Source organism: Dendropsophus ebraccatus, chromosome 4, assembly GCF_027789765.1.
Source record: "Dendropsophus ebraccatus isolate aDenEbr1 chromosome 4, aDenEbr1.pat, whole genome shotgun sequence".
In the NCBI taxonomy this organism is placed as follows: domain Eukaryota; kingdom Metazoa; phylum Chordata; class Amphibia; order Anura; family Hylidae; genus Dendropsophus; species Dendropsophus ebraccatus.
The window spans coordinates 142,971,432-143,043,520 of record NC_091457.1 but is presented as its reverse complement, the minus strand read 5'-3'; the positions used below and the strand labels follow the sequence as shown (position 1 = coordinate 143,043,520).

The following is a 72,089-nucleotide window of genomic DNA, read 5'->3' as shown; positions in this document are numbered from 1 at the left end:
GCTTTCGCCATTTACCGTGTGAGATAAGGAATGCAATCATTTAATAGTTTGGGCAATTACGCACACGGCGATGCCAAATATGTTTATTTTTTTTATAAATTAATTAATTTATTTTTATTTAACACTATTTTTTTTCACTAATAGTAATTAGAAGCCCCATGGGGGACTTCTATATACACAGCACTGATCCCCTGGGGGACTTCTATATACACAGCACTGATCCCCTGGGGGACTTCTATATACACAGCACTGATCTCCCATTTAGATCAATGCTATGTATATAATAGAACACTGATCTATCAGATTGGTGCTCTATTATACAGGTCTGCAGCAGACCACATACATGGAATGCCGAGCCAGGATCAGCGTCATTCCGGCACTGAGCCCCGGCCGGCTCAGTACAAGGGATCTCCCCTCCACGATCGCATGACAGGAGGTGGGGGGGGGGGGGGGGCGGTGACAGGGGCCACCACCGCTATACAAATGCAGCTGTCAGCTTTGACAGCTGCATTTGAATAGTTAATCAGCCAGCAGCGGCGAACGGCCTGTGCCGGCTAATACCCGCGGTCCCTGGCTACACACAGCAACCAGAGACCGTGGGCTGCAGAGAGGGCTCTAGCCGGGAGCCCTCTCTGATCACCCTTAACGGCCGCATGACGGGTATAGCTGTTAAGCGCTGTTAAGGGGTTAAGAGCTCACAGTTTTTCAAAACTGTAACTTGGTTTAAGAGGATTGCTTTGGTTTAAGAGCTCCCCTGAGTGGGAGGGGAGCGGGAGAGGAGCATGGTCTGCATAGCAGGGTCTACAGTACTGTACTCTGACCCAGGAAGTCTCCCTCACCTTCCAAATCATAGCAGATCCACTTTGGGCTGGGGCTTACATCAGGGGACAGGACTCTGGAGGTAATCTCTTCATAACTGTAACCCTTCTCTCCATGGACAGAGAGTGCTGCTATACTGTGCTCACATCTGTCCTGCTCATTCCTTGATGCTCCCCGCAGTCTGTCAGCTCTTGTTTTTCCCATCCTCTCCATTCCTGCTATAATGTGCCTCCACTTACACTCAGCTATACACACTGCTGCTATAATGTGCCTGCACTCACACTCAACCATCCACACTGCTGCTATAATGTGCCTGCACTCACACTGAGCTATACACACTGCTGTATAGAGAGGCTTCTGTCACCAGTGTCGGACTGGAGTGCCTTGGGCCCACCAGGGGAAATCATTCTTAGGGCCCACCCTTCAGCCACCATACTTATCTATGGTAACATTAATAAGGGTCCAGTTACACGGCGTGATTTGGGGCAGTATGGGGCTGCAAACGATTGCTAATCAGCAGGGCAGGAATACACAGAGATGTGCAGCCGACAGCAATGATTATTACAGCCGCACAAAAGATCAAATCAGCCGACTATGGGGCATTTGCCTGTCAGCTGATCTCTGACACTTTTACATGGGGCTTCCTAGGAGCGCTTGTTACCGATAATTGGCTGATGTAATTGGGCTATAAGACAATTTCCTTTGTATGATAACACTTTATACTTAGATACAAAAGTCATACAGCTACCAATGACACCAGTATATAAAGAGCAAATATCCCCACACATATTACCGCCATACTATTACTGACCAGATCCTGTATACTGAGACTGATTTTACCAATAATACCATTATATAGGCGGGAAATATTATCACCATACATATTACCGCCACAATTACCGCCATACTGTTACTGACCAGATCCTGTATACTGAGAGTGATATTACTAATAATACCAGTAATATTACCGCCACACCACAACCAATACCATCCCTATATTGTTACTGACCAAATCTAGTATACTAAGAACAATAAAAAACAGTACCGGATTACAAGCAACAAATACCACCACATACTGACAAATACCACCACATACTGACTAATACCACCACATACTGACTAACGCCACCACTGCTACTGACTAATACCACCACATACTGACTAACACCACCACTGCTACTGAATAAGATTCACTGTACACAGATCACCATCACCTCATCCAGTCATATAGAGGTAGACACAGCTCTACACAGGTTCTATACACCATATACATTACAGTGCAAATATATCAGGTGACTCACAGGGGACGTCTTCTCTGATCGGAGTTCTTCCCTTTTCATCTTCTCCATCCGTCCTGGGCCATAATGAGAACTTCTATGAGCCACGAATCCACAGAATCTGCCAGACAGACATATTAGGCTCCTCACTATGTCACCATCCTCATCTCTCTACAAACTGCACATCTGTATTGGCCCCTGTACGCCCTCACTCGAATATATATATATATATATATATATATATATATATATATATTCCTTACAGTATATGGTCCCCCCTCTGTTGTCCCCCTTATAAATGGCACCCCATATTGTCCATCCCCCATATAGGTACCCCCCTTATGCTGTCCATCCCCATATATATAGCCCCCTCAAGTTGTCCTTCTTCAATATAGATATCCTCATGTCCATTCACCCCATATGGCCCCCTCATGTTGTCGATTCCTCAGTAATAGCCCCCTCATGTTGTCCATTGCCCCCTATAGCCCCCTCATGTTGTCCAACCCCCCATAGCCCCCTCATGTTTTCCATCCCCCCCCTATAGCCCTCTCATGTTGTCCATCCCCCCCTATAGCCCCCTCATGTTGTCCATCCCCCTCTATAGCCCCCTCATGTTGTCCATCCCCCTATAGCCCCCTCATGTTTTCCATCTCCCCATAGCCCCCTCATGTTGTCCATCCCCCCCAAAGCCCCCTCATATTTTCCATTCCCACTATAGCCCTCTCATGTTGTCCATCCCCCCCTATAGCCCCCTCATGTTGTCCATCCCCCTCTATAGCCCTCTCATGTTGTCCATCCCCCCCTATAGCCCTCTCATGTTGTCCATCCCCCTCTATAGCCCCCTCATGTTGTCCACCCCCCTATAGCCCCCTCATGTTTTCCATCTCCCCCCTATAGCCCCCTCATGTTGTCCATCTCCCCCATAGCCCCCTCATGTTGTCCATCCCCCCCTATAGCCCCCTCATGTTGTCCATTTACCCCCTATAGCCCCCTCATGTTGTCCATCCCCCCTATAGCCCCCTCATGTTGTCCATCTCCCCCCTATAGCCCCCTCATGTTGTCCATCTTCCCCCCATGTTGTCCATCTCCCCCCATGTTGTCCACCCCCCCCCCTCATGTTGTCCATCTCCCCCCCCTCTCATGTTGTCCATCTCTCCCCCATGTTGTCCATCTCCCCCCCCTCTCATGTTGTCCATCTCTCCCCCCTCTCATGTTGTCCATCTCTCCCCCATGTTGTCCATCTCCCCCCCCTCTCATGTTGTCCATCTCTCCCCCATGTTGTCCATCTCCCCCCCTCTCATGTTGTCCATCTCTCCCCCATGTTGTCCATCTCTCCCCCATGTTGTCCATCTCCCCCCCTCTCATGTTGTCCATCTCTCCCCCATGTTGTCCATCTCCCCCCCATGTTGTCCATCTCCCCCCCCTCTCATGTTGTCCATCTCTCCCCCATGTTGTCCATCTCCCCCCCTCATGTTGTCCATCTCTCCCCCCCCCCATGTTGTCCATCTCTCCCCCCTCATGTTGTCCATCTCTCCTCCCCATGTTGTCCATCTCTCCTCCCCATGTTGTCCATCTCTCCCCCACCCCCCTCATGTTGTCCATCTCTCCCCTCCCCTCATGATGTCCATCTCTCCCCCATGTTGTCCATCTCCCCCCCTCATGTTGTCCATCTCTCCCCCCCCCCATGTTGTCCATCTCTCCTCCCCATGTTGTCCATCTCTCCCCCCTCATGTTGTCCATCTCTCCTCCCCATGTTGTCCATCTCTCCCTCACCCACCTCATGTTGTCCATCTCTCCCCCACCCCCCTCATGTTGTCCATCTCTCCCCCACCCCCCTCATGTTGTCCATCTCCCCCCCTCATGTTGTCCATCTCCCCCCCCCCATGTTGTCCATCTCTCCCCCCTCATGTTGTCCATCTCTCCCCCCTCATGTTGTCCATCTTTCCTCCCCATGTTGTCCATCTCTCCCCCCTCATGTTGTCCATCTCTCCTCCCCATGTTGTCCATCTCTCCCTCACCCACCTCATGTTGTCCATCTCTCCCCCACCCCCCTCATGTTGTCCATCTCTCCCCTCCCCTCATGTTGTCCATCTCTCCCCCATGTTGTCCATCTCCCCCCCCTCATGTTGTCCATCTCTCCCCCATGTTGTCCATCTCCCCCCCTCATGTTGTCCATCTCTCCTCCCCATGTTGTCCATCTCCCCCCCCTCTCATGTTGTCCATCTCTCCCCCATGTTGTCCATCTCCCCCCCTCATGTTGTCCATCTCTTATCCCCATGTTGTCCATCTCCCCCCCCCTCATGTTGTCCATCTCCCCCCCTCATGTTGTCCATCTCTCCCCCATGTTGTCCATCCCCCCCCTCATGTTGTCCATCTCCCCCCCTCATGTTGTCCATCTCTCCTCCCCATGTTGTCCATCTCCCCCCTCATGTTGTCCATCTCCCCCCCTCATGTGTCCATCTCTCCTCCCCATGTTGTCCATCTCCCCCCCCCCTCATGTTGTCCATCTCTCCCCCACCCCCCTTCATGTTGTCCATCTCTACCCCACCCCCCTCATGTTGTCCATCTCTACCCCACCCCCCTCATGTTGTCCATCTCTACCCCACCCCCCTCATGTTGTCCATCTCTACCCCACCCCCCTCATGTTGTCCATCTCTCCCCCACCCCCCTTCATGTTGTCCATCTCTACCCCACCCCCCTCATGTTGTCCATCTCCCCCCTATGATAAAAAAAACAAAACCGAAACTCAACTCACCTGTCAACAGGCTCCCCCGTCGTTGGTCTCTTCTCCTCTGTTCCCCGACAGACGAGCAGCTCCTGGTCCTGGACAGCGCCATCAACACTGAGCTCCGTGCGCGCCGCAGCGGCTGGGACTTCCGGTATGCGCTACGTGAACCGGAAGTCCTAGCAGCCGCACCGCGCACAGAGCTCAGTAGTGATGACGCTGCCGGGACCAGCAGATGCTCATCTGTCGGGGCGGCGGCGGCAGCACCCTTGTGATCGCAAGCTTGCGATCACAAGGAAGGGAAGGTGCCGGCCAGCTATCGGCGGCTGAGTGGGCCCCCCAGGAGCACGGGGGCCCCCGATGCGGGGGGACCGTGCTCCCTGACTGGGGGGCGGGGCCTACTCCTGCTTGGGGCCCACCGGGGGTTTCCCCGGTCCCCCGGTGGCCCAGTCCGCCCCTGTCTGTCACTGTCCTCCTGCACAGCTCTGTGATCCTCACTTCACTTCCTGCTGGACAAACGCCCCTTCCCCTTTGCTGTCATGTGACCACACAGCCCTCTGACAGCAGCCCTGCTTCTTTATTCTAGCCTGTTATACTACGCTACTGCATTATCGGGATCTCCAGTTCCAGGACAGGTGGCCGCAGTTTCTTACTCAAACCACTAGATGTCCCACTCTCACAGCACAGCTGCAGCTAACATTAGGTCTAGCTACACACACTTCCCTTTATAGTAACTACTTCCTTTATACTGACTACTTTCCTTTTGCAGTTTTGCAGGACATATACACTCACCGGCCACTTTATTAGGTACACCATGCTAGTAACGAGTTGGACCCCCTTTTGCCTTCAGAACTGCCTCAATTCTTCGTGGCATAGATTCAACAAGGTGCTGGAAGCTTCCTCAGAGATTTTGGTCCATATTGTCATGATGGCATCACACAGTTGCCGCAGATTTGTCGGCTGCACATCCATGATGCGAATCTCCCGTTCCACCACATCCCAAAGATGCTCTATTGGATTGAGATCTGGTGACTGTGGAGGCCATTTGAGTACAGTGAACTCATTGTCATGTTCAAGCAGAAATCGAGACTCATCAGACCAGGCAATGTTTTTCCAATCTTCTACTGTCCAATTTCGATGAGCTTGTGCAAATTGTAGCCTCAGTTTCCTGTTCCTAGCTGAAAGGAGTGGCACCCAGTGTGGTCTTCTGCTGCTGTAGCCCATCTGCCTCGACGTACTGTGCGTTCAGAGATGCTCTTCTGCCTACCTTGGTTGTAACGGTTGGCTATTTGAGTCACTGTTGCCTTTCTATCAGCTCGAACCAGTCTGCCCATTCTCCTCTGACCTCTGGCATCAACAAGGCATTTCCGCCCACAGAACTGCCGCTCACTGGATGTTTTTTCTTTTTCGGACCATTCTCTGTAAACCCTAGAGATGGTTGTGCGTGAAAATTCCAGTAGATCAGCAGTTTCTGAAATACTCAGAGCAGCCCTTCTGGCACCAACAACCATGCCACGTTCAAAGGCACTCAAATCACCTTTCTTCCCCATACTGATGCTCGGTTTGAACTGCAGGAGATTGTCTTGACCATGTTTACATGCCTAAATGCATGCCTGAGTTGCCGCCATGTGATTGGCTGATTAGAAATTAAGTGGTAACGTGCAGTTGGACAGGTGTACCTAATAAAGTGGCCAGTGAGTGTATATATTTGTTCCTGCACCAGTTACCCAACCACTGTGGGTAGCTGGACAGGAAACCTAGGGAAACCGGAGATAAAGGAGACCTCAGTAGAGATGAGCGAACCTCGAGCATGCTCGAGTCGATCGGAACCCGAACGTTCGGCATTTGATTAGCGGTGGCTGCTGAAGTTGGATAAAGCCCTAAGGCTATGTGGAAATCATGGATATAGTCATTGGCTGTATCCATGTTTTCCAGACAACCTTAGAGCTTTATCCAAGTTCAGCAGCCCCAGCTAATCAAATGCCGATCGTTTGGGTTCGGATCGACTTGAACCCGAACCCGGTTTGCTCATCTCTAGACCTCACCCTTGCCTACGATGTGGATCATAAAGCTAAACCAGGACAGTCGACCACCTTAGAGAAAGGGACGGATAACTCAAGACTTGACCTGCAGTGCAAGTTCAGCCGCTCTCTACTGATAAGACGCTCAGCTTTGTAGAAAGCGTTCTACAAGCCAGTCCCACTCAAAGCAGGCACCTGGGACCTGTACTACCCGATACTGTGGGGCAGAAGGCGGTTAGGTGAGATAACTGGGACTCATCCATGTGTGAGTACAAGATACTGCACCACATCATGGCAGAGTACATGGTACATTGGGCAAAGGCCCTAATATCCTTATTGATCCAGGGTCTTCCCAATGCCTCCATCCCAGACCTACTTGGTCTTAAAGGGGTTATACAGGATTAGAAATAGCACAGCTACTTCCTTGCACAAACAGCACCACCCCTGTCCACAGGTTGTATGTGGTATTACAATGCAGCTGCACTTTTTTAAATGGAACTGAGCTGCAATACCACACCAAAACTGTGGACAGGAGTGGTGCTGTTTCTAGATGAAAGCGGACATGTTTTTCTAAGTCTGAATTACCTCTTTAAGACTTCAAGTGGCCATGTTTTTCTAAGTCTGAATAACCCCTTTAAGACTTCAAAGGTTTGCTTCTGAGCTGATCTTGCTTCTTTTATCCCAACTATTAATGACTGCTCCATCCCTTAAGGTGAAAACATAGGTTAAGCAGCCTGTGTGGATGTGCCTGATGTACCAGATATATCCCCTTCTGCATTATCACCTGAGTCTTCCATGCTAGAAGTATCAGACATTAATTAATTCCCAGATGACACGGGAAGCTCCTGCTAAACGTCTTCAGGGAATCGGTATCTTCTGATATAACAATGTCTTTAATCCTCTGTATAAGTGGACAATTTATCTCAAATCACTTTTTTCATATAATGCTGGCTTAAAGTCGTAAAGCATTGTTTAACTGAGACCTCTGAGCTTTCCACATACCGCCCCCCCCCCCCCCCCCCCCCCGAAAAAAAAAAAATATAGAAAAAAGAATGAAGTCTGTAAATGTCCCACGCTGTATGAAATTACTTTCATAGAAACATAGAGATTCTCGGCAAGAAAAGACCACCTGCTCCATCTAGTCTGCCCTTATATTATTTCCTTTCTTATTATCTTAGGATAGATAGATGTTTATCTCAGGCAGTTACATTCGGTTATTGTAGATTTCCCAACCACCTCTGCTGGAAGTTTGTTCCAAGTATCTACTACTCTTTCAGTAAAGTAATATTTTCTCATGTTGCTTCTGATCTTTCCCTCAACTAACCTCTCACTGTGTCCTCTTGTTCTTGAGCTGTTTTTTTTTTCTACAAACTCTTCCCTCTCGAACCTTATTTAGCCCTGTTACATATATAAAGGTTTCGATTATGTCCCCCCTTTCCTCCAGACTATACAGATTCAAATCCTCAAGTCTTTCTTCAACTAGTTATGTGGGTGTTTCTCAGCATCAAACTAGTCACAGTTGGTGCGCTCGAGCTGGATCTAATCCCGCTTCTCGGGATCCTGTCTCTTGGGCTCAGGGCCGTTTCTGAGCGCCGACGCTCCCAGAGAGGTGGCTAGTCGCTGAGGAACGCCCAGTGGAAATTTATTTAATACGGCGCAGGTTTAACTGATCCGTTAAAAGTGGCGCATCGTGAATCCGGCTTTAATCGACAATGGGGCATGACCTACCAGGAATGGGGCGCAACATGGATGGAAAGGGGCCGAGGTCTAAAATGCCATGTTCTAATATAATGCATCCAAATTTTGGCACAGTACCTTTACCTAAAGAAACCAACTAATAGCCAGTACAAACCGGGACTAGATAGTCTACAGCAGTGATTTTCAACCAGTGTGCCGTGGCACACTAGTGTGCCGCGACACATAGTCGGGTGTGCCACGGGGAAAGTTCCCCAAACTATGGTTCCCCTGTGAAACAGGAGAAAACAATGGGGGAGAGAAACATGGGGATGGGTGAGAGAAACAGCGGAGAGAAGCAGGGGGGAGAGAAACATGGGGATGGGGGAGAGAAGCAGGGGGGAGAGAAGTTTGGTGGAGAGAAGCAGGGGGAGAGAAGTATGGTGGAGAGAAGCACAGGAGAGAAGCATGGGGGAGAGAAGCACAGGGGAGAAGTATGGTGGAGAGAAGCACAGGAGAGAAGTATGGTGGAGAGAAGCACAGGAGAGAAGCAGGGGGGAGAAGTATGGTGGAGAGAAGCACAGGAGAGAAGTACGGTGGAGAGAAGCACAGGAGAGAAGTAGGGGGGAGAAGTATGGTGCAGAGAAGCACAGGAGAGAAGCAGGGGGGAGAAGTATGGTGGAGAGAAGCATAGAAGAGAAGCAGGGGGGAGAAGTATGGTGGAGAGAAGCAAAGGAGAGAAGCACAGGGGGGAGAAGAAAACAGGCCCAGGTTTCACACTGCGTCAGTATAAATACATTTAGAATCTATATTATTAACTATATGTATAATATGTACTGTTTTAGTGTCATTTTGTGCCATTTTGGTTGGTGGTGTGCCCCGGTATTTTTTTAAGTATAAAAAGTGTGCCGCGGCTCAAAAAAGGTTGAAAATCACTGGTCTACAGATACACCAGATTTATCAATCATGTTATACATCTGACGCATATTAAAGGGGACCTGTCACCCACCATGCCGGTGCAGTCCCATATACTCAACGCTTCAGAAAAGTCCTGCTCCTGGACCCGCTATATCTCAGTCCAAAGCCGTGCGTGCGCTCCCAGAGATGAGTCCGACGCCCATAGAGAATGACGGTTCCAGGGAAGTGGTCATATTAATGTGACTTGTATGATGCAACTATGAGGGAGATTTATCAAACATGGTGTAAAGTGAAACTGGCTCAGTTGCCCCTAGCAACCAATCAGATTCCACCTTTCATTCCTCACAGATTCTTTGGTAAATGAAAGGTGGAATCTGATTGGTTGCTAGGGGCAACTGAGCCAGTTTCACTTTACACCATGTTTGATAAATCTCCCCAATATGTGCTTATTGTATGGTGAACACATAGGAGTGTGGTTTATGCTACAAGCGTGGTTTGAAGTGAATGACCAGGTACAAGGGGGTTCTATCTGACTACAAGGAGGGTCCTATCTGGCTGCAAGGGGGTCTTACTGGCTACAAGGGGGAGTCCTGCTGGCAACAAGATGGATCCTTTCTGGCTACACAGGGAGTCCTGCTGGCTACAAGAGGGGTCCTCCTGGCTATGAGGGGGGACCTAATGGCTACAAGAGGGGGCCATCTGGCTGTAATGGGAGTCCTGCTGGCTACAAGAGGGGTCCTCCTGGCTCTGAGGGGGGACCTAATGGCTACAAGAGGGGGCCTTTTGGCTATAATGAGAGTCCTGCTGGCTACAATGGAGGTTCTACCAGCTACAAGGGGATTCCTACTGGTTACAAGAGGATCCTATTTGCTACAAGGTGGGTCCTATTGGCTACAAGGTGGTCCTATCTGGCTACATGAGGGGGTCCTGCTGGATACAAGGGGGTCCAACTGACCATTACTGCCAAAGGGGCATTACCCTGTGCTGCAAAAGCCCAGCAAAGTTCATCCTATCCAATTGTTAGCGACACCTCTTGGATCATGTTACAAGCAGCCCCGGAGATTGCCCAGTTTTAGGGTCAGAAGCCCTAAAGGCATGTTATTTATATCACAAATTCAAAGTCTTATATTTGAAGAGGAAAAAAAAAGTTAAATTGTTGTACTTTTATTCCATCATAACAGAAAATCCTTAGAAAAGATAATCAATAGCGTATATGTCCCCAAAAAGGTGAAATTAAATAATAAAACTATATCAGCAAAAAGCCAAGCCCTTGTGTGGCTACAGAAGCTTAGTAAGAAAAAAAAAACTGCCTGGTCACTAAGGGGTTAAACTGAAATAAACACACAGGAGAACACTGTGCTTGGTGATGTCACAGATGACAGATATAGGGACTTTGATGACATCACCAAGCTCTAGACTAGAGATCAGGGATCAGCAGCTTTAGCTGTCAGAGTGACGGGAGAGAGAGGAGCGAGTATAGGCGTCTCATTGCATTTGCTTTGTGTTCGGGTTGTGGGGTTTTTTGGGGGGAGGGAAATGTTTTTAAAATTCTTTTTCGTATTGTTTTGGATGCAACAGGTCATCGGACGTCCCATAACACCGGCTGGGATGGAGGAGGATGGTCTGTCTACAGGCAGCCAGCAGCAGCCGGGACTAATCAGTAAGTAGCCACCATATGGAAAGAAGGGAATTGATGGCTATGAGAGTTACAAAAATTGCCAAGCAAGCGACATGTGTTCTGTAGTATGAACAAAATTTTTGCTTTGTTATAGGAACCCGCAGATCATGGCTCCTAACCATGGAAGAAATAAAAGAGTATGCGAAGGACATCCCAAGAAGTGTTATAATAGGCTTCCCTTTTCTGGTCCTGTTATTCGCTGTGCTCTGCTTTTTTACGTGAGTAATATTTCATTTTTTTTCATGTGATGTCAGATTCACGTCTCTCTCTATATATCTATACTAACTTTGCATTTATTACAGCATCTACCTGGACCCAGAAGAGCCGGATGAAATCACTGACATCATGGACTGACTCCCCGGATATGACCTCGGCTACGTGTATTGGACTATGAGCTTGTTTCTTCCTCCGATTTTGATACTTTCCTTAAATAAAATAATTTCCCGTCCCATCACACGATTGTCTTGATGTTTCGGCCTGTTCCGTCCTTCTTCAGGATGTTCTGCAGCCAATGGAGTGAAAATAATACTGGAGACATCTATTATCCACAGTGAAAATCAAAAACAATAATGTTACATGGTCAATAAAGAAGCTGTGATCCAATGAATACTAGGCCTGGATTATAGCAGTGCAAGAAGGTGATCGCTCTTTGTAGTTGCTGTATTTTTAAGACTATAAAATGGACATTTCAACAAGAAAAAAAATAAAAAAATAAAAAAAAAAAAATCGAGGGAGATTTATCAAACTAGTGTAAAAGGAGAATTGTCACAGTTGCCCCTAGCAACCAATCAGATTCTACTTTTCATTCCTCACAGACTCTTTGACAAATGAAAGGTGGAATCTGATTGATTGCTAGGGGCAACTGCGACAATTCTCCTTTACACCAGTTTGATAAATCTTCCCCACCGTGTTTAAAAAGCGCTGGCGTCTTATAGTTTGCAGTCAGGTCAGCACAATAATATCAGGTGAAATGTATGTTTTATCCAATGTTATACAAAGCCTCTATACTAAATCTATAGTAAATGGTGTGTCTATAAGACAAATTAGACCAGGTAATAACCTTAAAGTGACACTGTCACCCCTTTGGGCATTCTGACATCTCTACACAGGTGTAAAGGGTAAATTTAGCATTTTTCATACCTTATTTCATATCATACGTCATGGTGCTTGTTCAAGTAAAAAGTCATCTTTTATCAACTGCAGATTGTGCTAAGTGGGCGTGGCTTTGCAGCATTAGCACCAATTAGACCCGCCCACAACAGTACCATTGGCCCGCCCCCTTGATGACCATTGGTTGGCTAATGTAAAGGGGGTGTGGTCCGTTCCAATGGCCGGCGAGGGGCGGGGCCAACTGTGGCATTGTGGAAGGGGCCTAAGTGGAGCTAATGCCGCGAGGCCCAGCCCACTTAACACAATCTGCAGTTGATAAAAGATCACTTTTTACTTGAACAAGCACCATGGCGTATGATATAAAATAAGGTATGAAAACCACTGAATTTACCCTTTACACCTGTGTAGAGATGTCAGAATGCAAAAAGGAGGTGACAGTGTCACTTTAAAGGGGCACTCCAGCAAAAATATTTTTCTTTTCAATCAACTAGTTATATAGATTTGTAATTTATTTCTATTTAAAAATCTCAGGTCTTCTGCTTATCAGCTGCTGTATGTCCTGCAGTAAGGGGTGTATTCTTCCCAGTCTGACACAGTGCTCCCTGCTGCCACCTCTGTCCATGTCGGGAACTGTCCAGAGCAGTAGCAAATCCCCATAGAAAACCTCTCCTGCTCTGGACAGTTCCTAATATGGACAGAGGTGGCAGCAGAGAGCACTGTGTCAGACTGGAAAGAAAACATTATTTCCTGCAGGATATACAGCAGCTGATAAGTATGGGAAGACTTGATATTTTTAAATAGATGTAAATTACCAATCTGTATAAACTTTCTGAAACCAGTTGATTTGAAAGAAAAACATTTTTGCCCGATAACCCCTTTAAAAGGCTGATTTCCAAAAGACCAGAACGTCTCCAGTTTCTTCCACAAACACTTCTAGCAGCAATATCCCACATTTTCCAGCTACCCCCATATTGTACTATAAATAAAGACTGCCAGAGACTGTATGACTGCCCACTCTCTGGAATACAAACCTGTGATCTGCAACCACAGCAGTGTGATGATACAGGTCTACCCAAGGCAAATAGCCATATATCATACAAGGAAAATCCTTCTGTGTTCTCAAGGTACTTCAGGTCTTCAGCCTAAAAGTGGGTATCCAGCACAAGAAAAGGCCATGTTTTTCTAAGTTTGGACAACCCCTTTAAGGCCCTTTTATACAGGCTGATTATTGAGCAATTAAATGTTTCTGATAATAGGCCCATGTAAAAGGGCCAACAATCAGCTAATGGGAAAACAATCATCCATCGACTAATTAAATCTTTGGAGCAATAAATAAAATTATTTTTATTGATCTCCTATCTCCCTAACAGGGACTGAGCCTTGTAAAGGCTGTGCCAATGAGTACCCATCTTGGTGCTCACTATGGGGGCAGTGTTGGACCAAGTAAATGGGCCTCTATTCACAGGGGGGGGGGGGAGAGGGTTACTTTTTTTTTTATATTTACTGTAAATTATTATTCCTATAGAAAACAGGAAATGGTGTTTTCTTTCCAATCTGACACAGTACTCTCTGCTGCCACCTCTGTCCATGTCAGGAACTGTCCAGAGAAGGAGAGATTTTCTATGGGGATTTGCTGCTCTGGAAAGTTCCTGTCACAGACAGTGGTGGCAGCAGAGAGCATTGTGTCAGCCTGGAAAGTATACAACACTCCCTGCAGGGCATACAGTAGCTGATAAGTACTGGAAGGCATGAGATTTTTAAATAGAAGTAAATAACAAATCTATGTAACTTCATGGTACGAATTGGTTTCAAAAGGTTTTCACCAGAGTACCCATTTAAGTTGCTTATGGATTAAATTGAACTGCAATACCAGACACAGCCCATGACTAGGTGTGGCGCTATTTTTCTAATACTGGAAAACCCTTTAAAACAGAAAATAATTATAATCCACTTAAAACTGGAGCCTTGCTACAATCTCTAGAGTTTTACTACCCATTGTATAGCCATTTCACACTAGTCATTTCCTTAATTTATGCAAATTTATGCAGATTTAGGCTATCTTCACACAAAGTATTTTTTTATGAAAAAAAAAAAATGGTCATTGTGATTAAAACAATGACTGTTTTAATTTAAAAAAAAAAGGGTAATTAACAGTAATTAAAGTGTCCCTGTTGTTATAACTTTCAAAATGTAAAATAGTACATGTGATATAAAGCAAGTTTGCAATTAACATTTTTTTTTTTAATTATCATGGAGAACACGGCACTTCCTGTTTTCTCAAAAAACAGGAAACAGAAAACAGGAAGTCCTGTGTATCCCAGGCCATCTGAGTGCTCACAGAGAGAAGGCAGTCATGTGACTGATGGACACATTGAGCTGTGACTCTCTGTACTGGCCGGAATTCCTGTGTTTAGTTTGTTTTTTCCACCAGCACAAGTCAGAAAATCTGCCTTCAGGAGACTGGACCTGGATTTCTGGTAAGTTCAGCTTTGTTTTACAGCAAGATAACAAAAAAAAAATAATAATGTATATTGCAAACTTGCTTTATATCACATCTACTGTTGATTAGATTTTAGTTATAGCGACAGTGACACTTTAAATAATTAAAATGTCAATTATTTCCAGACATAGTGTATTGAAATCAATGCAGTTTTCAGTGCAACAACAGCCAATGTTCATGCACTGTGTGAATATGGCCTTAGTCAAGTTTTTTTTTTTTTTACACACCCAATTATAGCCATACATCTATCAATCAGAAAGAAAGAGGCAGGCTCCACATTTAACTTTTTGGAATGTACTTTTATTTATAGTCTTTATCCCGAAATCCAATAAAACACTGAGTGCAGCAGATAACATATAGATATATTTATATATTTATATATGCAGTATAACAGAAATATAAAATCCAGAAAAACAGAGCAGAATTACATAGAGGCAGGCTTGGCCTGCTAAATATCAAACCCACAAGACTATTATTGCCAGCGAGGCACCAATTTCTGACACACAATATTGATCATTTTTGTTATACACATTACCATTGAAAAAAGACAACAAAAAAAAATAGTAAAAAAAAACCAAAAAAAAAACGACCCCAAATCCATGCAAGAAAACAAAATAAAATACATAGAATATATTAACATGGTAAATTACAAAATACATTTTCATTTGCTTTTTTAAAACGGAGGAATCCTTCGTTCCAAAGAGGTGTCGACTCTAAGCACCCACCACTATTTTATAAGGGATAGGAGGATTTGCTAGCTTTCAGGTTTCCCCTATACGTCAATGTATTGCTGGACAAGATCTTACCCTACCAGCTATTGTATTTACTGTAGTTTTTTTTTTTTTTTAATAATAATCTGGTACCATTTTTGCACAGAAAAATAAGGTTTTCTTGAACACTGGTGTCCCCAGAGACCAGATGTTGGGGGATAACATTTGCTGCCAGCATGGGGACATTCAGAAGAATAGTCCTCCATGTAACGTATGGCTCATTGAACCCCTTTATTTGAAAAGTTAAAAAAAGACGAGAAAACGGGTAATATATATGTTATCATATATACACACTCACACACTCGTCTTGTTACAGTACATGCATGTGCGAATATTATTACAGCAACGAGTCAATGTTATAATGCACAGCAGCGGAAATTACCAACGAGCGGATTGAAATGCGTTGCTCTATGAGTCGATTACATCAGACAGCCTTTAGAAGGTGCCGATGCTGGAAAATCTATAAAAAAAAATAAAAAAAAAATTATATATATATATATATATATATATATATATATATATATATATATATATATACCTTTGCTGTAAAGCGTATATGACATAAGCAGAAGCGGTTATGGATTAACCATCACTTCACATGTTCAGACTTGTTACCGGTCACACGTTAATCCGAAGTGTGCAATGAGTGAGTACAGGGCAAAAATAAAATAAAAAAGGTTATTATTCTGCCATAAAAAAAAAAAAAAAAGAAAAGTTCTAATAAATCACCCAGGCAGACGATATCGATAAATGAAGTGCATCAGAATAAGACTATAGGCATATATAACACACTTGCGTACAGTGCACAATTAAGCGAGTAGCATTTGCTTTAACGGGTTTCTTATACAGGATTTTATTCTTATTTGATAAGCAGAGCAGCCATGAATCCCGCTTCTTCATTACTTGTATTATAGCTTACACGTATTTAGGCTGGGTTCACACTATGTATATTTGAGGCTGTATTTGTGAGGCTGTATAGCAACCAAAACCAGGAGTGGATTGAAAACACAGAAAGGATCTGTTCACATAATGTTGTAATTGAGTGGATGGCCGTCATTTAATGGCCAATTTTTGCTGTTATTTTAAAACAACGGCTGTTATATTGAAATGATGGCAGTTATTTACCGTTATATGACGGCCATCCACTCAATTTCAACATTGTGTGAACAGAGCCTTTCTGTGTTTTCAATCCACTCCTGGTTTTGGTTGCTATGAGGACCTGACTTGAGGACCAAATACTGCCTGAAGTATACAGTGTGTGAACCCAGCCTTAGACAGCACCAATATATTTTACATTACCCCACCGGCATCTTAAAGCAACGGTATAGAGTTCAAGAGCCAAGTAGATTAATAAAAAATTGTGAACACTGATGTCTACGGCTCTACGGTACGCACCTCTGTCTGAGGATCTGTTCATAACCTCTAAGCAAGCCAACCAGGAGGAGGAGTAAGGAATAACGTCTAGTAAGATGCCCCAATGTTAAAAATGTGGCTCCTCTTGGTTGGTTTTGTTCAGCGTTACTGTCATTTAGAAAAAAAATGTTTCACTTAAGAAAAAAGTTTTGATCAGTGAGGTTTTTAGTGCCGAAACTCCCAGCAGTCTCTAGATATAGCCGGAAGAAGAGCACAGCGGGTACATCACTCTCTGGCTCGGCAACTGATCTGTCTATTACTACTAGAGATGGGCACAACTTGAGCATACCAAAGTCTAACCGTTTGGCATTTGAATACTGGTAGCTGAAGTTGGATGCAGCCCTAGGGGGTAAAGGAAAACATGGATACAGCCTATAGCCTAGGGCTGTATCAGTGTTTTTCTGGACACCCCAGGGCTGCATCAAACAGTAATCAAAAGTCGAACGTGCATGCTCCAGTTGTGCTTATCTCCAATTACTACTACTATTGTAGGTCCATGAAACCAGTCTCTTGCAACATGAAAAATCTTGCACCGATTTCTGACTGATGAAAACTCTTGACATGAGTTTTTTTTTTTTAAATGACAGTAATACTTTAGGCTAATAACAAATCTTCCCCATTATGTTCCTTGAAAATACAGTACATCTTGATTCTTACATATAAACAGCACATTTTAGCATTCTATGGGGTATATGGTTACATCAAAGCTAACCTGACGTGAGTGTCCACCTTGTAAGATGTTGTTTTTAGTAAAAAAAAAAAAAAAATCCAATCAATACAAAAATACAGTAGGACCCCTCAGCTCTCCTTACATGTCTATATTTGTAAATTTTGTCATAAAAAAAAAAATCATGAACAAAATTTATTAGCAAAAAGGTGCACATTCACATTAAGCTTTGAAACCCCCAATGTTACGTCAAGTGTAAGTTAATGGCAGGCATCCTAAACTGGAATAAGCTAAGGAATCTTTGGTTTAAGGTGTTCCTGGACATAAGAAAGCTAAAATATAGTTTACACGCTGCAATACACACTGTATAAAAATCACAACAGAAATTAGAACTTGGGGATTATTCTCTATTGAGAGGAAAGAATTTGCTTTCATGTACACTTCCATGAGTGTACACACTCAATGGCAGGATTCATGCTAGCATATTACAGCTGTATCCATCAGACCTATGTCTGAGCTGAGATTTACAGTCATACACCTGTAATATGCTAGTGTGATCCGGCCTAAGAACACAACCACACAGAGTGCCCCCTCTAGCTCTAGACTAAGGAAATTCATTTCATACATATTAGCGCTATTCTTATATCCAGGACAACCCCTTTATTGGGATTACCTCGTAAAAAGGAGTTAACTTAAAGAAAAACTCCGGGGAAAGCTAAAAATCCAGGGCTGCAGGGGGTGGGGGAGGAACATAATAAAGAATCTATACTTACCTTTCCCTGTGCCCCTGCAGTTTCACTGGTTCACTGACCGCCATCGGCCTCCTGCCGCTCCAGCTTTAGCCAGTTAGTGACTGGGGTGGGATACCACTGCAGTCACTGACTGGCTAAGCAGTAACTCCCTGTCAGTAAGCTGCCAACCTTGGATTTTTAGGTTGAGTTCCCCTTTAATATCCATATCGGGAAAAATATCCCATTTATTTCAATTCCCAACAGACAATAATGGGACTAAAAAAAGAAAATATTGCACATTTTGTGCTACCAATTTATTCACCGTTTTAAGAACGCCTTAAAGCAAGAAGTCTTCATCAACCAATAACACTCCCCCACCACAAAAAAAAAAAAAAAAAAAAAAAAAAAGAGAAATAAAAAAACATATCGTGCAACAAAAACACAGATGCACATACCATAAGTTCAGTGAACAGGTGCAGGAGAGCTAGAGACATTACTGCTACATCTGTACAAGGGCATACATACCATAGTGCTCACCAAAGCATTAAATGGGATGTCCCTTTAAGAGAGGGGGCCCAGCTATGGTTGTCCCCATTCACTTTGCTACAAGGTGCACAGAACCTGCACAGGGCTCCACCTCTCTAAAGAAACTGTTAGCAAGCTAGGGAGTGGGGAACTGGCCTAAAGGTTATACAGGGTGGGCTAGAAGGGAGCACCATAATGGGGGCCCTATTTTGTTTTGTGTTCCCCTCCCCCCCACCCAACACACTATCACAAAACTATAAAAGGATCCAGAAAGGGAGACATTTAAAAAGCTTTCCTCTAGACTATGGCCATAGGGAGCGACCAGAGTGTGCGGGGTCATGCAGTTTTACTGCAATTCAAAGCATTTTAAATGGATGGTTAAAAGCCACATTATGCAGGTAAACAGCAAAATTACGCTACAAAGCCTCACGATTCATAGAATTGCTCATCTTCACATACTGGCATTGCATAATATTGTCATATACAGGTAACAAACACTACTAGCTGCATAATGTTATAGTGAGACCAGACAACACGTGGTCAATACTACTGAACCAGATCAGAAATGCAACACAACATACTGGCTTATATATTGTCATCTGAATATTATCAATTAAACTTACAAAAACTTGCTGAAAAAAGGCAGATGACAGCATTATCATCATCATCTATGTGTCAAATAAAAGCAAATAAAAATAGAGGGAAAAAATCTTAAAGAGTGCATAATTTAGTGCTAATCTGAGGTACGACTGAATGGTACAAAATATTGGTGTATGTGTGAAAATGGTACTCACCTTCCCTGATCCCCTGCTTTCTCTACCCTGATGGTCCCCAGTCCTGGCTGAGCAGAATTCTCCTGCGTTCATTTTGATAAGCAGGAATCACTCTTTCAGCCAATCATTGGATGTGGCAGAGACCTACTCAAATCAGTGATTCGAAAGCTGCTCAAATGGTACTGGGGACAGTGGGGATGGAAAAGGCAGGGGATTGGGGCAGGTGAGTATTGAGGTTTTTTTTAATTATTTTTTTTTTCAAATTTTTATCCTGGCCTAAGCAACACTGTTTTGTTCTGTTGGTCAAACCCTTTAATTACGGAGCAAACTGAAAAGAGACATGGGAAATAGTGACTAAATGTAATAATAATATTATTATTAATAGTAATAATAGACATTGCACTCCATTTACTTGGAAACCCAATGGCTTCTTTCTTTAGTCTGGATGTTTGCACAGCCCTAAAAAATAAGGGCTTTGGTTTATTAGAAAATAAAAAAGGTATAGTGCATGGGACTAGCCTCCTTCTGCTCACTTTTCCATAACTGGGGTAAAAGGTGGACCCTACAGAGAGAGTTTTTTATGTGACTACTGTTCATGTGTTCCCTATAGAGAGGGGGTGGGTAGGTCGCAGCCAGCTCTGGCACTGGCCTATCCCTCCAAGAACAAAAAGATAGAGAAGGGTCTGAAGCAGTTGACCCCCCCCCCCCCCCACCTATGACATCGATATTTCCTAGTATGAGTTGTTGAGTACCAAAACAGTGATTTTTTTATCCAAAAATAGTTCTAAAAATATCTATTAAAAAATTATAATTTAAAAAAGCAAATTTGACAGATGTGACCGGAACAGTCTGCAATAGGCCATTCAATAATAAACCACAGCTGCCCGCAAACCTTTCCAGACTGCACCGGTATATTTACATGATAAATGCCCACTCTTCACAAATGGAAATGAGACCTCAATACACATTTTATGGTTAAAAACATTGCTATGATGCAGGATTTCATTAATCTCGGAGGTCTTCCTTATACAACCAAAATATCTGCCCTTTATGTACAAAAAGGTAAAGTAGATATTAAAGTAAATTCATCAGATATTAAAAAGCCTTATTCAATGTTCTGCTCTTTGGACTTTTCTCTTGGTGACCTTAAAGGGTTATTCCCATCTAAAGTGATTGTATATCGGTAGGATATGCCATGAGAGTACGACTCCCACCAATGCCAAAAATGAAGGGCTGATCCCCCTCTGAACAGGGGAGTGCAGCCAGCTGACCCAATTGACTTGAATGGGTTCACAGTGCAGTTCCCTGCTACAGGATGAGAACCCCTATACTATACCAAGAGATTATGGAATTCTTAGCTCAAAGCAAAAAAACAAAACAAAAAACAAAACCCTAAAAAAGGGAATGTATCACCTAGAATAGGGCCAGATACTGAGACATTCATTTTTTTTCTCCATTATTATGAAGGCATCAGTCTTGTCAGAGCTGTTTTTAACAGCCTTTAGTGACACGCTTTATGGCAAGCCCCATGGACAGAAATACAATGAACATAGGCAGGCTCTATTCTTTGCCTGGTACACATTTATAAGCATGCTCTTAGGAAGTACATCACAAATTATATATATATTTTGAACATGAAAACTTCATTTAAACAATAGGTCATTTTCCTGATGATACATTCCCTTTAAGATTCATAGTCAGGTATCAGAGATCAAGAAAAGGAAAAGAAATAAGGGGGTGATACTGTTACCCCCTTACTCTACTGTATGTGCAGTTGACAGTGTCACTTAGGCGAGGCTTTATGGCAGATGGGCCTATTCTCCACCCAGAGAAGAGGGTCCCACCTACCATGAAGCCCCACCTAGATGACACTGACCAATCAAATGAAGCTGGAAAAAAAAAAAAAAAAGACAGACAGACAGGTTTTGGGCAAAGGTGGCCATCTCGTTATATAGACATAATCATGATCATTATTAGGGGCAGTCTATTTAACAAGACGGCCGCCTTTGCTTGATATATTCCTGAAGTAGGAACATAGGGGGAGATTTATCAAACATGGTGTAATGTGAAACTGGCTCAGTTGCCCCTAGCAACCAATCAGATTCCACCTTTCATTCCTCACAGACTCTTTGGAAAATGAAAGATGGAATCTGATTGGTTGCTTTACACCATGTTTGATAAATCTCCCCCATAGCCTTCTACAGGGTATATATCAAATGTGCAGCATCTTAGCTTGCGGATGGTGCAGAGAACTGCCCATAGAGTAAAGCCCCTATTACACGGCCCGATCTTCACAAAAAGCGAGTGCCAACCTGTCAGATCAGCGCTTGCTTGCTCCTAGTTCCCCTGCCCGCATTATTACATGCACCAACAACAATAAAGGGGGGGGGGGGGGTGACAATATCACTTTAAATCAAAGGTTCCTAAATGGTAGCATACCTTAAACACTTAAGTTCTGAAACTATTTCGATAAGCTGATGTCATGTCTCATGCACGAGTGCACATAGATTATAAGGGTCTGCAGGCGTTACCTGTGCAAAGCCTGTGTCTACACTTTTACATCAAAATAGATCATTTATCAAGGTGCACCACGGCATCCCGCTCCCAGCACTGGCCATAGAGAAGAATATTATGGAATATGATATATATATATATATATGAGAGAGAGAGAGAGAGAGACAAATGATAACAGGACAGTTGGGGCAGATAGCCGTTGCTCAGCTACCCTCTAGGTCTATGGCTAGCTAATTTACACTTTCCAGCGAGCCAAAGAGCCAGTTTGGACGGAAAGATAAGTGCATTCTTTAATAATCCTTTTTATACGTTTTCTGAAAAAATTACAACTTTGAGTAATCTACATTCCATCCATGAGACATACGGAACAGGAAAGCAGCAAGAAGAATTGATAAAAAGTGCAAGCATTTTTTTTTTCCTTTTTGTTTGTGCTAAGGGACTAGATATAATGGGTATAACCTAAGAAATCACATAACTTACCAGTATAACTAAAAATAAAAATGCCCTATATGTAATCCATCAGAAACAATGGGACCTTGGCTTCAGATTTCAAGAGTTTATCAGCGATCAAGTCAAAGTTTGCTGTGAAATCAAAGCAGTGAAAATCCTTATAGTCTGACCGAAGCCATAATAAGGAATTCACTGGTATTACCAGGAGAAAAGCTTGACGGAAATACATTTGCCGCCTATTGACTAATCCAGAATGTTCCTTTGAGGCAGTATACGTCACAATTACCCTCAAGAACGGCGAATCAGTCATGTTAATAGATAGAATTTTGTAAAGAATAATCATAATTGCCAACTTTTCTATGGTGTATGCGAGGCTAGGTAAAAGCCTTATTGCCCTTTCTTCTTTGTAGGTCTTGTACTATGGTATCTTTATTATTCCATCTTCCCCTATACTGTAAAATAGGCAGTTTTTTTTGTTCCGTAAAAGAACATAAGTAAAGGGGGTAGAAGGTCCTAAAATTACCAGGTACACAAAGCTTTAAAAGGAGCTGTCTCAGAGACAATCCCTTTCAGAGTGCAGGTACTCTCAGCAGCCACAGCATACAGGTGACTACTTGCCCTACAGGAAATCTGCAAGTACATGGCAGATAAATGGTTAACCATGTACAGCGCCTCTCTTTTGTGTTTCAGGGGCGGAGTACAGTACTCGTCTATGACTTCCATATAACCCAATAGGCCATATTAACAGGCTGTCTTCATAAAACACCTTATGTATTTCATTTCACACCCAGAGGGAGTGGTAGATCGAAAAAGCAATCATTATATAGCAGTCAATGACAAATGGATTTCTTTCAACTTAACAAATCCTTCAAAAGCAATATAAAAGTATCAATATAAAAGACAATTCAGGATGTAGCACCAAGAGAACCAAAGGAATATAATTTAAAGGAGAAGTCCGGATATTTTTTTTTTTAAAATCTGGCAGGGGGGAAAATCATAAGGAACAACTACTTACCTCTCTACGTGCCCGCGAATTGCCATACCAGAAGGTCTGGGACCCCCGCCAAAAGGTATTTTCCCCCCAGTTGTGATGATGCCACGACTTGGGGAAAAATGTCCGACCCGGCTGATTGGCTGTCAATCAGCTGGGTTGTGAAGTTGGAGGAGTGGAGTGGAGGCCAGTGGAGGTCCCAGGACGATCTGGCGATGGTCAGGCACGGGGATGGGCGAGTAGTAGTGGTTATTATGTTCCCCCCTGCCTCTTCCAAAAATAGTTGCAACCCCAGACTTCTTCTTTAAATCCCATGGCAAAAACTGTTAAACTAAAGAGAAGAGTTGATCGGATCTACAGGGTAAGAGTCGCCAAATGCAAATTTATTGAAATCGGATGTCAATCCACTGCGTCTTGTAGAAGTGGTTCTGCTTTTGAAGCATTTTCCGATTCCTCCTTGGGCGAAGTCTGGAATGAGACAGATCAGGAGTCTCGTGCCAGACATCTCTGTGGAATCAGAAAAACAAAAACGCAAAACCACTTCTACAAGACTAAACAAATCGCTGGTCGATTCATTAGATTCTGGTTTGGCAGATCTTAGTGTAGATTCACTTCAAGAGCATTTGTCATCTGCATACAGTACTGTAATATTGTAAGCACCGGATATAGCATAATAAAACGCATGAGGTTTACTAAGGTAAAAATAACTTAAAAGGTGTCCATACACATTAACTAGAACTGGGTTAATGGTTAAACAACCGCGAGCCAACAATCGATCATCTGACGAACGATCGTTCTGCATTATGTTACGGTTCAGTCTGGCCATACGTGATCAATGACGCCAATAAACTAATGTGTGCGGAAATATGGAAATAGATAAATATGGATTACACAGTGACAGATGCTCTTTAACATGGCAGCTGTTACTTGAGGCAGACCTTTACGTCATCTTTCATTGAAAATTACAAGGATGCCCATAAACAGAAAGCCGTTCGCGGCTCCGCTTACTAGAGAAATGCATTGGAAGTGCAGCCGCTTAAATGTCCGTTACAGCAAAAAAAATAGGTTAGCACCGGGTATCTTCTCGGCCTCCTATTGTTGATAGACAAGTAGGCAGCCTTGCAGAGCTGTATCAGTTTGTGGCTCGAGGTGGATCCTGACAGGCTGACTACCCACTATATCCTGGCCGCCGTATAAACACCCTTATCTACAAAATGGACATAAATAGGATTTCAGCACCAGTGAATTGTACAACACCATAGACCTCAAGGGTGTTCCTGAGATCACATTTCTCCAGGTCTTGCACTAGCTTGTCCGCAATTCATGTTAAATAGTTAAAGATGGATTCACTCAAAAGCTTTTAGGTTTTCAAGTTTTAGGCTGGAAATAAAGAGTTTCTTTCTTTCAGCCAATAAGTTAAGCATCTCATTAAAAAGCGATTGCCTACACCACCCTTTCCAGAAAAGTCACTGGATTTGCAACTCCTTCTATACACAAACCTGTGCGTATATGATGTCATTCAATTACACAAGAAACTAACCATAAAATGTGATGGCAGACAATACTGGTCTTGGTTTACCATACTTATGAATGCACTTTTATCTAGAAAGACGCAACTTACATTTACTTTACATAATGTGGAGCAAACTTTTCCTTCTACTCCAAATGTGCAGAGTCTCGGTTTTAAAGAACGCTCATTTTTAAGTTATATAGCCTTAAAGGGGCTGTCCCACAAAAAAAAAAAAAAAAAGTTGCTTTAGGCTTGGAGGTTTCCTGCAGCTTAGCTCCTATTACAGTAAATGGGCGCAGAGTTGCAGTAACCCATCACGGCCACTACACAATGTATGGAGCAGTCTGCTTCAGACTCTGCACACTGTATCTGGTAAACGCGTAGCAGAATACTCCATGAAATACATGAAAACCACTATGCAATGTAAATGTAAGATTGTGATAAAAATTACAATTAATTTATATGGACATAAAACACCTAATGCAAATGATATACAGATCCCTGTAAATAATATCCCCATGTATCTGCTTCACTGTTCAATGCTACAAACGGTAAATGTTGAGATATCAGAATAAAGCTTGAATCACCAGGATCTACACAGAGATCGTGAAACCTTGTGCTTTCATTTCATAGGGCTTAGATTTACAGTTGTGTATATTATATACATACTTGTAAATAACAGCTGTGTGAACAGTTGCATGACGTCATAAGCTCATAGGAAAAGCTTGGCTATACAACACGCACAGCTGTCCACAGACCTAGTACATATGGTGATCATTACAAATGTCAACTATACATTATATAATATAAATGAGGGCTCTTGGTAACCAGTTTCCCGGTTCTGGCTTATCAGCATCTATGACATATAGTCTATTTACAATACTTAAAGGGAAACTCCAGAGAAAAAAAAAAGGTTTTTAAATCTGGTGTCAGTAAGTTATACAGATTTGTCTGAGTTAACTTGTATTTAAAAATATCCAGTCTTCCAGTAATTATCAGCTACTGTATGTCCTGCAGGAAGTGGTGCATTCTTTCCAGTCTGACACAGTGCTCTTTGCTGCCACCTCTGCCCAGAGCAGCAGAGGTTCTCAATGGCTATTTGCTAATACTCATGACAGTTCTTGTCATGGACAGAGGTAGCAGCAGAGAGCATAGTGTCACACTGGAAAGAATCCACCACTTCCTGCAGGACATACAGCAGCTGATAAGTCCTGGAAGACTTGAGATTTTTTTAAATAGAGTTTACAAATCTGTGACACCAGCTGATCCAAAAACCATTTTCTTTCTCCGGAGTACCCCTTTATTCTTGCCTGTTTGGTTTGCCATCTCTTAAGCACTTTCCTTCCATGACATTGAGTACAGCATGTAATCGAAAGGAATGAGTAGACATTCACCAGTATAGAAATAAAATAAGCATAGACATATGAAAAAAAAAAGCATACAAAATATTTCATTGCCCATCTCGTAGAATATATTCTACCTCTGTATAGAAGCTTTACCCACAATGAATCTACATCCAGAGACTCACGTCTGCCTCCTGTCGTATACCAGTATACCACAGAAACATCTGCTTACAAACTAACAATATAGCCAAAAAGCCGCAAGCGTTGTGCGTTTCACGTTAATATCTTTTTCAATTTCCGCTTTAAGAGGAAAGACACGCAGGTGTATTTCATAGAGACTAGTAAGTGCCATCACATTCTAAGTAGAAACTGTACCATTATAAAGCGAGGAAGGACGCGAGAAGAGCCTTATCTACAGACATCTACTAACCTAGAGGTCCATTCAAGTCGATGCGATGCACACCATCTGACAGAACAGCACCACATGAGAATCATGACCTTATAATACATACTACATGGGTAGGTAGGGTGGTGTAGCAATAGCTTAAGAGTGAATTGACCTTTAAACTGTTAAGCTGACCGATTTATCCACCCTACTATTTGCCAGCAGCCGCCACTTTCTCGAAGTCTTGTGCGTTGCAGAACTCTTTTATGGTGACTGTTAAAAGGTTGCTCGTCACATCCGTCACCACCACATTGGAACATGGCGACATGTCTGGGCGCCAATCTCCAGCCTCTTCGGGATCCGATTCGTCCGGTTCGCCTTGCCCGCGTTTGCTGGCAGAAGATTCTGGTGGAATGGACAGATCCAATGCTTCCGATTCCCTCCAGTCAGGAACAGCTGGGCTTAGGGTCTCCGGCAGTAACTTAGGAGGTCTATCGTCGGATGGAGCTGGAGAAGGGCACCCAGATGTGCTAGAGCTCTCATCACCAAGACCTTGGTTAGTGCTTTCATCTTCTGCCTTTTCTTCTTCTGGACCTCGTAGGGTTGGCTTGTTGTACAGGGAGAAGGTCCCATACTTCAAATGGCGAATCTGATTCCGCAACATACTCTCGCTGTACTTCTTACTTTTCCCAATAACTCTATTTCGGGATGGAATTTTAGGACGTACTAGAGGCTGTTTTGCGGCTTTGTCAATTACCTTCAGATTGAGAATGATTCTGCTACGCTTTGGCTCTCGTGGTTTGGCCTTCCGGTTGATAATCCGTACAGTCTCTGAAAATGGAGACACAGGGGCACGCAGACCAGAAGTAGTTCCGGAGGGTGCGGTGGGATCTGGACGGGGAAGAGGGCGACGTGACATACTGTGACAGCGCCGGATGTCCTTTTTCAAGCGGTGTACAGCGGCGCTGGAGTGCAATTTATGGGAAGTGCTTGAGCTCGGTTTAACAGCAAAATGTACATCGTTTATACGGAGAGCTTCAGCCTGGGCTCGGGCCTATTAATAAGCACAAAATTTGGTAAATTTAGGTACATTATGTTCTCCAAACTACAAAACCAAACTGTTATCATTACAATAAAATCTGGAGTATAAAGAAAAAATTACTTCATAGAGATGAGCGCAACCGGAGCATAGTCAAGTCCGATCATTCGGCATTTGATTACCAGTGGCTAGAGGAGTTGGATGCAGCCCTAGGGAGTCCTGGAAAACATTGATTTAGCCATAGGCTTTAGGCTGTATCCATGTTTTCCTGGACTCCTTAGAGCTGCCGCCAACTTCCTCAGCCACCGGTAATCAAATGTCGAAGGATCAAACTCGACCATGCACTCATCTCTAGTATTTTATCAGTTGCTTTATGAATAGTGAAAATGAGCTTAAAGTCAGTCTGTCAGCTGTAATTCACGTTGAAGAATGCCGATACTGTCAGATAGCTGTTAGAGCAAAGACACATGGTACGTTTTATATTTCTGTTTGTACTTCCATAATGTAAAAAAATGTGTCAGAGAGGTGATCCCAAGCCACTGAAGTGCTGATGGCTGTGATGCCTCCTTGCTTCCCATTCTATACCAGACCCCACATATGTCTCCTGAACCTAATACTTCAGCAGCTTGGAACCTGAATTGCAGCAGACCGATTCAGTTTAAGGGTGCGTTCACACGTACAGGATCCGCAGCAGATTTGATTTGAAGCTGTGTCTGGAATGCTTCAAGACTTTTCTGGTCATGTGGGCTTTATCTTCTTCTGCTGCCCTCTTTATGGAACCATCAGCCTATAACTGCTGAGCGATTCCCTTTTATATTTAGGTATATAGAAGAACCGCATACGCTTACCTTTAAAAGAAATGTTTTTGGCTTTGGGCCTCTCTTTTTAGGTCCATAAATTTCCTGTTCTCTCTCTCTGTATATACAAAATAAAGACTCTATTAAGGAAAGCAAAGTTAGTTTTCTGGCTTTACTATAAATATACAAGACAAGATCACATTTCAACAGCTAGATTCTCTGTGAACCACAGACACATAATACATAGGAAGTGGATATTTGCTGTATATGAGAAACACAAGAAAGTTCTTATTTCTAAGAAGTTTTAATAACTAAAAATATTTCCACGATAAAGCAGGAATAGGAGAAGCAAAGTTTTAGTTAAAAAAATATATTTTTAAACATTATATTTATGATAGATATTTAAGGATTTAATTTAAAGGTTACTTAAAAGGGTACTCCGGAGAGGGGAAAAAAAAAAAAAAGTTTTTAAATCAGCTTGTGTCAGAAATGTATACAGACTTCCCCATAGAAAAACCTTTACAGCATTGAGCACTTCCTGTTACCGACAGAGGTGGCAGCAGAGAGCATGGTGTCAGACTGGAAAGAATACACCACTTCCTGCAGGACATACAGCAGCTGATAAATACTGGAAGACTTGAGATTGTAATTTACAAATCTGTATAACTTTCTAGCACCAGTTGATTTAAAAAATTTTTTTTCCCTCTGGAGTGCCCTTTTAACACTCAATAATACTGCCACTGCCTCATATCTTCACTCTTTTGCTTTCCCTTTAAGCATACCATAAAGCAGAGTAAGGGGAGCATACGGGTATTTGGAACTTACTTTTGCTCAAAAGCAACAATAAGTCTTGAGTCTAATATGTTCTCTTCTGGTTCCCATGTGCTGTACCTGTAATTTAAAACACAGAACACACTTGTTCAACAACTCTTGAACCTCTGCCTATAACCAGGGTATAAAAGACAAAAATATTAACAGGATTAAATAAAGTACTTAAACAACAATAATAAAAAAAAAATAATATTATACAGTAGTTATTTACATGCAGTATTACAACTCCTGGGAGAAGGGGAGGTTTTCAAACTACCTTAAGGCTAAACTCACAACTTATATTTTCAATTAATCACAGCCAAAAGAAAGAAAAAATGACATGTCAGTTTTGTGCGGCCACTATTCATTAAATAGCTGCCGCACAAAACTGACTGTGCAGACAATGTAAAGTGCGGCCCTTTACATTCTGTGCTATGGGTAATTGGAATGCGGGCACACCCGAATGCGCCTGCATCCCAATTCAAAAGAGATGAAGTTCTCTGGCCGGTATGAACTTCACTGACACCGGCTGGTCTGTGACATGGCCGTGCCAACTGTGCGTGAACCAGGCCTTACACTGTACAGTCACAATGCCTTGCTGGATTTGTTGCACAATAGGTAAGGCCCCTTCACACGTCCGTGAAATTTACCTGGATATTTTATCAAGAAATCCAGATAATTTTCCGGACCCATAGGCTTCTTTGGGCATGAATACCCTTCAGGATCTTTTCTGAAGGGTGTCCATGCCAGAAAATAGCTCTGGAAAATATAGGACATGTTCTATATTGGTTTGGAATTCTGGCAAGGATGCCCCATAGAACCCTAAGGGGGCATCCAGAATTCCGGACCGCTCTGAATGCACACGCCGAATCTGTCCGGAATTCTGGATGCATAGCATGGCAGCCCGAGCCAGTAGTTGCACTCGGGCAAGTGCCACCGAGTGCTGACACTGGCTCTTTACCTGTACACACTCTTAATCAGGGGCACATACAGTTAAATGCAGCAATGTTATTGACTAGGCCAAGAGCAATGTACATCCGGCCACAAGAGGCCGCTTCCTCCCCGTACTGTGCCAGAAGGAAGGTGGACACCGCTGTGGCCTGCAGCAGGCAAGTATGTGTTTTTTTAAGTCCACCATTTTAGGACCAAAAAACACAGTTTGTTTCCCGAAGCCTTGTGAAAGGCTTCCTGATCAGTGTTTCCTGGCTGTAAAAGACGGCCATGGAAGTGTGAAAGGGGGCCCAACACCTGATGGACCCCAAAATATATCAGTGTGGTCTCTTAGGGGGAAACATATATCCACCAAATGTGATGGGATCTGCGATGAAGATTCTTGATAAAGCCTCCAACGCAGATATGAGAGGTTTAAGGGTGCAAAGAACATGAAAAGGATACAAAAAAAAAAAAAAAATTAAACGAAACAAGTACCGGACACTTACTTGATAGCCCAACCTTTCCATTTGACAAGATATTCGATGCGGCCCTGAAACACAAAACAGGAATGACTTAGTTCATGTACAAGATGAGAAGGTCGTAGTGTTTTCAGCACATTCCCGTTCCCATTCCATAGGGCTGTATCAGTTTGAAATTTAACTCCATGAGAGTTTTTTAATATATAAATTAAAAAAAAAAAAAAATACATAAAGGCGAGCCTATTCTATTGCGCCATTACTATTACTTGTCCTGTGGATTTCCCTGCTAAAGAAGGTCAAGTTGCCATGTAAATAAATGTGATTTACTGCAGATGTTGCACAAAGCTATCATGTAAGCATAGCCATATTAGGGTGGACCATGGCTTAATTATAGGAGTATAAGAAAGCCTGACGGGAAACGGAGACGTGTAATGGTAACAAATAACAGGAGAGGTCAGAGCAAGACCTAATGGCCCACATTTCCTATTGTGGTCTAACAGTAACTAGGCGTTGCTTGCGTGTGTCTTTTGTTCAGTAGTAGTATATCTACCATCTAATCTTACTAACACGCTGCTTGTGTAGACCATTCTCACAGTAGTAAATTATGTGACATATTTCCACAAATGTGACTCTCCTTAAAGGGGTACTCAAGAGAATTTTTATTTTTCCCCAGATCAATTAATCACAGAAAGTTATACACATCTGTAAATTACTTTTATTTAAAAACCTTAAGTCTTGCAGTACTTTTCAGCAAATATACCAATCTGTATAAATTTCCGCCACCATTTCATCCAGAGAACCCCTTTGAAAAAATAAATAAAATTGCGAATCCAGAACGGTGCACAAGATTAGAAAATATGGCAGAAAGCCCCTGCAACCAGGAATGAGCCAAATCTGTAGTACAGACACATGAGTATTGTGTCCAGTAATAAGTAGTTGTAAGTAATAAGTAGTAAGAAGAGGCCACTTCCAATAAGCAGCTGCACAATGAGGTAGGCGGGATTCCGCCGTGGGGAGTTCCGCCTGTTTTACTCAATGTTAACACACCCTAATAAAGACAAAGATCGTTGTCTTTCAACATGTTAAGGAATCATCTCCTGGTGTTCTCCTAGCTTCTGCCCGCTTCTTACAGCCGCCGCTGGAACTTCTGAGCCGGTCTCTAAAGTGACAGGCCACTCAGTTAATGAGTGGCCATGGCACTATCCTGTTTTGGCCAGTGATTGGCTGTGCGGCCTGTCACTGCAGAGACGGGCGTAAAAGCTTCCGCAAAGGCTCCTGACAGGGCAGAATAGCTAGAAGGTCACCGAGGAGCATGGAAAGGTAAACTTTTTTATTTTCTTTTTTTATTTTACAGCAAGGACTGCACAATAGTTGAGCTGTTTAATAGGCTCAGTAAGCGAACGTCGATCTAGCAGATCAGTGATTGTTTTCTGGAATATCAGGCGGTGTAATACGGCGCCTACAATTACAATTATTAACCATAAGCAGCCGGCAGGAGAACCAAGAAGGCCTTTGAGGCTGTGTCTGAACCCGGTGTTTAACATATAGGTTTTCTGAGGGATAATTGCATATGTCTCTACTTCCACAACATGAAAGCTCTTTAATAAGAAAGAGCCATTTATCTCACCCCTAAGGCTAAAAATTTTATAGCACTAATACTTCAGGATTAGAATTAAAGCTAATAAGAATGGAATGGATAAGGAAGGGCTAAAAGGTGATATTATAAGTCCTGGCAGACATCATATAAGCTCCACTCTGCTATATCCTACATTGTTTAAAATTCCTGCCCCTACGCTGCATGAAACATGTCACGAGCTGCAGGATTCCAGATGCAAAACTTCAAGAGGGTTGTAGAACTAAGTTTGGAATTCCATCTGAACCACGAGACGTATCACACCAGGGATTTATCGAGCGGCTTTTAATTTTATATAATAACTTAATTTCCTTTACGAATCCATTACAAGACCCGGCCACCAACAACATCCACAGCCAGACAAAACAAGTCTACTAGGGTATAAGAAGTGATTGTCCAAAATGTGCAAAAGTAAAACACAACTTTTTTATTGATTGTTCAAAGAAACTTTTTTTATTAAATAAATTTCACGAGACATAATATACTGTATAAACATCTGGTATTGTCGAAACAAACAATAAACCAAACCCGAAGAGTCGACGAATACAGCCGGTAGAGAGTGGAGCTACTGAAAATTATACATAACCTACTAAACAGTGTCCGCAGGAAGGGAAAGGTCACACACTACTTACAAATAACATACATACAATAACAAATGACCGTGAAGAAACAGTAAATACATTAAAGGGGGTTCATTCATCAGCAATTTGACATCAGATTAACCCTCTCACATTACAAAGAAGCTACAATGTTGCAGATAAAGCCTGCCATGGACTTGTTTACATCAGCCATCTCAGAAGGGAGGGGGGAGGAGTGGGAGACAGAGAGAAAAGCTCACACACAGATTTTTGTGTCTTCAGCAGACAGAACTGGGGGAAAGAGACTAAATAGATAATAACAAGTATGGAAGGAATTGTTAGTCTCACCATGGGCAGCAACAGATCAAAAGTTATGTTTGAGTGGAATACCCCTTTAATAACCCATGAATTCCTTCCTCAGGGTATGTGCACACTGAGAAAAACACGTAGAGGACTCGCGGCAGATTCCATTGCTTGTTCTCGCGCGCTCCGGCTTCACTCTCCGCCTGTGCAATAGACTCCATTCTATGGTCAGGCAGATTCCGCTGTCCATCTGAAGAATGAACCCTTTCATTCTTCCGGTGGACGGCGGAATCTGCCTGACCATAGAATGGAGTCTATGGCACAGGCAGCGAGTGAAGCAGGAGCGTGGATATGTGATGTGTTGTCACACATTGGAGCTGGAAGCTGGAGCCCCAAGATGGTGGGGAGTGGTTGACAATAATATGTAACCCTAAAAACTACAATATTTCTGGCGGGGGCAGTTTGGATGTAAAAATTGACAGAGGCTGAAACCTCAACACAAGCCCTTAACACTGTGTTGTATCTTCTGAAAAGCTATTCATTGCTGTATAATTGTTTTGCTCTGGAGTACCCCTTCAATAAAAACTTTCATGTCATACTTATGTTAGTAAGTTTATTTCTGTAAAAATGCTTAATAGTCTAACAGAGATGTATGTTAGGGTGCACAGTGTCCTAGGACTGCAGCGTCTCTTTATGCTGGGGTTGCCTGAAAAAAAATTGTAGGCCAGCAGAAGGTGGTGTAAAAAATAATAGCTACACCCATCCCAGTCCACTATGGCACTGCTTCCGATCCTCTGCTGGTCTCATCGATCTCCCAGCTCCTGGGAGCTCTAGTCTCAGTCACCGATTCATGTGGTGACGTCAGGACCAGGAGCCCCGGCTGCAGGGCACCAGGACAGGTGAGTGTGACTTAGTATGTTTATTATTTTTACACCACCCCTGCTGTCCTTCAATGTTTTTATTTTGCTTGGACAACCCCTTTAGGTTAGCAGCAATGCATATAGTACTGCTCATTGTACAGGAGCAGGGAATCTGAACACGAGTTCCTGCTCCTGTACATACATTTCATGGCATCTAATTGGCAATATGCCAATGAATTTGTCAGCGGCTACATTTGTATACCGAATTGGGCCCAAGCCCTGCCCATTTAAACTCAATGGGCTGAACATGGTCTTCTAGTACATACGTTCCATCCATCTCCACATATATACTGTTATTATCTAGGACTGCAATGTACAGCACAGGTGTCACGCTTGCGGCCCCCCAGCTGTTGCTAAACTACAATTCCCATCATGCTTGCTAAAGTTTTAGCTGTCCAGGCATGATGGGAACTGTAGTTCTGGAACAGCTGGAGGGCTGTAAGACACCTCTGCTCTGCAGTCCTGTTATACATAACAGTATACATTCAGAAACGTAGTCACTAGTGTCATCCACTGAACGTGCGCGTGGTGGGTATGTCACGGTACGTGTGAGCATATCTTTATAATACTTCACACCTATGGAGCAAGTTTTTTCATTTCAACTGATGTCAGAAAGTTACACAGATTTGTAAATTACTTCTATTATAAAATATTAAGTATTCCAGTACTTAGCTGCTGTATGTCCTGCAGGAAGTGGTGTATTCTTTCCAGTATGACACAGTGCTCTCTGCTGCCACCCCTGTCCATGTCAGGAACTGTCCAGAGCTGTAAAGGTTTTCTATGGTAATTTGCTACTGCTCTGGACAGTTCCTGACATGGACAGAGGTGGGGGCAGAAAGCACTGTGTTACACTGGAAAGTAAAAAAAAAAAACAAACATGTCATACAGCAGCTGAAACTTATAGAAATCTGTAAAACTTTCTGACACCAGTTGATTTAAAAACTTTTTTTTCCCTTTGGATTTCCCCTTTAAGTGTGAACAGAGCCTTACTGGAACAGGTAAAGAAATGCAAAGCCCCCTCCCTCCTCCTTTTACTTTCTCGCTTCAAGTAGTGACATTTACCAGATTTAATACATACACTTTTTTTCCCCCTCCATTGAAACTATGCCAGAAAACTGTCAGGCCTGCGCTGCACTATAAATGACATGACAAACATGTCTAAATACTAGGATTTCATAAGGACAAATGGGCGAGAGAAAAAAAACAAACCCCTAACAGCGTACATAAAGTATACGCCGTTGATCCGGTGCCAAAAATGATGTAGCGTGTCCCTGTGTAACTCTACAAATCCAGGGACTAAACAGGCACAGACAATATCTGTTACTATCCCGTGAACAGCTACATACACAATATCAGATTATTATTTCCTACAACATAACCAAACCCAGAGCAGAAGAGGAAAGAATTTCTAGAGACGTCACAAGGGCATATGAGGCCGTACAGCGGGGGGCACAACAGGGAATCCTACACCGCTCAAGCTGCAAACAGATGTATAGATTTCTCCAGCTCCCTGTGACTTATACAGTCAGGGTTATGTTCACACAGGACTAAAAGGGATGCAGATTTTTACTTTCCCATTGAAGTTAATGGGTTCTTTTCAGTCATTATGTGAACTAACCAGAACAGAACTTTTTGTTCCGGAGCTGCAGAAAGTTTTTTCATTGGTCAGGAGTTTTATTACAGGTGGTGCGCAGTTTTTTTTTTTTTTCCTAGGTCGGTTTGGAGAGTCCGGGGAGTCGTAAACTTTATGCTTCTGACATCTATTGTTTTATAAAGAAAAGAAAGTGACCTTGTAACTAGCACAAAGATTTCGAGGAAGGTCACAGCCGCTTCTCTCACAGGGAACAAGTGATTGTCCCCGTAATACAGTGTTCTCCACCAGTGGCTCTGCAGCTGTTGCAAAACTACAACTCCCATCGTGGCCTGACGGATGAGGATTTGACATATGCAACAGGGTGGGGGACACTAGATTGGGGGACATTGTGCTGCCTGGAAATGCAGTGTTCCCCAACTCCCTGACTCCCATCCCTATAACTTGAGGATAGGGAACCTTCAGCCCTCCAGCTATTGCAAAACTACCCATCATGCATCGGGCTGTTGCAAAACTACAACTCCCATCATGCTTGTGCCCTCCAGCTGTTGCAGGACTACAATTCCCATCATGCTTGTGCCCTCCAGCTGTTGCAAGACTACAGTTCCCATCATGCCTGGACAGCCGGCCAAAGGTTCCCAATCCCTGCTAGAACTACAACTCCTTTCCTCTGTTAGAGCATGATGGGAGTTTTGATTGCATCATGATCACATGACCTCAAACCCTTCTGATGACGTAATAACTAATATGTAATAATATAACAACCAGACACAAGTGTAGCCACCTCCATACAGTGCAAGTCATTGAACGTCCACACCGCAGGCTGCCACTCTCACAGCTGACGCTAGGAGGCGCTAGTCATTGCTAGTAGAGACCTATTGGCACCGGGCCAACCCCAGAATCTGCACTTTGATGCCAAACCTTAGCATCGGCAGCGCACCGGGGAGGCACCGGGGATGTGACAGGGCTGCAGGGCCGCGCCATTGTGCCGGTATACAGGCCGGAGCTCAATGCGCAATAGGAAGATGAGAAGAGACAAGCGGAGGAAAAGAGACAGTGACGTGACGTCATCACGCGTCAGCCCCCGGCGCGACATTTCATGCAGCTCACCTTCCGTATGCGCCTTTTAATAATAGATTCAGCGGCGAAAACCCGCTCCCCGACTGCAGACAGCTCCATGTTCAGCGAGGCCCCGGCCAAGACTAGCAGCAGCAGCAAGAGCAGAAAGCGTACAGCTCCTCCTCCCCGAGAACTGCTGTCACCTCGGCTGTGACCGCGCCCCTTCCCGCTGTCAACGTGTTAGCCCCGCCCACTCTGACTGTCACTGAGCCGGTTAGGACGCCTGGACACGCCCACGTTTAAATCCTCACCACCTCTTTCTCGTCTAGACCCTAAGCCCCGCCCACGACAACGTCACTCTCAGGCTCCGCCCCTCTCAGGGCAGGCTGCGCGTTCTTGTGAGAGCGAGTGAGGTGATTCTCGTTTTCTTGTTGGCGGGAAACGAGCTCGTCGTTCACCTCCTCACAGAAGCGCTGAGCCCGCACTAGTCACACTGGGGGAGTCACTGGACCCTCATGAATCAGTACTGACGCATTGTGTGTCAGTCCTCCTTTATTTTACATCATTTTTTTTTTTTTTTATAGCAGCAGGTGCATTATATTATAGCCTTTTGGTGTGTAGATGCCATTTTTACTTATATTTTTTACTCTAAAACCGGCATTTTTTTGTGCTTTATACCTTATATGCTTTTTATGCAGTTTTGGTACCAAAACAACGACCCAAATTTGGGCTATGGTCACATCTCGGTTTTTTTTGCCATATAGTGTCAGTATACGGCAACGTACCCAGTAAAATACGTTCTATAATGTGTGTACTTCTTTACCATACGTCTACTTCTTTTTTATATATTCGTTGCTGCGTCGCGTATACGTCGCCCATAGACAGCTGTGTAAACTTGTATGTCTTCACACAGTATATAAAAGTGTAGTCGACCGCTTAGTTGCTAAAGAAGAGTAAATGCATTATAAGCTCCTCCAGCTTCTTCCTGGCTGGTTTGGTGTCTTTTTTTAGTTAACAAAGTCTTTCCTTTATGACCTGTACTCTGTTTATACTCTGTTCCTGGCTTTGGCTTAAAAAAATCTGTCAGATAAATCCCTGTGTCTAAACACACCATAAGAAGCGCATTTGTGCGGAACAGCTTTTGTCTGATATTTATGTAGGCTTAGGGTGGTATAACACTGGACGATTTTTCGATAAACAATTTCAATCGCTATGACTAATGCTACGTTTACATGGATCGTTTAATTGATTGTTTAACGATTTTAAAGAAACAATTTGGTTTTTATAATTAGCGTTTACACGAATAAATCGTTAGAATAATCACTAGAAAAATCGTTATTTCGATAGTTTCTAAGATCGCTTAAAGAGGACCTGTCACCCCCCGTGCCAGGGTGACAGGCTCCCTACCCCCAGCTAGATCCCCTTATACTGACCGAGTCTCGCTCCCGGAGCCGGTCCCGGGATGGAGATATCCGGGTCAGAAGATCGCGCTCGTGCTGTGGAGATAAGACTCATCTCTGCAGCCGCGCACACCTCCATTTATTCATGTGCTCTAGAGGTGAAAACTTAAAGTAGCAGTCCAGTTCTGTTTTTTAAATTTTTTTTTTATATATATACAGTATATATTTTCTTCCCCCTGCTGAAGGTAGAAACATATACTCGCCAATGATGATGGTGTCCCGGTACGGCTTCGTTCCAGTTCTACGCCGCCATTCTGATCCCTCTGGCAGTGACGTCACAGCCCTTCTCACCCTCTTCTTTCTACAGGTCTATTAAAGGCCAGAAGTCAGGATCAGAAATGCATCTCTAGGAGAGCGCTCTTGTCAATATACATTGGAGCCCCTCACTTCTGGCCTCCTGAGCTGCAGAGCTGAAGCTGAAGAGGTCGTGTGGGTGCCAGTGGGATCTGTGTGGCGCGGTAGGACCGGAACGAAGCCGCACTTCGAGACGATCATCATTGGTAATACATGTGCCAACCAGCAGCGGGTAAAGAATAAAAAATATCTGGACTGCTTCTTCAACCTTTTATTTATTTATTTATTTATTTGTTATATTATGTTGCTTAGAATGGAGTATATGTTACTGGTTGTCTTAGGAAGGAAAGTATGCATATAGAAACATAGGAGATAGACGGCAGAAAAGGATAGATATACGGTGGTATCTTGGTTTAAGAGTAACTTGGATTAAGAGCGTTTTGGTTTAAGAGCTCACAGTTTTTCAAAATTGGGACTTGGTTTAAGAGCATTGCTTTTGGTTTAAGAGCTCCCTGTGCTGGGGGGAGGGGCATGTTCTGCATAGCGGGGTCTACAGCCCTGTACTCCGACCCAGGAAGTCTCCCTCACCTTCCAAATCATAGCAGATCCACTTCAGGCTGGGGCTTACATCAGGGGACAGGACTGTGGAGGTAATCTTTCCATAGCTGTAACCCCTCTCTCCCCGGACAGAGAGTGCTGCATGTATGTGCCCCCATCTGTCCTGCTCATTCCTCCCTGCAGTCTCTGTCAGCCCTTGTGTTTCCCATCCTCTCCATTATGGGGATCTGCGGCTCCATCCTGTATCTACAAACTGCTGCTGTTTTTCAGGGTTGTGCACTTACTATACATTATACACCACATGCTGATTGCTATACTGAACAGTAACTTATAATATCACATATCCAGCTGTTTCTAAATGTTTGTTTCATTTATTTTATATGTTATTCAGAATAAAAAAATCCTTATTTTTGGGGTGTGGAACCAATTTTCTGCATTTCTTTGATTTCATTAGATATTTAGCAATATTTTTAATTAATTCTTACATAGTACCAGGATTTTTAGTAGGGAAATATATATTTTAGTTAAATAAAATAGTCACAGTCAATAGTAGGTATAGGGGGTCGGCATTATACAACACATAGATTAGCCCATTATGGCAAAAAAAAAGTGCTCTGTATGTAATAATCGCTACAGATGGTGCATAACTCCAGTAGAAACAAAGTGTCTATTGTCCATAAACGTAAAAGAAGTAGTTCTGGGTGCACTCACCGGTCAGTAGCAAAAGTATTTCTTTATTCAGGACTTGTGTATAAAAGCATGGTTCCTGCAGGCGGAGGACACCTCCATGCTCAGTGGAGGGTGTTTGGCGTCCTCCGCCAGCAGGAACCATGCTTTTATACACAAGTCCTGAATAAAGAAATACTTTTGCTACTGACCGTTGAGTGCACCCAGAACTTCTTCTTTTACGTTAAATAAAATAGTAAAACTTAAGTAGCCTTATTCCCCTTGTTCTAGAGTAAGGGCCCTATTACATGGGATGATTATCGTGCAAATAATCGTTATATCGTTCAAATTTAAATTATCGTTCGAACGATAATCGTTCTGTGTAATTGCAGGCAATTCGTGTGTTGTTGATCTGAACCTAAAATTATTGTTAATCGTTCGCTGTAATTCCACATTCGTCCGCTCAAGTTCCGCATTTGTTCACTTATTGCTCAGTGTAATTGCACATTGTTCATTGTTTTGCTGGGATCAGATGGAGTAAACGATCATAGTAACGATCGCAATAACGATCATAACTAACGACTATCGCTCTGTGTAATGCTGTGTTTACACGTAACGATTATCGTGCGAATTTGCGCGATAACGATCGAAGTTGAGCAATAACCGTACGTGTTAACGCAGCGAACGATCAAATGAAGAACGAGAAATCGTCCATTTTGATCTTACAACATGTTCTAAAATCGTCGTTTGCAAAAAATTTGCAGATCGTTCCGTGTAATCAGTAGTTCGCCAATGTAACCAAATGTGTGAGATAGGCTTAAGCGATCGCAAAACGATCGCAAAATGAATTTTCCGTACGATGTATCGTACCGTCTAAACGCTGATCGTTTTGGAAAAAAATTGTTACTCCAACATCGTTAATCGTACGATCGGGCCAATTATCGTTTTGTGTAAACGCAGCATAATATGGTGAACGATTTCAGGTTAAGGGTCCATTTACACAAAGATTATCTGACAGATTATCTGCCAAAGATTTGAAGTCAAAGCCAGAAACAGACTATAAACAGAGATCAGACCATAAAGGAAAGCCTGAGATTTCTCTTTTCAAATCCATTCCTGGCTTTGGCTTAAAATTTTTGGCAGATAATCTGTCAGATAATCTTTCTGTGTAAATGGACCCTAATGATAAACAATCTCATTAGTCGTTAATAGTTAACCCCTTCGTGCTGCAGCTAGTTTGGGCCTTAATGACCAGGCTAATTTTTCAAAATCTGACCTGTCTCACTTTATGCTCTTATAGCTCAGTGAGGCTTTAACGTATGCTAGCGATTCTGAGATTGTTTTTTCGTCACATATGGCACTTTATGTTAGTGGCAAAATTTGGTCACTACTTTGTGTGTTTTTTGTGAAAAACATCAAAATATGAAAAATTAAAAAAATTAGCATTTTATGAACTTTGAAATTCTCTGCTTCTAAAAAAAGAACGTCGTAGCACATAAATTAGTTGCTAAGTCACATTACCAATATGTCCTCTTTATTCTGGCATAATTTGGTAAACATATTTTACTTTTTTAGGGTGTTACGGGGCTTAGAAATTTATCAGCAAATTATCACATTTTCGTGAAAGTTTAGGGACCAGTTCTTTTTTTAAATGGATTTAGAAGTCTGGTATCCTGAAAACCCCCATAAGTGACCCCATTTTGGAAACTACACACCTTAAAGAATTAATCTAGGGGTATAATGAGCATTTTAACCCTACAGGGGCTGGAGGAAAGTATTCACAATTAGGCAGTAAAAAAATGGAAAATTAAAATTTTCCAATAATATATACGTTTAGATTAAAGTTTCTCATTTTCAAAAGGAACATGAGAGAAAAAGCACCCCAAAATTTGTAATGCAGGTTCTCCTGAGTACAACGGTACCCCATATGTGGGCGTAAACCACTGTATGGGCACACAGCCGGGCTCAGAAGGGAAGGAGCGCCAATTAGCTTTTCCAATGCAAATTTTGCTGAAGAAGTTTCAGAGCGCCAGGTGCGTTTGCAGAGCCCCTGTAGTGTCAGCAGAGAGAAAAACCCCCATAAGTCACCCCATTTTGGAAAGTGCACCCCTCAAAGAATTCATCTTGGTGTGTGGTGACCATTTTGACCCCACAGGTATTACAGGAAAGTATTCAAAAGAAGACAGTAAAAATGAAAAACTCGAATTCTTCCAAAAATATGTTCGTTTAGTTTGAAATTTCTCAATTTCACGAGGAACAAGAGGAAAAAAAGTACCCCAAAATTTGTAACGCAGGTTCTCCTGAGTACAATGGTACCTCATATGTGGGCATAAACCACTGTATGGGCACACAGGAGGGCTCAGAAGGGAAGGAGCGCCAATTAGCTTTTTCAATGCAGATTTTGCTGAAGAAGTTTCCGAGCGCCAGGTGCGTTTGCAGAGCCCCTGTAGTGCCAGCGGAGTAAAATCTCCCAATAAGTCACTCCATTTTGGAAAGTGCACCCCTCAAAGAATTCATTTTGGGGTGTGGTGAGCATTTTTACCCCACAGGTATTAGAGGAAAGTATTCAAAAGTAGACAGTAAAAATGAAAAACTCGAATTTTTCCAATAATATGTTCCTTTAGTTTGAAATTTCTCAATTTCACGAGGAACAGGAGAGAAATGTCACCCCAATATATGTAAAGAAGGTTCTCCTGAGTAGAACGGTACCCCATATGTGGGCATAAACCACTGCATGGGCACACAGCCGGGCTCAGAAGGGAAGGAGCGCCAATTAGCATTTTCAGTGCAGATTTTTCTGAAGAAATTTCTGAGCGCCAGGTGCGTTTGTAGTGCCCCTGTAGTGTCAGCAGAATAGATTCCCCCCAAAAGTCACCCCATTTTGGAAAGTGCACCACTCAAAGAATTCATCTTGGTGTGTGGTGACCATTTTTACCCCACAGGTATTAGAGGAAAGTATTCAAAATTGGCCAGTAAAATGAAAAACTCGAATTTTTCCAATAATATGTTGGTTTAGTTTGAAATTTCTCAATTTGACGAGGAACAGGAGAGAAAACGTACCCAAAAATCTGTAACGCAGGTTCTCCTGAGTACAACGGTACCCCATATGTGGGCATAAACCACTGTATGGGCACACAGCAGGGCTCAGAAGGGAAGGAGCGCCAATTTACTGGAGCAAAACCGCAGCTAGTAATGGTTATTAGAATAGCGCAGTTACTAAAATAAAATAAAAAAAATGAGATTACAGGTAATGTGGGGTGGTTACGGGCAACCTGAGGTGGTTACAGGTAATCTGGGGTGGTTACGGACAACATGGGGTGGTCACGGGCAACGTGGGGTGGTTACAGGCAACGTGTGGTGGTTATGGGCAACCTGCTGTGGTTACGGCAACGTGGGGTGGTTACAGGCAACGTGGGCTGGTTACGGGCAACGTGGGCTGGTTACGGGCAACCTGCTGTGCTTACAGACAATCTGGGGTGGATACGGGCAACGTGGGGTGGTTACGGGCAACCTGCAGTGCTTACAGACAATCTGGGGTGGTTTCGGGCAACGTGGGGTGGTTAGGGGCAATGTGGGGTGGTTACGGATAAACTGGGGTGGGTACCTTTAATCTGGCATGGGCACCGCAATCTGGAGGGGGTCATTGGCAATTTGGGATGGTCAGAGGCGCCGTGGCGTGGTCAGAGGCGACGTATGGTGGTCAAAGGCAACGTGCGGTGGTTACGTGCAATCTGGGGGGTTACATGTAATCTGGCGTGATTACGGGGAACCTGGGTGGGTTATGTGCAACCTGGAAGGGTTACAGACAATCTGGGATTGTTACTGATAAACTGAAGTGCTTATAGGTAATCTGGGGTGGGTACATGTAATCTGGAGGGGGTCACTGGCAATTTGGGGTGGTTACGGGCAACGTGCGGTGGTTACGGGCAACATGCGGTTATTATGGGCAACGTGCAGTGGTTACGGGTAATCTGGGGGGGGGGGGGGGTTAGGGGTAATTTGGGAGTAAACTGCAATTATTACTATAATAAAAAGTGTGTTTTATTTTTTTGTATGTTTGTCACTTTTTGTACTTTACACATTCATTTTCACTGTATTACTATGATTACTGTGATATTTTCTATCACAGTAATCATAGTTCAGTGACAGAGACCAAATTGGTCTCTGTCACTTTAAATTTTCAGAGTTGGCTGGTTGTGGAGCGCATGCGCACTTCATAACCAGCCAGGACGTCGAAGAGGAAGGAGCTCCAGGATCAGGTAACGTATAAGGGGTAGGGGAGGTGACTGGGGGACGGGGGTGACAGGGGGGGTGGGGGGCCACTTGGGGGGGTGGGGGACATCACTTTTTATCCCCTGTCACCAATCATTCATGGTGACAGGGGATAAAAAGTGCCGGGAGCACATGGTACAAGCGATCAGCGGTATATAGTATATACCGCTGATCGCTTGTACCGGGACCCCACAGGGGGGTCCCGATGACTGCCCTATGCTCTCCGCCACCGTGGGGCTTTAATTCATTTTAACTTTTCCATCGCTGTGAACAGACATTAGTCGGTTCACAGCAATGGCGGTGGCCATCTTGGAAATGATGGCCGCCGGGGGAGGGGGGTTAGTGATAGCCCTACTAGGGGGGGCTGATCTGAGGTCTGGGGGACACTTATTTCATCTCCCCCCGCCGTAGATTCACGGCGGGGGGGAGATGAAAGACGGCGGCACCGGTAATCCCCTTTACCGACGGCCGCCGCTATAACGTGAATAGCGGCGATCGTCGGTTAGGGGGGGGGCCGGGACGGACCCCACACACTGCCCCAACCCCTCAGCTACCTCCGGTAGCTGGGGGGGGATGGGGTGGGGGCCGTCCCGACCCGCAGCCTTATGGTGCGTTTACACAGAAAGATTTATCTGACAGATTTTGGAAGCCAAAGCCAGGAATGGATTTGAAAAGAGGATAGATCCAAGTCTTTCCTTTATAACCTGATCCATGTTTATAGTCTGTTCCTGGTTTTGGCTTCAAAGATCTGTCAGATAAATCTGTCTGTGTAAACGCACCATTATTCTCTGCCATCGCCGTAAAAAGCTGATGGCAGCAGAATAAGGACCCTTAGTGAACGCCGCAAAAAGCCATATCGGCAGTCACTAAGGGGTTAAAAGTCGATTGGTCTAATAGGACCCTAATGGTACTTTTACACGGTGCGATAATTCGCACGATTAACGATTTTGAATGAACAACGTTTAGACGGAACGATACATCGTACGGAAAATTCGCTATGCGATCGTTTAAGCCTATCTCACACATAGGTGAAATCGCTGAAAGAATGTTTACACGGAACGATCTGCGAATTTTTTGCGATCAACGATGATTTGAGAACATGTTGAAAGATTCGTGTGATCGTTCGCTGCGTTTACACGTACGATTATCGTTCGAATTTGACCGTTATCGTGCAAAAACGAACGATCAATCGTCCCGTGTAAAAGGACCATAACATTCATCCAGCTACCACTAGGGAGGGCACACTACATAAGGAATTTTACTGCTCTCATTGTACTCAATCATAAATTCATTTGCATTGTGCTCCCCCTAGTGGTGACAGAAAGAAGTACAAGCTTTAACTTGATTTCCTGAACTCTTTAGAGGGGTTTTTTTCCCACTACTAGCGTTTCCATTTAAATCACTAGACCATATGCCTTTATTATATTTTGCCAGGTGAGAGGGCATTCATTCTGTGATTACAGACCAGAATAGAGGAACTCCATCATTATATGTCATTTTGATGCTGGGAGCCCTAAATCAGTTTAAATATCTGTGCTACTGTACTGATACAGCCGTGCAAACATTTAAACTGATTCAGAGCTTGAACTTTGTGCACGGTCTGTAGTCCTGGACGTGTGAATGCCCCCCTTAAAGGGGTTTTCTTTGCTTCAACACTGATGAAAAATGGAGGTTCTACAAAATTTGTATTGACCCCAGCTTCTCCCTCTCTCCCGTGATAATGCATCATCCTCTCAGGAAACTTGGCTGTATCTTGTCTCCTACACCTGAGTGATTTACCATCTCTGACTAGCCCCTGGGCAGCATGGTTGGTTAGTGTTTGGTACTGTGGCCTTGGAGCGCTGGGGCTCATGGGTTCAAATTCCACCACGGGCAATATTTGTTTGTATGTATGTTCTGTCTGTGTGGGTTTCTTCTCAAAATCTAGGTCGATCTAGATTGTGAGCCTATATAAAATGCTATCAAATCTTTATTGTGGTGCTCAGAGAACAAAAAAAGCAGCACTGACCAAATGTACCAATTTGCTTACAGTGTAATAATATCCCCTCCCTTCAGTGGTGGTGCCTGCCTCTAGTCCAGGTGGTGTTTTGAAAAATGGACCGCACCAACAGGATTTCCATGCCGGCATTGACCAGGTAGTGTAAAAAAACAAAAATTTAGTCAATTAAAAAAAATTAAGTAACACAATGAAACTACAATGTGTGAACACAGCCTATATGTTCTGCAACAGCTCTGGAAGGGGAGTAGGCAACGCTACTTGAAGAATGTAAATTTTTTTTATACCTCATGTTGGAGTACCCTTTTAGGCTGCGTTCACACACAGTATATTTCAGTCAGTATTTGATCAGTATTTTGCAACCTCAACCTTTGCAATATGAGGACCAAAATACTGACTGAAATATACTTTGTGTGAACCCAGTCTAAGGCTATGTGCAGACTATGTAAGAGACCAGCCGTTCCGTGACCCGGCCGGTACTGCAGGCCAGATGATCTTTGCAGCCGCAGAGTTCTGAAGCGGGCGCATCAGTGAGCGCCCGCATCAGAACTACCCACAGCACACTTTGGACGTCGCTCGCTCCATAGTGTGCACTGACAGGGTTTTCTACAGTCACTATTCAATGAATAGCGGTCGCAGAAAACTGACATGCTAGGGATCCCGTCCGGAGCGTATACTATGTGTATACGCTCCGTCCGGGATCCCATACATGGCAAGGTAATGTATATTTTCATAATAATTACGGCCGTGGTTTTACGATAATATACGTTGTGTGAACATAGCCTTAGGTTGGTTCACACGTACAGGATCCACAGCATATTTGATGCTGCAGATATCAATGTACCTACAATGTGCTGCGGATCCTGTATGTGTGAAGGCACCCGTAATGTTATTTGGAGGTGGAGTGTGATTGGCTGCAAACTTAAAACATTAGCATGGTGCTCTCTGAACATGTCTTATCAGGTGTCTCTCTTTGAAGATCTTCACAGTTGGGAGGCATGTAAAATATGGCTAGTGTTGAAAAATGTTTAACTTCATTACCTAGCACACATCACTCATCACTTGCACATATAGATGTTACATACAGAACTTTAATCTTTGTTGGGTGCTGTTTTCATGCAATTTGTTGTGATACAACTTCAATACAATCTTATGTCCTCCAGTAAGTAAAGATAAAAAAAAGAGTACCTAAATCTGCTTTTTTACATTGGTGTTTATGGGTGAGAGACCAATTCCATTATAGGCATCTGTCACAGCCTTATTAAACTATACATTAGTTTAAAGCGTGAGAGACTATAGGTTGTGAATAGATAACAGATGGCATCTGTTAAGGCATTCGTCATACAGCATATACCGTATTTTCCGGCATATAAGGCGACTGGGCGTATAAGACGACCCCTGACTTTCAATCAGATTGTCAGGGATTCGCCTTATTCGCCGGAAAATTTTAACCCCTGCCTGACCACAGCGCTGCTACGGTCAGGCAGGGGTTAACTGCAGCTAAATGAATAAAGTAACAAACAGTTAACTCACCTGGGCCTGTTCCCGGCCCCTGCTCGTCTTCTTCTCCGGTGCCGTTCCCTGGCGCAGGCAGTGTGACGTACGCTGGCTGCGCTGGGGATGCCCAAAGCCCTCCCGAGCAGCCAAGCGTCTAATCGGAGACGCTCGGCTGCTCGGGAAAGCTTCGGAAGAATGACAGAGGCATCGGGAGGCTCCGGAAGTACCCGAAGCCTCTGTCATTCTTCAGAAGCTCTCCCGAGCAGCCGAGCGTCTCCGATAGATCTGCTGTAAAACAAAGCTGAACTTCAGGTTCAGTCTCCTGAAGGCAGATTTTCTGACTTGTGTTGGTTGAAAAAAAAAAAACCTGGACTAAACACAGGTATTCTGGCAATTTGGAAATAAAATAAAGTATTTAAAAAATAAAAAACACACAGCAATTCTGGCCAGTACAGAGAGTCACGGCGTAATATGTCCATCAGTCACATGCAGGGCCGTATTACCAGCTGCTGCTGCCCTAGGCATTCACCAACTAGCATCATGATTTTTTTTCCTGAATATCATATTTATATCTGATCAGTCTTAGGCCGCGTTCCCACATTTACTGTACATCACCACATGAAGCCAAAACCAGACCCTCATGCGGTAACCAATAGGTGTATGGCCATTGGCCAATAATCTATAATAACGCCATACTGTGACTGGATAATACCGCTACACCAGACCTGACCAATACCACCATGCCCCCCTCCCTCGAAAAGACACTAGATTTACTGGCAAGTCTGAACGAGAGGGGGGAGGCTAAAAGAATTTAAAAAAAAGTTGTTTCCTTCCCCCTGCTCCCTGGTGCTGCCCCCATGCAAGGTGCTGCCCTAGACACCGGACCACGGATGCCTAGTGGTAAATACGGCCCTGGTCACATGACTGCCTTCTCTCTGAGCGCTCAGATGGCCTGGAATACACTGGACTGACTGTTTCCTGTTTTTTGAAAAAAAAAAGGCAAAACAGAAAGTGCCGTGCTTTCCATGATAACTAAAAAAAAATAATGAATGTAAATTGCAAACTTGGTTTATATCACATCTACTGCTGATTTAGATTTTTATATTTTTAAAGTTATAAGGACAGTGACACTTGCATGCTCGAGTCCGATTGTGTCACATTTGGACACCCCTGACTAAAGAAGTTGGATGCAGCTGTAGGGAGTCCTGGAAAATATGGATATAGCCTTAAGGCCCTATTCCACGGACCGAATATCGGCCGCTACGAACGATAATCGTCCCGTGGAATAGAGTGCAACGATCAGCCGACATCGTTCATGTCGTTTGATCGTTGCAGTCACTTGTTTTTCAACATGTTGAAAAACAAGCGACTGATATAGCAGCGATCTGCTGCCGTCGCTCCGTTGAATAGGAGCATCGGCAGCAGACGCTGCTGTATCCTATGGACTGCCCGGACGATCAGCGATCACCCGGGCAGCCCCCCCCCCCCCAGCCTGACACCAGCTGATTTACATTTTATTCTCTGGAGTACCCCTTTAAGGGCCCTATTCCACAGTAACGATAATCGGTCGGATCAGCCCCATTTGGCCCGATTCGGCCGATTATCGTTCGGTGAAATAGAGAGAACGATCAGCCGATGATCGTGTCATTGGCTGATCGTTCACTTAGGGCCAGACCTAAAATCATCGTTCCCCCCCCCCCGCGCGCATCGCTATGGTTGAATAGCGGTGCGCGGCGGGCGACCGACGATTTGACAAGCAGCAGCAGCATACATTACCTGTCCAGGCTTCTTCTCCGCGCTGTCTTCATCCCCGGGTCCCGCACGCTCTGTCTTCAGAATCGCCGCGGCCTGTGATTGGCTGAGTGTGGCCTGTCAGCTGACCGGCCATTCTGAAGATAGAGCGCGCGGGACCCGGGGATGAAGACAGCGCGGAGAAGAAGCCTGGACAGGTAATGTATGATGCTGCAAGGACATCGGTAACGATGTCCTTGCAGCTCTCGCTCAACGATCATCGGGCCGTGGAATAGGCCCAGTAAACGAGCTGCGATCTAGCAGATCGCCGCTCGTTTACATCGTTGATTGGGCCCTCCTCGGCCCGTGGAATAGGACCCTAAGGCAATGTTATTTCCAGTTTTACATCTATTCTTATTTGCCTTTAACATGAAGTTATATTTATTCATGTTCTATTGTCATACTTGCTATTCAAGCTTATTTACTTCTGTAATGCATACATAGCCCCTGAGGCTGCTGCTTTTTGTGCTCATTCTATAATGATTGTTTATATTGTGAAGTGAATTAATAAAGGTATAACCTTTCATGTTGACTTGCTTTGCTCTGTGTGCCTTTTTAGTAGGATTCATTGCTTGACTTACAAATACTAAGGCAAAATAAGGACATCATACTGCCTTGTGAAAGTGGCCTTAAAAACGACATCCATTATGTTGTTTTCCTTGTGTTTTTCTCACTGCTCCAGTGAGCATTTGCATTATAAGTGCACAGAGGAGCGGCAGCGATTTTCCGGCAGCAGGACTGGCGTCGGAAGTGGAATCGGCAGGAGGGGGTAAGTATGGGGGACTATATCCAGGGGTCGGGTGGGTTCAGCTTGCTCTTCCAGGATGACAGGTTCCCTTTAGATCAGTTTCATGATTTTGACGCTCCGAATTGCGGTTCACTGCAGTCCCAGGTTACTGCTGTTCCACTCAACCAATCAGTGGCTGCGGTGGGACAGCGCACCGATTGACTAAGGCCAGGGGGCCAGAGATGCAAGCTGGAGTGTGGCCAGGTATTGTATTAACCTGGCAGCTGATAGGCTAAATGGGCAGGGGGCTACATTCTCGCAGCGGAATGAAAATCCACTCCGAGAATTTAGATTCATAGGAAACGGCAGGACAGAGTATCACAGCAGATTTCTCTACGGAACTCACAGTGTGAAATCCGCTGCAATGCGGTATGTGTAAAACTGGCCTTAAGGTAGTTTCCTGTTCTTCACTAATGTGCCAAAACAAGGCATACAATTTATCAGTCAGATACCTAGGTTGCACTCCCCAGAATAGTCCTTAATTCACTTCTGTGTAGCTGCTAGCAAGATGGGCTTGGAGTTATATCGGGAATGGATCTGGGTAGATAGTGGGCAGGTTACATCAGATCCAGACACAATACCATTAGGCAGGGTCAAAGGGTCAGGCCAATGTCAGTGCATGAAATATCCAAGATCAAGCAGAATGAGGCAAGTCAGGTCAATAGGGATGGGGAAAAGCAAGCTGATCGCTGGGGGTCTGAATACTAGGACCCTAATCTCTCCACAATGAATTGCTCCACTCATTATCGATGGAGGGGATCTATGGCACCCCCATGGGGATAAGAAGCTGAGATGGGAATACACCTTTGAAAGGGTACTCAGGAAACTAACATTATATATATATATATATATATATATATATATATATATATATATATATGTTTTTCCTGCATAGTGTGAGTAGTGGTATGTGGGGTGTGTGGATACCTCCTTTTAACTTACACTCCACCCATCTCCTGTGGGTGTTTTAAACAAAGATTAGTTGAATCCTACATGCCCAGTTTGTAGGCTTAATGTGAGCCCAAGAGAGGCCAGTGTCAGGGTAGGAACCATCTCTCTGAGGTCACCTTAACATGGTCAGATGGTACACTCTATTTGATCCAATGGTTTGCTAAGAATCTCATTTAAAAAAACAAAACTTTAGAGCAGTTATTTATCATGTATGACGGCAGGGAGTATAGATGGTAAATCCTAACTCTTGCAGGTTGCTGTTTGCTCTTTCTTGTTTTTGTCTGTATATTGGTCACAGCGAATAGTGTGAATAGTGGTATTGGTGTAATATGGTAAGTAAGTAAGTATGGTGTAAGTGGTATTTTTGTAATAACCATGGTACCATGCTGGATTTAATTACGTAATGTAATTACTGTACAAAATTATTTTTAAAAAAGCGTAAATTACAATGACTTTTTTGCATTGGCTTCAAATGTTTTCCCAGTTGTTTTTGCATCAGAGCTTTGAGAGCATTAGTTATAATAACAACTATATTCACTACTGCTATGGTAACTCATCTAATGTCATAGTTGTTTGACGACCATTAGAATGCTACGGTTGTCATGGGAACAACCATTTTTTTTTCTGACTGAAAATAGCCTTATTTACAAGTAGACGAAAAGAGATATACAATGTACTGTGACGCACACTGCAGACGGGAACGCGGCACTGTACAATATCAAGCACATATATGGGTAGGGGGACATGGACCTCAAAATGTTCAGCACTACAACAACATTTTAACATCGCTACACATGAACGTACAATGAACATAAAATAAACTAACTAAATAAATAAAACAACAGACAAGTGATAGGGCATGGAGGAGCAGAAATAATAGAAACACCAAGAAGAGAGGGTACATTGATTTAGCTATTTAGGAGCCCCAAATGAAGTGAAAGGCTATTCCAATAATAGCTAATAAAGACCCTATTACACCAAGCGATTATTGGCTGTATTTGGCCGATTATCAGCCATTACGGCTGATAATCGCTTGGTATAATAGCTAGTGATGCTGAAATGCATGATGTCGGTTGTTCCTTCCCTTTCATCATGTTAAAAAGAAAAAAACTTCAACGATAGCGACGGTCTGCTGGCCATTCCTCCGTGTAACAGGAGCAGCAGCAGCACACAGCCGCTATCTCCTAACTGAAGATTGTCCTCACGCCCCACCCCCCTCGCTGTCTGTGCCTGTAATAGAGCCGGCAGCAGGCAAGCAAGGAGGAGCAAGCGAGCGCTGACCTGACAGGTCGGCGTCACTTGCTCCTTCTGGCGTTAGGACAAGAACCTTAATCGCTAAGAAAAGTTAATACGATTGTAAGTGCGATAGAAGTATATGTGCTCATATACACTAAGCGGATTTCACGCTGCGAGTATGTGGCCCGGCCCCTTTATCCCCCCCCCCATCCCGCGACCCGCAGCATTCATTACCTTCTCGGTGCCGCAGCTATGTGTGAGGCGCTGTGGCACCGAGCAGGTTATGTATGCTGTGGCATGTGGGCAGCGGGATGCGGGGGCTTAAAGTGGCCAGGTCACATACTGGCAGTGGAATGAAAATTCCGCTGCGGGTATGTGACCCATTCACTTCACACTACCAGGATCCATAGTATGTGTGATCAGGTATGTGTGAAGTTGCCCTAAAAGACTTTAGAACGATTAACAATGGTTTTGAGGTCAGCTCAAAACATGGGATCAATGGCATACAAAGACATTTTTATTTGCCGTGTGATGCTGCGTTTACCAGAAGTTTATTGATTAAATTTGAATGGTTTAACCATTTACTGCACGATAACCAACCTGTGTAAAAGGCCCTTAACCGTGCAAAGATAAGTACTTATATATGCTGTGTACTAAAGCACAACATAATATCAGGGTATCTACCTATAGGTGGCACTAGAGAGTCAGTTTGTTACCTTATGTAGGAAAGCTAGTTAGCAAGTTAACCCATATGATGTCATCCTCACCTTGGAAACCACTAAGTTGGCATGGTATCCTTTATCAACCTAAGAATCTTCAGGTTGTCATAATAGTGACTATGATGTCACTGCCAACAGGGTACACATGGTTGTCGCAGTTGTTCTTTGCACTGACACCATTAGAACACACGTTTCATGGTAATTACTGTTACATCTCTGTTATATTTATCAAGATGTTTAGGTTACCATGGAAAACCTCTGTATTTCTTTGTACCAATAGAATGCCATGTATTAACCCCTTAAGGACAGCAGGCGTACATTTACGCCCCCGCTGCCTGGGCCTTAAGGCAGGAGGGTGTAAATGTACGCCCTTGCGCGGTCTCGGGCTATGGAGCGGGCTCACAAGCTGCGCTCGTCTCGTAGCCGGTGAGGACCGGCTGCTATCTGCAGCCAGGCCCTCACCCTCAATGGCGGGTGACCGTGATCTTACGGGCCGCCTGCCATTAACCGCGACGTTTAAACGCGCCCCGGTGTCTTACCAACAATGTCAGGCCCGGCGCTCTCAGGCTGTCCTCCATTTTGTGAGCCTGGGTGAACAGAGCCACAGTGGGCAGGAGCTCCTCCAGACCATCAGGTAGGATATATATGACTGGCTGAGCCACGGTCAACTAACGGTGGGAAGTGTTGTAGCCCACAAAGGGAGGAACCTTTTCTCTGCAGTGCAGCAGGGAGTCATATAGGTTTTAGGTTCGGTTCGTACGAATCCGAACTTCACGAAAGTTCACTGGATCGAACCGAACTTTCAAAAGTTCGCTCATCCCTATTTTACATAAAACATATAAAAATAATAAAGTTAATTAACATATTTACCGTAGCGTGTGTAATTATCCAATCTATTAAAATAATACTTTATTGTTCCCGCATGGTGAACGGTGTGAACAAAAAGTGGTAAAAAAACTGCAGGGATTGCTTTTTTTAAATTACTTTTTATGTATAAAAAAAAATTATAAAAAGTGATCAATACGTCTGATCTAGAAAAAGATGTTACTAATAAAAACTAGAGATCATGGCGCAAAAAATGATGCCCCATATGACCCCGTAGGTGGAAATATAAAAGCGCTATAGGAGTCACAATAGGACCATTTTAAATATACCCATTTGCAAAAAAAAGAGTCCTACTGCTAATAAAAATAGTAAAACGTTAGAAAACCTAGTAAACATGCAGATCGCTGTGTTCAGACTGATCTATAGAATAAAGAAAAAAATGCCAGTTTTACCGTAAAGTACATTATGTAAACATGGAACCCCCCAAAATTTGCGGAATCGCATTTTTTGACCCAAATTTACCCCATTAATGATATTTTGGGAGTTCCGTCATTCATTTTATGGCAGATTGAAAGATGCCATTACAAAGTACACAAAAGTAAATGGTGGAAATCAGCTCACCTCCTCATGTGTCCGTTGGGGTCCCAGCGCATATAGGAGGGTGCACGGTTCCTGGCGGTGGCTGTCCGTCGGCAAGTAAATAGTTTAGAAGTGGTAAGGATCCGGCACTCCAAATGGTGGATTAAAAATCAAAATTTTATTAAAGGGGTTGTCCGGCGATAAAAAATTATTCACAGAATAACACACATTACAAAGTTATACAACTTTGTAATGTATGTTATGTCTGTGAATGGCCCCCTTCCCCGTGTCCCCCCACCCCCCACCCGTGTACCCGGAAGTGTGGTGCGCTATACATACCTGTCACGTGCCGACCACGGTCTCCGATCCTCAGCAGTGACGTCTTCTTCGGGAGGCCGGCGGATCTTCCCGAGTGCTGGCCCCCCTCTGCAGCGTCATCCGAAGCTCAGCCACGATTGGCTGAGCATAACTGTGCTCAGCCAATCGCGGCTGAGCTTCGGATGACGCTGCAGAGGGTGGCCGGCACTCGGGAAGATCCGCCGGCCTCCCGAAGAAGACGTCACTGCTGACGATCGGAGACCGTGGACGACACGAGATGCGGTGAGTATAATGTACCACACTTCCGGGTCTAGCGTGGGTGGGGGGAAACACGGGGAAGGGGGCCATTCACAGACATAACATACATTACAAAGTTGTATGACTTTGTAATGTGTGTTATTCTGTGAATAATTTTTTATCGCCGGACAACCCCTTTAAATCATGTCTAAAAATCAGCTGAGCAACTCATGCTGTGTGGCCTGAAGGACTGACGCGTTTCGCGCATGCGCGCTTAGTCATAGTCTAGTGGTCAGTATGTGACCGGAGATTTAAAAACAAATGATGGCCAATAGGGTGTCTCCCAGTGCACATGTATGCAGGTGGGATGGGTGCGTGCAATCAGTAATGTGATCCTGCTTGAGCACTGCTCGGTTAGCACTACGGCCAATTCACATTGCAAGAAATAAGTTCACTGAGCGTGACCATGTGATATATGTATATTAACAATCATGATGTGATGCGGAGGATAGATCGTGGAGTGTGAGAACACATAATCCACATTGGAGCGTGTTTGGCGGCTAAGTTGTGTGTTAATGCAATAGGATGCCAAGTTCTATCATATATGATGTAACTAAGCCGCACAGTATGAACATCGCTCCTAGAGTAGACCCTCTATAGGCAGGTCAGTGTGCATAATGTAAGCCCTGTTCCTGTTTTTAGATTCGCTGTAATGACGTGCATGAATGGTAATGACGTGCATGAATGGTAACACTATGTGTGCATGAAGAGTGCAACCCTTTGTTATAAATGAAATAATGATATATATATCTGTGTGTCTACGTATCTATAATGTATTCACATATCAACAAGGGTTGCACATTGCTACATGACATAATGTTGGGTTGACACAGAATTTAGAATGTATATGTGGATAATAGAATGTGTGCATATCCACAAACACATGGATATGTGAGAGTGTGGAGATGTACATGCAATGATGATGGAACGATACTTGGTAATATGGAACTGTTGATGACAGTGTGTATATCGTAAGTGATAATTAATGGTATTACAATATGCCCATATTACAAAAATAATATAAAAGTTAATTTATGTAATGATATAAAAGGTCATTCTTGTAATTGAGTCCAAGGGGGATTCTTGTGTCCAATTTAAAGATGTATTCAGCTTCCTTGTTGCGGAGTAGTTCTTGTCTGTTGCCTCCCCTCTGGGGTACAGCAATGTGTTTGATCCCGTAGAAGGTAAAGTGTGAAGTGTTCCCATTATGTACGTCTATAAAATGTTTTGCTGCACCAGAGCAGTGTAGGTTAGAGCCCTTTCTGATGTCGGTTAAATGTTCACTGATTCTTTTCTTTAATTTTCTTGTCGTGCAGCCGACATATTTTAATTTGCACACTCCACACTCTATAATATAGATGACATGGTCCTTTTCACAGTTAATGAAGTCACCAATATTGTATGTCTTTGTGTTAGTACTGTTGGTGTATTCCTTAGTGTTTTTGCAATGTCTGCACATATTGCACCGAGGTGAACCACACTTGTAGTTTCCTTTAAGTTTGTCTTTTTCATTTGTGGAGATTTTCAGTGTGGGTAAGGTGCTGGAGGATAGATCATCCCATAAGGTGCGTCCTCTACGTGCTACGCAGTGTATGCCCTCGTCAAGTATTGCGCTAAGTATTGCATCTTGTCTTAAGATATTAATGTTCCATTGAACTATTTTAGTAATTTCTTTATATTCTATAGAAAATCGCGTGGAGAAAGTTACGGGTGTTTGTGATGTTTGTTCCTTGTTTTGTTCTTCTTTTCTTCTTCCTCTTAATAGGTCGGATCTATTTTTTGTTTGCACAATTTTTTCTGCTCTTTCCAGGTAGTGTTTTTTTATATATCCTCTTTTTTTCATCCTAGCGCAAGCCTCTTTAGGTTGTTCAGAGTATACATTAGGTTCCGAGCAGACCCTCTTAATGCGGGTGAGTTCACCCACCGGTATTGCTTTAACTCTGTGTAGGGGGTGACTACTCTCAGCATGTAGTATTGTATTGCCCGCAGTGGGCTTACGGAACAGGGATGTATGGACCAGACCCGTGTCCACATCTGCCTTTAGGTGGATGTCCAAAAATGGTATACATGTTGGATTTGTGACAAGTGAATCTAAGATTATTATCATTTTTGTTACAGTATTCTACAAAGGCAGCAATGTCAGATATTCTCCCCTGCCACACGATGAGCACGTCGTCAATAAAACGACCGTACCACCGTATGGCAGGGGAAAATGGGTTGGAGCTGGTAAATATAAATTTTTCTTCCCACCACGCAACAAAAAGTCCAGCCAAAGTAGGTGAGAATTTGGCCCCCATGGGGGCGCCCCTGGTTTGCAGGAAGAATTCACCATTGAAAGAAAAATAATTGTGTCGCAAAAGAAATGATGTGACTTCCAATATGTATTCTCTTAAGTCGCAGCTGTAATTGCTGTACTTATAAAGGTGGTGAGCTAGCGCTTCCAAGGCTTGATTATGAGGTATGGAGGAATAAAGCGCTGTGATGTCACAGCTAAGCCATTGATTCTGGTCTGACCATGTGTAACCATCAAAAGCTCTAAGAACCGTGCCACTATCCTGGAGGTAACCCGGGACCCGCTGGACCAACGGTTGTAGCAGGTTATCCACCCACTCGCACAGTTTCTCTCCTAGGGTTCTCACACTCCACGATCTATCCTCCGCATCACATCATGATTGTTAATATACATATATCACATGGTCACGCTCAGTGAACTTATTTCTTGCAATGTGAATTGGCCGTAGTGCTAACCAAGCAGTGCTCAAGCAGGATCACATTACTGATTGCACGCACCCATCCCACCTGCATACATGTGCACTGGGAGACACCCTATTGGCCATCATTTGTTTTTAAATCTCCGTTCACATACTAACCACTAGACTATGACTAAGCGCGCATGCGCGAAACGCGTCAGTCCTTCAGGCCACACAGCATGAGTTGCTCAGCTGATTTTTAGACATGATTTAATAAAATTTTGATTTTTAATCCACCATTTGGAGTGCCGGATCCTTACCACTTCTAAACTAATTACAAAGTACACCTGTTCCTGAAAAAAAAAAGTCCTCACATGGCCATGTGGGTGGAAAAATAAAAGAGTTATGGACCTTAGAAGGTGAGGAGGAAAAAACGAAAACGCAAAAGTGACAATTGGCCCGGTCCTTAAGACATTTCAGAATCTGTCCTTAAGGGGTTAAAGAGTGCCTGCAATGAAAAAAAACTTTTGACATGTCAAAAGTTTTGATCGGTTGTATTCTAAACTTTCATACATGATCAGGAGAAGGAGCCAAGGGAATTTCATGCACTGCGTGGTCTCTTATATCTTTGGGTCCAAAGACGGGCTACACAAAAACTTATCAGGAAAGACTTAAGGATTTGAATCTGTATAGTCTGGAGGAAAGAAGGGAAAGGGGGGACATGATTGCAAATAGAGATTAGCAAACCGGGTTCGGGTTCGAGTCGATCCGAACCCGATCGTTCGGCATTTGATTAGCTGGGGCTGCTGAACTTGGATAAAGCTGTAAGGTTGTCTGGAAAACATGGATACAGCCAATGACTATATCCATGTTTCCCACATAGTCTTAGGGCTTTATCCAACTTCAGCAGCCACCGCTAATCAAATGCCGAAAGTTCAGGTTCAGATCGACTCAAGCATGCTCGAGGTATGTTCATCTCTAGTCGCAAACCTTTAAACAGGACCAAATAAGGAGGTTCAGGAGGGAAATATTTTTAGAACAAGAGGACACAGTAAGAGGTTAGTTGGGGGAAAGAGTAGTAGATGCTTGGAACAAACTTCCTGCAGATGTGGTTGGTAAATCTACAATAACTGAATGTAAACCTGCCTGGTATGTATATATATATATATATATATATATATATATCTAATATCCATCCATAAATACTATAAGGCCAGACTGGATGGGCCAGGTGTTCTTTATCTCCCGACAATCTTTGTCTCTATGTTATCTGACCTGGGCGGCCGCATAGACATACAGAAACTTACAAGCGGAGAGAGACCAAGTCTATGTGGTCAGAAAATGACACTGAGCTGGAAGTGAACGCGTAGTGGTTGGTAAATGAGACTGAGCCCGGGAGTGAACACTCAGACCACAACTGAAAAAAACTTTTGACATGACAAGAGTTGTTTTTTTTTTATGACAGTGTCCATTTAAAATTATAATGTCATATTATGATATCATTACTGTAAATATAAATTGATGTATTGGTAATCCATTGGATGTCATCAATACATTAATAACCATAAAGATGAGCGGGAAGTGTTAAGGGTGGGTGTAGTGGTGCACCGAGAGGTACAGACACCCCCCAAGTGCACCAAATAGCTAATTTGCATATGACTTAAAAATGTGTTTTGCTGGACATTGGCTGAAATATAACAAAAGTATCCGTCACATGGTGTGAAAGTGTTTGTAGACACCCTTTAACAAAGCATAGCTAATATTATGTCAATGATGCTGACTAACGTCCCCTAGACAACTTGTAGTATAGAAAGAAATTGGTGATCACCCCAAGTTGTCAGAATTACTATAGGAATAATAGGAGTTCAGGAGTGGGAACATTTTCTTACATGACCATCTGGTTATGTCTGGATATCAGTTTATTTTAGGCGTCTTCTAAAGCTGTCCTTAGAGGTCGTACTATTGAGCACAGAAAGCAATTTAGTTTGTCCTTTATGTGCATCCTCCCACTCTTTCCCCTTAACTTGGCACAGATCTAAAGGGTGCGCTCATCCACTTTGCCCTTGATGCAATCCTCCATGTATAATAGTAATTATAGGGTCTTTTATCTCACTTTGTCTACTTGTGCTATGTACCACTGGGACTCAGCCAAGCAACAAACTTGTGTTGTAGCTGTATGACTAAAAATAATATGTACTGCTGTCTTTGCTTACATTTCACCATGCTGCCACTCCATCTGTTATTGCTTACATATCAACTGGCTGTGTATATGGAAAGAGCAGTGGTCCTTATGTATACAGCCTAACAGCAGGTTGTTCACTTTTTTCACATTCTCTTGTAATTCATATGTATCATACAAAGAACAGTACATTATTCACTTAGTGTGTGGTTAGTTGGGGGACAAAAATATTATACATAGTCTTTTAGGGCGAGTTCACTCAGAGTAAAATCGGCGGAATTCCGCAGCGGAGCTCACCACTGCAGAATCCCACCGGCCGTCTGGTTCAATGGGACAGCCCGCGAACCATCCCTTTGAAACAGACGGCAGGCGGGATTCTGCGGTGGTGAGCTCCGCTGCGGAATTCCGCTGATTTTACTCTGTGTGAACTGGCCCTTTAAAGTAGAAGTTATTAAAGTTTTGTATTGCCCCCCCCCCAAAAGTTATACAAATTATCAATATACACTTATTACGGGAAATGCATATAAAAAGCTTTTTTCCCTGCACTTACTACTGCATCAAGGCTTCACTTCCTGGATAAAATGGTGATGTCACGACCTGACTTCCAGAGCTGTGCAGGCTGTGGCTGCTGGAGAGTATGATGGCAGAGAGATGCTCAGTGTCCCTTCAGTGCCCTGTGTCCCTCAGTGTCCCCCTGCCATGATCCTCTCCAGCAGCCACAGCCCACAGCTCTGGGAGTTGGGTTGTGACATCACCATGTTATCCAGGAAGTGACATCACCATGTTATCCAGGAAGTGACATCAACATGTTATCCAGGAAGTGACATCAACATGTTATCCAGGAAGTGAGGCCTTGATGCAGTAGTAAGTGCAGGGAAAAAAAAAACATTTTATGTACATTTCCCATAATAAGTGTATATTGGTGATTTGTATAATTTGGGGGGGGGGGGGGCAATACAATAGTTTAATAAAAAAAAATTGCTGGACTTCTCCTTTAAGTGAAATAATTTGATCACTCTTTGCAGCAGGAATGAGAAACCTTTGGCTGTCCAGGCATTATGGGAATTGTAGTTTTGCAACAGATGGAGGGGTGTCCCTGCTTTACAGCACTGTGCCGCAACCCTAGGCTCCAACGGCTGTCAGGGCAGCTGAAGTTTTCTTAATTTTTACATAAAAAGACTAATACAATCAAATCTTAAATTTGACACATTGTAACAAATTTAAAGGGATTCTTAATGATTAAAAAAACCTATCTCATTCCTTCCAGAAACAGCGCTGCTCTTCTTTTCAGTTTGTTTGTAGTATTGCAGCTCACTTCCTTTGAAGTGAATAGAGTCAAGTTGTAATACAGTACACAGCCTGAGGATAGGGGTGGCCCTTTTTTTTTTGAAGAAAGCAACTATATTTTTTTAATCTTGGGTAACCCCTTTAAATGGATGATTGCCTACTTTCTAAATTTAGCATAGTAGGAAAAATATGAAATATAAAATGTTGATGCCCTTCTAATTTTAAAGCCTCCAAAATTTATATCGCTAGATTTTAATCTAAATAAGGTGGGAGAAAAAAATCAGGACTTTAGAATTTCTGTTACTTTTTATGCCTTTCATGGTGTTGTGCTTATACACAACAAGAACTCATGTTCTTCTTAGCCGACGATTGAGGATCCAAAAATAAAGATAATCAACTCCCAAGGCAAATGTCTATAAAAACCTGGTGTAACTCTTCCTGCTTGCATTATCCTCTGTCTGAAATAGCATTATGAAAAGGACTGGAAGGTCAAGCAAATGTACAATAGAACTGTGTGATCAGATATGCAAAACCAACATCCTTGCCAAGGACCTACAGGAACATTTGGCTGCCACAGGAGTAGTGATACGATGCTCGTCGGACTGGGGTATCTGGGGCCCACCAATGAAGAACCAGTGAGAAACATTATGTCAATCAGTGTTATAGCAGGTTCTAAACCTGGGGGCCCACTGGAGGATCATCCGGTCCTCTGGTGGGCCGGTCCAGCACTGGTTGGATATGCTATGTCATGTCCCAGAGAGATGTCAAAAATTATGATCTCTAGCTATAGCCGTCCGTCTCCTACAGCAAGAAGAAAAAGGCATAAAGCGATAGAGGTGATACTGCACTCCTTCTTGCTCTACAGAATAGTGGGGATATGAACACCCAGACCTGGAACAATCACAATTTTTGAAATTTTGAAAGCTCTCTAGGACACATCAAAAGTTCTTTAAAGTGACAGTGCTTATTTATGCATGAGTAATTCTGTTAGGCTTTGGGACTCTCTGACAGTGAGACTGACACCATTGTGTGGATAAGGAGAAACATGGTTGTGCCAAAACTTAGAAGGCAATGATCCAAAATCAGCACTAAGCTGCTTTCAGGTTTTTCTTATGTGTATATGTCCTTCCTGGTGAAACATTAATGTCTGTCAATCCAGGATGCTGCTGCCTTCACTAGCTCTGAGATGTGGGCACATGTTCATTCCTGCAACGATTTCCTCTTTAAGGGTATGTTCACACTTACCGGATCCGCAGCGTATTTTCTGCTGCGGATCCGCAGCAGATCCGCAGCAGATTTCATTTAAATAACTGAACACAGCATCAAATCTGCACCATCAAATCTGCTGCAGATCTGCTGCGTATCCTGTAGGTGTGAACTTGTGTAAGTTGTGTATTTGTGTAAGTTGTGTGAACTTGTGTAAGTTGTGTATTTATCACGGACATTGTTGTCGATTTGTAACAATGGCCGTGATTAATACACAGCCTATATGCAGTGCAATTAGAGGGAATCCCATCTGGAGTGTATACACATAGTATACACTCCGGCCGGGATCCCTAGCGGCGCCGCAAAAAACTGACATGTCTATGCTCCCGCTATTGATTGAATAGTGGCCGCAGAGAACCTGTCAGTTCACTCAATGGAGTGTGTGCAGCTGTGTCCAGCGGGGAATTCGGACATAGTAGTGAAGATTATCTGGTCCTTACTGCAGTACCGGCCGGGATCATCATCAGTAACACCGACCGTTCTGTGACCCTGTTTTACTATGTGTGAACATGACCTTAGGGTGCGTGTACACTTACAGGATCCGCAGCAGATTTGATGGCCCAGATTTGATTTGCTTTGACTCTGAAACTTCAAATCTGCGCAATCTGAGTCCATCAGAACCCGAACTTTCAGCATTTGATTAGCGGTGGCTGCTGAAGTTGGATAAAGCCCTAAGGCTATGTAGAAAACCTGGATATAGTCATTGGCTGTATCCATGTTTTCCAGACAACCTTAGAGCTTTATCCAACTTCAGCAGCCACCGCTAATCAAATGCCGATTGATCGGGTCCGGATGGACTCTAGCATGCTCCAGGTTCGCTTATCTCTACTCTGCTCCCTTGTGCTGACAGTCACTAATACTGTGCTATTTGTTCTCCTCTCTACCCCCATACACATTGGAAAAAAACATGCCCAATTTTGATTGGATGAGTTGTCTATAGTGTATGGTTAGCCTCCTGACTTTTCTGAGACTCAGATGAGGTTGGATTTCAACTTCCTGATTCTTTAGTTGTAGGAGAAATAGGCTGCTGCCAGAGGAATCTAGCAGCAGATTACCCCTCCATTTTCTGTTCAGTTGTATAGAGGATTGAGAGTTATTACATTTGACAAAACAAATATCAGGTCAACAGCTATTGTATAGGTATGGCCACCATTAAAGACAGCCAATAAGATTATATCTGTACAGCCTGATTTGCCCTCCCTGGAGTACAGGATGGTTTCCCTCCTCTCAACACTCAAAACTGGTGTTAAGAAGCCCGATTATCGGCTGATCACATCTCTTGTGCCTGTGTATACAGTATATCGGTGCTGTCAGTTTCCAGATCTCAAGCAGCAGTGTATACTTACCAGCCATGCTGCTTGTGATTTGGCGTCTGCTTCTGTGGTCCTCTGTCCAATGCTGTAACAATGTTGTTCACAAGCAGCGTGGCTGGTAAGTATAGACTGCTAGTGATGTGGAAAGTGATAGCACAGATATATACATATTCCAGGGCTGCATGAACAATACAAGGATTATTCATTCAGCCCATCTGCTTGATTTCTCATGCTGTGTGAAGGCACCGCAAACAAGCAGCCAGTCTCACTGATTAGCACTCGTTTGCGGCCCCCATGGACAAGAAATCTGTGCTTCTAAAAGGATCCTAACATAGAGAGAGTCCAGGCAGTCAGAAGCAGAACTGGCAGCTATGTGAAGAAATCATGCAGACTTTATGGCTATGTTCACACAACCTCTTTGTGGATGGCCGTCATTTTGATAACAAAAGACGGACATATTATCCAAATTACAGACATAATTTGCATAATTTGTCGTATTTTCAAGTAAATACGCCAAAGCTACGGCCAATAAATGATGGTGTCTGATTATAGCTTATAACATCAAAGTGGTAGGAAGTTTTTAAATATTATTCATTATTTTATTATTATTATTATTATTATTATTATTATTATTATTATTACTACTGATTTGTATGTAGGAACCAAATGAACAATAAAAAAATATTGGTGTAAAGGCGTTAATAACATTTTAAGATTTTAGAATGGTCTTACTTTATTAGAAATGAAGTGAAGCACTTAGTTGGCTCGGCACTCAGCTTATACGCCGGCTGCCTTTTATCTCTGTGCCAATCCCTGCTGCTGTGTCCTTGGTGCCTGGAAAAGCTGGATCCAGTCCTTGGAAACTTTTTTGCCCAGGACTGGATCCAACTTTTTCAGGCACCTGGAGCGGAGCGGCACAGAGATCAAAGGCAGCCGGCGTATAAGCCGAGTGCCGAGCAAAATAAGTGCTTCACATCTCTAGCTGAGACCATCCAAAGACATATTATACAATATTATTATATGTTCTATGTTTCATAAACTGCAGAATTAAACAGAAGTGATGCATTATGTGCAAAAAAATATGTTCCCACACATTGCTGCATCTCCGCATAGTAATACACACATCATTTATGAAAACATTGTGGGCTATAATCCAAGCACATTATACTTGTAATGCCAAAATAGTAGTCAGAAATATGTGATGCCGTAACATATTGTGCTGTGGGTTACCCGAGTTTCGTACTACTATATGTGTTTATGTGGTTGAATGTCATTGGTGTATACATACATATATATATTTATTGAAGATGCTATGTATGTAATTGTATTTCCACTAACCACGTTTGCCTTCAGTAAGTGATTGTTTGCATATAAATAACATATTCACACATTTGTCCCAGAACTTTCTGTGAGTGACCGAATCCATGTTTTTTAATGGATTTCCATGAGCCCTATTCAGTCTCAGAAATGTCAGCGGCAAATCTGCTGCGTCCAAATATATGATGTATATAAGGGTACTGTTACTGCAGCCATGTACTTCCACCCTGCTGAGGTCAGCTGGAAAAGATGATTTTACTTTTGAAACTCTAAACATAGAAAAGTCTCAAAAAAAAAATTTTTTTTTCTTCCCACCAGGAGATTTGACAGCACATTAAAGTTGGGGAGGAGATGTACCACCTGTATGAGAAGACAAACACACTCTCTCGGTCTCATTTGCTGCTTTGTGCTCTGTGGAGAGCAGACCATGTGCCGGGATATTGATGAGCTCTGCACATCCAGGTGGTGAACAGTGCAACACGTGCACCAGGGAAAGGCTAAGAGAAAACCTGTTGGGAGGACTACTGCATAATGGTGCAGTAAAGTAAGGCAGCCAGCCCCCCCATAAATATGGAAGGTTATCTATAGATGTACTCCTGTTATGTCAGACACACACACGCCAGCTCGTACTCTCTGCAGACCATGTGCCGACATATTGATGAGCACTGCACCTCTAGGTGGTGAGCTGTGTGACACGTACACCAGAGAAAAGCTGAGGAGAAACCTGTGAGGCAGTCTACTGCATAATGGAGAGGAGTAATATATTCTGTATACTGTATGTATGTATGTGTTTTTTTGACTGGATTCTGCTGTATTAATTAACATAAAAGAAAAATTAGGAATAGCATAATAGACTAAACTTACCTACTAGTCAGGCAAAGGCCAATGTAAAGCCTCCTAGGCCTCCACTGGGTTTATGAAACCCCTGGGACACATTTAGGGCCCTATTCCACGGGACGATTATCGTTTGCATAATCGTTAACGATTAACGATCTCAAACGACCGCTATTGCGAAAGACCTGAAAACGTTCACTCATTTCCATGGAACCATAATCGTTACTTATGATCGTAATTGCGATCGTTTTTTCTTCGCTATTTATTTGCTATTGCGTTCGTATCTATTGCGAACGACCGAACGATGTCTTATTCAATGCGAACGATTTGCAAATGTTTTGTGAACGAGCAACGATAAAAATAGGTACAGGTCTTATAAAGTGATCAACGATTTCTCGTTCGGTCGTTAATCGTTAACTGCATTTCAACCGAACGTTTATCGTTTAGATTCGAACGATTTAACGATAATTTGAACGATAATCGTCCGGTGGAATAGGGCCCTTAGGCTATGTTCACACTGTGTACAAACAACAGCTGTTTTACATTTTCATTCGGTTGCATACTACATTATTTTGAAATCATTGGAATCCAGACGCTATAAGGAGTACATTAGGAGCTCTCTGGATTTTACTCTTAAGACATATCAGCAATGTGATGTGAACACAGCCTGTAAGACATCTGGCTGCAACAGAAGCTTCCATAGTACACAATGGTAGTTATGTCCTATTCCCCTTGCTAATATCTGTCCTCTAACCAGGTCAACAGCCTAAAAGCCCTATTCCACGGAACGATTATCGGCCGTATTTGGCTGATAATCGTCCCGTTGAATAGAAGGCAACGATCAGCCGACATGGTTCATGTCAGCTGATCGTTGCAGTCGTTTGTATTTCAACCAAGTTGAAAAACAAACGGCTGTGATAGCAGTGACGTGCTGCCATCACTCTGCGGAATAGGAGTGGCGGCAGCAGACCGCCACTATCCTCTATGGGCTGCCCGGACGAACTAGCGATCAACCAGGCAGCCCCCCCCCCCCCCCCCGGCAGCTCCTCCAGTGAGCGGGAAATGAGGAGCAAACAAGCGCTGACAGCGCTCGTTTGCTCCTCACAGTCGGCCTGTGGAATAGGGCCTTTAAATAGAGAAGATCAGCAGGATATCTAAAAGACTAATTTGGAACCTGGATCTAATGTGTATGGAGCTTTCCTGAAGACCCGCCGACAGATGTCGTTGGTGGTGATAGGGGTGGAGCATGAAAATCACGGCCAACCCCTTTGTTTCAGTGGAGATAAGCCGCAGCCAGAGCTCTCTTTCCTTCCCTCCCCACAGAGAATACAGGAACACTCAGCTGTGCCAAATATTGCTGTGTATGGGAATGAAGAGCAGCGGGGCGGGAGAGATAACCGACAGCCAACAATTGCTCAGCCGTCAGTGATTAAAGATGTTTGGGGACCTAAAGAGCGGTCAACAATGGGATGGAAAGAACAGTGTATTATTAGCGGAAGGAGGCAAGTTAGCTTTACCTTGATAAACCCTACAAGTTTGACAATGTTAAATAAATAAGAAGCCAGATCAAATTCATACAGTTACAGTATATAGCATTTTATTTATTCTGCAACAAATCCTCTACAGAAATAAATGTTCAACAAATATACAAAAATAAAAGCAGACATTTGTTCAAGATTCTTTATATACTTTACATCATTTTCCCGTCCTTGGTTCCTTTCCAGACTCCATCCTATATTTTACGTATTTTCAAGCTGGATTATCAGAGAGACACAGATAACCTTAGGAGTCACCCATGCCTCCTTAACAAGGTTCTCCTTAATATAAGTGCTTTAATTTTTCATAATGTGAAGGATATTGATATAAACGTTGCGTACCTATCATCTATGGCTGAGGAAGCACTGGGACACAATCCGCATAACACTTGTGGTTATAAGTGAGAAAGTACTATGCTCTTTTGTATCATTTTGGTATTTTTTGTTATAAGAAAATATGATAATTTATTCGTCTTTAGCGTGTTTAGCATTAGTACTTTGTATGTAAACATTACAAATTGTGTTTGCTTTGGTGTTGGGATATTTCCTAACTAGACTATAGAAATCTGTGCAGATAAGGTCGGCTATGGCGGCTAATCTGACTACTATAATGTATTGGAGTTTCTCTTTTTTTTTATTTTTTTATTTTCATTTTATTTAATCCAGCCTGAAAAAAAAACTACATTCAGTTTGTCTCTGTAACATTAACACTATGCATTATTATAAGTGCAATTAAAGCAAGAGAACAAATCCCCCCTGGGTCCATCTATGAGAACCCCCAGCTCTATTCCTTTTGCTGCCATGCATTTTATCAATGGATTTGCCTGTTCTTGGTGAAAACTAGAGATGAGCGAATCGGGTTTGAGACGATCCAAACCCGAACGTTCGGCATTTGATTAGCTGGGGCTGCTGAACTTGGATAAAGCTCTAAGGTTGTCTGGAAAACATGGATACAGCCAATGACTATATCCATGTTTTCCACATAGCCTTAGGGCTTTATCCAAGTTCAGCAGCCACCGCTAATCGAATGCCGAAAGTTCGGGTTCGGATGGACTCAAGCATGCTCGAGGTTCGCTCATCTCTAGTGAAAACGTAAAACAATATAAAAGCCAATTCAAACAGAGTTGTATATGTGAAACGGTAATGTGACCGGTGAGAAATATTCATTTGCTTTTCATCTTAGATTAAAGCAATGCACATTATTTCTCTGGTACTAGAAGAAACTATTCTGAACAATGAAAAGTCATTCTCATGGTCAGTATATTACTCTTGCTCATTACGTGATCACTGCATCTATTGGCCGAGGGAATAAGTCAAGTGGTAAAAGTTAACCATATTTTCATATATGGAAACAATTTTCAACATCAAAATAATATTTCTATAGTTCTATTAAAGTAGGTCCATTTCTTAAGAAGCATTCTTATAAATTTAGGGCTAGACGGCAACTTTTGCCCCATTGGCTTCCATTGCGCCGTGGCCTATCTTGCCATGTAGCCCTACCATTAAAGGGGTTGGTCAGGATTATCAAACATGGCCACTTTCTTCTAGAAAAAGCACAACTCTTGGCTCTGGTTTGGGTGGGGTTTTGCAACTCAGTTCCATTAAAGTGAATGGAGCCTAATTGCAAAACCACACCTAAAATGGAGACAAGAGCTATGCTTTTTCTGAAAGTAAGTGTCTACGTTTTTCTAATCCTGGATAACCCCTTTCAAATAACTTATTGATAAAGAGGCACTCCAGTAACTACGGCATAAGGCTGGTGAGGGTAAACCGCTGCCCTGCTTTCCCTACTTACTGAAGGCTCAGTTTCCAGTCCCTGCTGCCGCCTAGTATGACTGTGGATGGACAAGACCTTTCCTAATGTATGAACATCTCATAGACATACATGGATTAAGTTACTACTGGTTCACACTGGAGTGCCTGTAAGCAGTGGGGAGAAGGGCAGCCTTTACCCTCAGCAGCCATATGCTGGGAGGATAAAATGACATCGCCGCTGGAGTGTTCCTTTAACATGTTCAGCCTGTACCCCTAAACACCCAGCCATTTTCTGACTGCACCTATCTTCTCATTTTTGTATTGCAGAGGGATTACAAAAATTGGTGGAGCAATGGCAAAGAAAGGTTAAAGGGGTTATCCAGCAATCTGGCCACTTTCTTTCAGAGACAGCACATCTCCAGTTCAGGTGTGGTTTGCAATTAAGCTCCATTCACTTCAATGGAACTGAGCGGCAAAGCCTGGAGACAAGCGTGGCACTGTCTCTGGAAGAAGGTGGCCATGTTTTTCTAATGCTGTATAACCCCTTCTATGTAGATTAGTGTAAGGATCAGTGCTTAGGATGAGAAACCACAGTTTTACAATTATAAATGACATGGGGGTAATAGTGTATGGCAGTGAACTAGCAGCTAGTGTCAGGCAGCTGCTACAAAAGCAAATAGGAAGCATTAAAAGGAATCTGAAGCACATGGAGAAAATATATCTATATAATACAATACACAGACAGAACATGGAACTTTTTATACAATTTTGGCCTGGAGCAGGTTTAAAAGTTGTCGACCATAATACATGGTAGTAGTTTCCAGTAAAGATGGAAAATCCTCAGGTAAATACAGTGGTGAATCCCTACCAAGCTCTGCAGGTTTGCTGCTTTGGATTCTGCTGCAGAACCAAAGCAATGCAGATTTTTTGTGGTTTTTCGACTTCTCCCTTTAAGTTTTTTTTGTGTAGATTCTATAAGGATTTTTTTACTGGGTAATTTAGAGATTTGATGTAAACATCCGCTATATATTACAGCATGGTTCCATTCACTTCAGTGGAACTGAGCTTCAGTACCACATACAACCTTAGGACAGGTGTGGTACTGTTTTTTTTTTTCTTTTTTATAGAAAAAAGCTGTTTTTCTAATCCTGAAACATCCATTTTTTAGGGTTTATATTTATGGATACTGCTACTTTCTGGTTAGATAGTATCCATATTGACATGACATTTGTACTCTATATAGTGTATAGTTAAACTGTTCATAGTTCCTTATGTAGTAATGAAAGTTGAGTTGAACCATAATACTACTAAACTGTAGGGAAAAACAGTGCTAACAAAAACATAAAACAGAAATAAATACCATGAAATAAGCCAATAAGTTAAGGGGGTAATTCACTTTGGAAAAAAAAAAGTAAAACATTAACCCATAACAGTTCAGCAAAGCAAAGAAATTGTTCAGGTAGATTCCCAAGTGACAAGATTATTTTATACCATGGACACATCTACTGGAAAAGCCACATCTGCAATCCACATTCCAAGCTGCTGACACTGTTAAATAGTTTTTAGGACATGGAGGCACATGGTACCTTTCATATATCCATCTGTGCTTCCAGAACATAGAAAAATGCTTTTATTTTCCTGTGCAAAGTGTCAAAGAGGCGTTCCCAAGCTCCTAACCTGCCTCTTTGCTCCCCCTTCTCTTCCCGTCTCTGCTTGATTGACAGTCAGCTGGGAGCTAAACCCCAAGCAGGGATAGGGATGGAAGGGGGAGAAAGGAAGCGATCCAGGAGTTTAAGAACAGCATTTTCACACACTGTATTGAAGCACAGACTGTGTGTTTGTGTGTAAATATATATATATATATATATATATATATATATATATATCAGCTATCTACCAATGTCAGCAGTTTAGAACGTGAATTGCAGCCAGATTACGCAGGGTGATGTACGCCCAATGACTACGATTTAAATCATAATCTAAAACAACCAACAAGTGACCATCTTTTCATTTGTTGTCCTTTACATGGGCCGATTATCCTACAAAAGCCCATTCACCCCATATATAAGGGGCCTTCGGTTATGATGCAAATTTCCTGTAGAATTGCAGGGGATTAAAAAACCAGTAGACAAGACATGCAGATCTTGCGGAAAGTTTAACAGTGGATTAAAGTTACCTCGAAAACAAAGATATTCATGATGAAGGAATAAAGAGCAGGGGTGGGGAACTACAATTCCCATCATGCCTGGACAGCCAAAGCTTTAGCTGTCCAGGCATGATGGGAATTGTAGTTTAGCAACAGCTGGAGGGCCGCAGATTCCCCTTCCTGAATTAGAAGAAAGACAAAAGTACTTATCCACTCTTTTTAATAAGAACTCATATTGAGTATGGCTCTTTGAGAGAGACGTCCTACATGGGTATACATTTATTATACCATGATATTTACCTATGCTCCTGTGAAATAATGCATATATATATAAGACTGTAAATGAGGCCAAAAATAAAGGATGGTTTTCTGAAATGATAAAAGACTATTACCAAGTATCTCATGAACATGTCCGCGTAAATAGTCACTCAAGGCTAAAAAGCTTTAAGAACATATGATGCAAGATCTTACATCATACAATACAGCACAGACTGCAACAACCACACAATTGTATATGTATGATCTTATAGATGCAGCCTAACCTTGTACTTTATGAATGCAGAATATCATTCAAATAGATACAGT

At 43.0% G+C, this 72,089-nt stretch overlaps 1 protein-coding gene and 1 long non-coding RNA gene across 4 annotated transcripts; one reads left to right on the top strand and one right to left on the bottom strand.

Annotated features, from left to right (window-relative positions):
- Window positions 1–27,005: 27,005 nt before the first annotated feature.
- On the bottom strand, window positions 27,006–37,073 carry CBX6 (chromobox 6). The gene is made up of 5 exons (XM_069968912.1): window positions 36,988–37,073; window positions 30,880–30,923; window positions 29,456–29,521; window positions 28,682–28,748; window positions 27,006–27,848 (listed from the first exon to the last, which is right to left on the bottom strand). Exons 1-5 carry the CDS (start codon window positions 37,054–37,056, stop codon window positions 27,006–27,008), a joined length of 1,089 nt encoding a protein of 362 aa, XP_069825013.1. The 5' UTR covers window positions 37,057–37,073.
- A 267-nt stretch (window positions 37,074–37,340) lies between these two features.
- LOC138790008 (uncharacterized) lies at window positions 37,341–66,633 on the top strand. Of its 3 annotated transcripts, none has more exons than XR_011362829.1 (3): window positions 37,341–37,476; window positions 46,218–46,321; window positions 65,553–66,633. It is a non-coding gene; the product is annotated as an uncharacterized lncRNA (long non-coding RNA). The 3 variants fall into 3 exon arrangements; XR_011362828.1 differs by having other exon boundaries at window positions 37,341–37,526; XR_011362827.1 differs by having other exon boundaries at window positions 37,341–37,549.
- The last annotated feature ends 5,456 nt before the right edge of the window (window positions 66,634–72,089 follow it).

Excerpts from the sequence above, each read along its gene's own strand:
- CBX6 (XM_069968912.1), bottom strand. The coding sequence starts at position 37,056 with ATGGAGCTGTCTGCAGTCGGGGAGCGGGTTTTCGCCGCTGAATCTATT. Across the intron at positions 30,924-36,987 it reads TTAAAAGGCGCATACGGAAG|GGCCGCATCGAATATCTTGT; the intron begins GTGAGCTGCATG and ends TTTGTGTTTCAG. Across the intron at positions 28,749-29,455 it reads ATTGTTGCTTTTGAGCAAAA|AGAGAGAGAACAGGAAATTT; the intron begins GTAAGTTCCAAA and ends TTGTATATACAG.